This window comes from Tyto alba, unplaced genomic scaffold (assembly GCF_018691265.1).
Source record: "Tyto alba isolate M040663 unplaced genomic scaffold, T.alba_DEE_v4.0 Super-Scaffold_18, whole genome shotgun sequence".
In the NCBI taxonomy this organism is placed as follows: Eukaryota; Metazoa; Chordata; class Aves; order Strigiformes; family Tytonidae; genus Tyto; species Tyto alba.
In genome coordinates, this window is record NW_024881280.1 from 28,766,469 (window position 1) to 28,838,557 (window position 72,089).

Sequence of the window (72,089 nt, forward strand, 5' to 3'; positions counted from 1 at the left end):
GGTTTTGTTCTACAACTCAAGACTGTAGCTCAGGACATAGTAGGATCAAGGCTCCTCTGTAAAAAGATGGACTGGAAGTAGCTTTTCAGAGAATAAACTTGAAAGCTAAGAAATGTTTTATAACAAGATACATCAAAGGAGAGAGAACATTGTAGTTTGATGATATAGTTGAAGTTGTAAGAGATGAAGGTCCTATGTAGGATATTCATCCTTCACTGTTACTCCAGCAATTATTAGTCTTTGACACAATGGAATTAAGCCAGAAGACAAAGGAAATGGACCTGTCTCAAATTCCAGTAATCTGTGTGTCTCATTTCAAGTATGAAAAAATACTTAAAACATTTTAAAAATGCTTAAGATTCCAATAATAATTGGAATAAATGCTCAGTAAGATCTCAGTTTCTACCTAATAATTTTTGTTGGTTCAGAAAATATTGTGGGTTTAATTCTATGAATTGCTTATCTAGAATATTTTTTACTTTAACATGCTTTCCAAAAACTGAGAAAAGCTTTCTAGTGGGCACAGTATCGAAGCTCATGAATTATAATAACAACTGTTTAGCACCAGGAAACATGGTTTAATAAAAAATTCAAGATTTCCTTGTTAGATGAAATCTAACAAATGAGGTTTAGATTTCATTTAGGTTTCAGAAATATTTCTGATTTTAATAGGCTCCATAGATTGCAAAATATACATTGCTTTGCTGTAATCAGCCTAATCCTGAAGGTGTGAAAGAAGGCTTACTGCACTGATTTCTCTGGGATTGTTCACATGCTTCACTTCAACTTTGGAGTCTGGGCCTCAAGTTTCTGTATTGCTCCTGATAAAAAGAACATGTTTATGAAATTCTGTGCATGTTACAGGACTACACAGTTGGCCATAGGATAGCATTTGTTAATCAGAGAGTTACTATTTTCACTCTTTCCCTCTTTACATCAGAGCCATTGCAATTACTCTGACACGCGCTCTTTAAGAAAAGTGAGCATTTATGATTCCACTGCTCTCTGCTTTTACAGGTTATATTTCATCAGCGTGCTGTGAAAGACAAAAAGAGCACTCTGTTAAATTGTGGAAATAAACTCAAACCGATCCGCTGACAGCTGGTGGGACAGCCTCACTGGACAAGAAAGGCTGTGGTGATTAGAGCTGGGCCTCAAATCTCTGAATCCCCTGTGCAAGCTGATCTGCCTGATCTGCATTTGAAATGTAGCTTCTCTGTTTTCCTGGAATCTCTTTTTACCCTGTACTTGAAGAAAGAAGGAACTGACTATCCCAGGTTGCATGAAAAATTGCTGTCTGTTTTCATATGCTTATCATTTTTCACCCTATTTATTCATGATGTTTCACATCCTTTACCCTTCATCCCTGGTAGCAGCACTCCAAAGCTTGCTTGGATATTTAAAGAAAGCAATATCTTTTACATAACCAAATTAACTCTTCTTCTAATTCTTCTCCCAAGACTCTAGATTATCCCACTCCAGATTTTCTTTTCTCTTAAATGACATTGAGATTGAAGCAAAAACCTGACAGAAGAAGAAATGAGGAATTAACCTTTCTTTTCAATTTTCCTGTAAATACAAAAACTGTCCTTCTCTTGTGCCCTGGAAATGCGCTTTCTTCTGTTTTTCTTTGGAGCTCAAGAGTTACCAAAAAGAAGTGAACTTCACTCACGGAATAGGAAAATATTACCAAAGGATTTTTATAATGGCCAAAATTATCAACAAAAATATTATATGTCTAATTTTTTTTAAAGATTTTTGCCTTACATGCTATTAGCTATTTTACAGTAGCAAAATCAGCCATGTAAGACACGTACTATGTGGATATCACAAGAGGTGACTGAGAAACATATTGTTATTTAATGTGCTAAAGCACTACTGTCTGTAAAGTACTCTTCATTTTATTATTGTAGAAACTGATAAAAGCACTACAAGAAATATGGTTTTTATAATATATGAATAGCACAAATTGCAAATATTTATCTACCAAAACACTCACCTGATAAAACTCCACCCACAAGCAGTTACATTAGTGTGCATTCTCTATTTTATCTGCTCCATTCCCATGTCCGTTTTTTTCCCCCCTGCTGAGAGATTTTTTTTCACCTGTTCCATTTTAGACACCATCATCCAGTTCTAGTAGCAGAGTTTAGCAGAATAATCAACTAGAACTATCAGATTTTGCAAGAAGCAGCTGATTGCCTTGAGGATGCCAGGTGATATTTTTCAGTCTAATTGGAGCACAGCAGTGAAAGAAAGCTGAATCTGCTTATGGACTGCTGAAGCCCTCTCTGGATTAGGAGTGGAAGACTGAGGCTTAAACCAGGTGTTCACTTAGTAAACAGCTGCACAGCTTTATGTCATTACAGTCACCCTCTAATTTGTTGTATCTCCTGTCTTCCAGAGGCTATCCCCCCACAGACCTTGTCATAAGCAAATTTGTGTGAGCTCAACCCGATCCACTTCATTTAAAATAGCTATGGTAGATTACACATTTGAATTGATGATTTGAATGAACTGGCTGAGCTGACATCCAACTGGTAAGAAGAAAGGAACTTCTGGTGACATCTTCAGCACCTCCCACATGGCTGCAGAAGGGGTAATCTCTATCTGCTGGCACAGTGTCTTGGTTTTAACTATAGAATCACTCCCACTATTGCCAGGGCTTTGTGAATAGCTTTTGGAGAAGACAACTGGAAAGAACTGGTAGTTAAGACATTCCTTTGGAAGTGAGAATAATAAACTGAATCTTTTCAGCCTGAGCAGAAAATGGAACTTGCTTTTTTCCCTATCTCTAATAGTCTCCATGGATCTCAGACAGCAGGGAAGCACCCCTCTGCATCTGAGCCATGAGAATACAGTAAAGAAAATGCATACACCAGACTCATGCTTCTTTACACAGCACCTTGGGGCCAAAACATCTAAATATGAGTTACTCCAGCAGCTGAATTCTAAGAGCTTAGTATCTTTGTTGTATCTACCTTTTAATTTATAATTTTTTATTCCTCTAAAGTTTCTGCATATTTCCAGAGAGGAATGAAATGGAGAGAGAAAGCTATCAGGAAGGAAATGGAACAATCTTGCAGACATATGTTATGTCTGCAAGACATATGTTATGTGGTAAACACATAACTTCATCTAAGGAAGATATGTCCTACTGGGTACAGACAGCATTTCCCAGTGTCACTGATTACTCAGAACCACCTGTAACCACTACAGGCATTTATGCTTGCACCATAAATGTGGAGGTTTTCTAAATATTAAACTACTAAAATTACATTACCATCTCCATGATGAAGGCTTATGCACTGGCTTTCTCCAAGGACTCCAGTCACTGAACCAAGATACTTCTCAGTGTAGAGTAGAAGTTTTCAATCGACTCTTCTCTTGGATAAATCTCAATTCATTCTTTTCTTACATAAAAGACAAAAAATGAAATAAAGTACATTAAGAAGCTTCATCTCTGCAGACTATGACATTTCTTAGATTTCTCAAAAGGAAAATTTCTTTTCAGTGGAGTATGTGAAATATATATATGTCCTGTCACTGTAGTTCAGATGGGATGAATGTAATACTAAATCATGAAAAAAGTGGTATTGGAAGAAGACCATCCTGATTTTTTTGGTAAATTAAGAACTGACAACACAGCAAGACACAGAAAGACAACTGAATTAAGTCACGAGGCCATAAAGACTTGTGGGTATTGTTAGCTGAGCTGACCTTCAGTTCTTTACATTAACCTCTAAGCCACCTTACATCTTCTGTTCTGGTTATGACATTCAAGAGGAAAACTTGTTCAAAAAGGGATAAAAATACCTGTGTCTGGCTTTAATGGTAGTTTCATAGTCTATACAGAGTCTCCCATTGTTATTGTTAAAATACAATGTATATAATAGGGTATAAAATTCTATACCTGGGCCAGATAGATACCTAAGATTTCTAAACAAAAAATTTCAATCTGGTAAAAGAACTTTTCGCTTACAGCAAATTAAAGGACTCAGTCCTAACAAACGTAATGTCAAATAAGTAATCTAGGATCACAAACACAAAAAGATTTAGGCTTCTAAAGTGTGAATTTAGTTTCCTAAACCCAGAATCCTGAACCTCAGTTGTCACCTAGCCTGTAAAAGTGTTTCTGGCTGTGCCCTTCAAGGCTCCCAGCACCTTCAGATTTGACTTCTGCATGCCCATGAGGTGTCTCAGTTATGAGACAAGTGGGTAGTTCTCACCTACACACTCTTACCTTATTGTTCCCTGTCCTTTGGCCTCAGATAGCTACATGCTGAACAAGCCTGGCCTGTTTGTACAAGCAAGATCACAGATGACAGTGCAAGTCAAGAGTGTTGACTGACCTCAGTGCCAGCAAGCATACTCATACCATCAAACTAGGCTTGCTCAACATGAACCAGGAGGAAAAAAAATTAGAATTGGCTGGAGTGATGAGCACTGAGATAACTGAGATTTTGAATAGCAACACTTTCTTTGCCAGAGTAAAATGAACTTAAACTATTTCAAAAATACAAATTAGACTGACTCTGGCTCTGACCTTTCCTTTATATGTGCACACATGCTCAAACAAAACTGAGGCTTTCCAATTCTTTGGTGTCCATTCACTGCCAATAATTCACCTGAGAAGGAAAATGCAAATATATTGACCATATGCTGCTCTTATCTCAAATAATTTTATAGTACACTGGTTATTTTCACCTTGCAAGACACCTGATAACAGATTTGGTTAAAGTACAGGAAGCCTAAAAATTTCAAGGTACAGTTTTCTTCTTTCATATAGGTTTCTAAAAACAATTGCAAATGCGTAGCAAAACACTCTTTGCCTCATGTAAATTCACTAATAAACCAGATGTCCTATGAATAAGTCCTTAGGACCTAATATGCAAATATGGATGGTGCTGATAATCACTGGACCATAGTTTCTATAATTGTTTTTACCTTCATTATCTTCCATTATCTCCCATAAGAAATCCATTTTCCACTATGAAATCTGATGCATGCAATGCAGCACATATCAAGGGTTTAATAGTCTGCCTTTCAATAAATTGAATTTAATCTCTTTTATGATTCTTAGGAAGGACCAGAAGATAATAATACTATGGCAATAGAACATTCAATGATCATTTTCAACCACTGAAACCTAATACAGAGGCTAACTGGTCCCTTGAAGCCTGTCCACTTACTCTATGATGTACGCACAAGGTATTCCATTATAAATATTCTCATAGTGGTTTCCTAGTGGCAGGATTAAGAAAAGCTTTGCCTTAAATATGTTACAATGAAAAGAACAATACAAAATATCAACAGCCGAGATCTGTTCAAACTCTCTGGAGCCCATCTGCAAAGAGATGGTATTCAGATATGTAGGTTAATTCCCAAATGATAGCTTTGTAAAAAGGAGATAGTAAATTATTATAATCTGCAAAGTAAACTTTATTATTGTGTGAATGTTCTCCCTCTGTTCAAATCCTTTTCTCTCTTGATCTTTTTCTGTTTTTTCTCAGCTGTTAAAATTATGGCCTGATCCACCCATGTATTTGTCTCCACATCCCTTTTGTCCTGTATACTGTCTTTACAGAGATTAAATGATTATGCACAAGTAATTGAAAATAATTGACAGTTCTAGCCTTGGCCTTACAGTGTAAGTCTGCTGCCACCTATAGATAAATTGCAATATTTGCAAGCAGATGCAATGTATGATTTGAAAATGATTGCAAGGAGAAAGGTACTACCACTACAGGGACCTTCTGTGGCAGAAAAGATTAGTGGCTGTCTCCGCTACTGAGAATATCATACAAAGTGTTATCAATTCTCAGGTTGATAAATGAATCTGCCTACCATGTCAGTGGTAGGTGCCACGAAGTAATAGCAGTGATAGCGTGCAATAGGCAAAGAGTAAATAAAAACAGAGAGAAAATAGAGGAGGTTATGTTTTAGGAATGTGATTTTTGTTTGTTCTCTCTGAAACAGCAAGTTCACATTAAGGGTTATCCAACATATATACATTATTAACTGGGAAGAGCAAAAGAGTACCAGGCAGAATAGGAAATGTGATAACAAAGGGTAAGTGCCAGCTTCTTCTTCACCTTCCTCTGGCCAGTACTTTTACTTATAGCACCTTTTATCCCAAGATTTCAAATGCATCACAGGACTTCTATAAATAAAGGTTTCTGTTTGCTATTTGTTATGTTATACCTATTTTCTGTCTAGATACACACAAGGAAAGTTTGACAACTTCTTAAAAATAAGCACAATATGAAGAGTTTTCAATATTTCTAAACATGAGATAACCATGTCCTACTTTTGATCCTCTAAATCACTCTGTCAGAAAAAATTAAAGCCAAAAAAGTAAGTTCCTGACTAATCACTCCAAAATCTATTTCAAGCAACCATGAGATAATTTCATCCTACTTTCTTGTAACTTAGGTAAAAACATACTTTATGGTTATATTATGATTGAAGAAACAGAACTGAAACTGGCATGTAAACCAGTTGCCTTTAGTCTAGGGTCAGGGAAAAATAATTAAGAGGTCTAAGTTCCTATTATTATTATTATTATTATTATTATTATTATTATTATTATTATTATTATTACTTTCCTATTATTATTCAGGAAAAATAAATAAATCAGCAGAGTAGCAGCCATCATCCAAAACATAAATCCCATGTCAAGCTGAATAGATATGGATTCAGTGAGGAAACTTGTAAAAACATTGGTGACTGCAGATGTGGGATTCGGCTAGAACATATTGGGTACTGGGAAAAATAGACAAAGAAAATGAGGGCCAACACTTTCTAGATAACATTTCATATAGTGCATCCCTGAGGTAATACATGACAATTTTTAATAAATGCTAACTAGAATGACTAAAAAAAAAAAAATTGCTTTTTAGTCATGAACGACTGATATCTTAAGAAAATAACTTTATAAGTAGATTCCTTGGAAATAGATATTATTGCATCAGGGAAACACCTTTGTGCAAATTCTTTTAAAATGTCCACTAAACAATCCCCTCCATTTTGTTCAGTCAAGTTAAGTGGGGTAACCTCATAATTACAAACTTGAATAAATGGAGGCTGATACAAAAAGAATAAAAAACAGATTATTAGTAATATGAGCTCTTCCTATGGATTTTGCCACCTAGTACGTACTGGAATAAGCTTTAAAAATTAGATTAAATTATTTAAAAAACATTATAAATCTTTAAGTCAGAGTGCAATAGCTGTAGGGTACTGTATTTAATTCCAGAGCTGCTACGCCCAGTTCTTTTTGATGTCCTATAATATTGAGATCTGAGAAAACTAAAACACTAACCCAAATGTAAATCATTTTAGGGCTGAAGAAGATTCATCCTCCTTAATTCATTTTCATTGTATGCAAATGACTCAAATTTATCACAGTGGCTTGTCTTTTTTGTGACAACCAATTTTCCTTTTTTGAGTCAATTATTTCTCTTGAATAATAAATATGGACTAGGGGTTAATAGCTGTATTGGAACAGAACACCTGAGACAATTGATTTCCATGACAACCAAACTCACTTAATAATTTTAACTTATTTTCCCCCTCTATTCCAAATGAATGTATTAGAGATGAGAGAACCTTAAAATACCTTACACATAGTTCTTGCAGCCAAGCATTTCAGATGGGACATCATGGTCTTTATACATAATCAATCTTTTCTATCATTTGAAAATTAATTTAAAGAACTGCCAAACAAGTGTTACCCAGAGGCTGTTTGGGGAGTCCACTTTGATATCATGCCTTGGATTCAGAAGTTACTGATAAGGCAAATAGGCCTTGTAAGACCTCATGTATTTTGGAAAACTATTTTATTTGCAAGGAGCCAACATCCTGGTTATTTCGGCTGCAGAGATACACTGAGAAAGTAAACAGAAGTACATCTGAGGATAAGCAGCATCTCATACTGAGACCAAAACCCTGGGAAACATGATATTAGACTGCTGATTTAACTTTAGACAGTTTCTGACTGCCACTGACCTCCCTATGGTCTTTGACAATTCATGTAATTTATGTACTGTCATAATTATTATAAGTTGTCATCCCACTAGTCATAGGCATCTTGAAATTTTACTCCACTGAACTACATAAGATGTTCCAGAATTTACGACTCCAGTGAAGTGATTAGTGTTTCTAGAAAAAGTACTTGACAGTGTTTTATGTGGAACCATTCATTTTACCATGGTTTTCTGCTTGTACACTTGCTTGTCCTCTTCCATTTAAAATAAATAAGCTCAATATCCTGGGAGTTTCAGCAATTACCACCACCTTCCAGTTGTATACCCTCTAACCACAAATGTTACTCCTGTCCTGATGTATGCGTATTTTATAAACTAATTCTTTGAATGGAAATGTCTTGAGTTTAAACAAAGGGGGTTTTGTGTAAATAAACTCAACAGAAAGATCTGCATGGCATTTTCTCTTGTCTTCTCTTCCAAGGAATCCTTGCAAGAATGTAAGACTGTGCACCCTGTTTTATTTTAAAATTAAAACTATCCAACTGTGGAGATGCTGTCATTACATAACAGTACAACTATTGTCACTTAGGCCCTGTGACAAAAAAAATTATCCCATTACAAATTACAATACCAGCTAGATCCACAATGAAAGACCATTGTGATATTTCCCATAAAAGAATTCCTGAGGATTAGGGAACAGATGGTATGTCAGGGTTTGGCCATTTCTTCATCAAATCCTTTTTAAGGTTGCTGAGTTAATTTTCTTGACATTCTCCATTCACAACAATTTTTCATCCACTTCTTACTTTGTCATTGGCCACCAAATGTGCAAACTGCATGATCTTTGAGAAGGCCAGGAGAAATTCTGAACCTGTACATTGAAGCAGCTCAGACCTGGACCCAAAGCATGACCTCACCTTTTCTATCTTTCCCTTGCCTCCCCTTTCTCTAGGCAGGGCTAACACATTCAGCCCCCCAACCTTTTTTCTTTGCCGGAACAAACTTTTCTTGTACAAGAACCCAAGTTCAGGGGCAGAACCATAACTGTGTGTGTTTTCAGGGTGTGTAACTGTTCTAGTTTTAGAAAGAAATTTTCCCAACTTCCACAGGCAATATTTATGCCACATAAAGAGAAAGAATAACAAGAAATCACGATAAGAGGGGAGGAAGTCTCCTGTAATAACAACATGTGAAGGAATCAGAGTGGATAGGGATGTATTGTACTCTACCAGCCTGGTTCTCTTTCTTTTTCTTCACTGGAAAGCAGAAATTCTTCATCCCACTCTCATTCTCCTCACTTATCTGTCTCACATGCACACACATAGGAGTGTTCATGGAAAACATAGTGCTAATCGATCTATTCCAGTTTTGCCCATCTGAAAACACCATGCTCCACGCTGAAAGCAGCTTGACTGTATTCATCTGCCACTGGCCCTTTGATCTGCTTCTAGGAGAAGAGGAAAGGAGATACAGCCCATGAATTTCTTCCACTCCTTTCCTCCTGTCCCTCTCATTTCCCTGTAGCCAGAGCTGGAAATTTGCTGCTCAGAGAGCTGAACTATGCTTGAGAGGGAGCATTCAAACCAGATCCTGCTGCAGTGTAGGCACTATATGCAAACATTGCCAAAGCATCTAACAAGACAAAAGTCCCTCAGGCAATTCTGAGAGACGGATCAGATCCACTCAGGATAACATTGTGGTCTGTTCAAGTTTGGTATGTCTTTGCCTCCTCTGGTCTTGATCTTTCTCAGCAGCAGACAAGGGGCTTGCCTACCCTGCTGCAGCAGGCTGTAACTCCCGCCTTTGTCCCAATGTTTGTCTCATTCCCCTGTCATGGGGACTTGATCTTAACAAGGTATTTCTAAGCACTGTGATAAAATACTATGATGGGAAGAAATGTGCCATCTCTCAGAACGGGATGTAAGTGTGAGCGTAGTGAACTTCTGCAGGGTTCGCGCTTGGCTGGGCTTCATTGCATAGGCATTCCCCACAAGCAGTACAAACAACAGGAGCATTGGAAAAGAGGGAAAGTACCTGATTTTGGCCCAAAGAGGCAGGAGAAAAGGTGTGACTTAACTGTGGGATGGCACTGTTGGAAGCTATATCTGACAGTGGTCACGTTGCTACCTGAAACACTGCCTGTGTCACAGGAGACCTGTAAATTCAACATTGTAGAGGTATGACTGCAGTGGTTCCTTCTGCTGAAAGAAAAGCAGATGCAACACTTGTCCTCAGAGCTGGATAGATGAGAAACACACAGCATAGCCATCCTGCTTTGATGGAGTGTAGTGGCCTTGCCAAACCAACAGCTTTCTTCTATGACAAAAAACAGGCAGTAATAACACAGAAGATTACCAACTGCACCAAAACAGTTCTTGAAATGCACTGTGCATCTGACAGAATTTAGTAAAAAACACAAACCAATCTGCATACATCTCGCCTCAAGAGCATCCTTCCCTGCACTGCATAAGTAACATTCTCCCCCGTTCCCACATCTGACTCATGTTCATAAATTCTCCAATGCTGTCACTAGACATAATTCAAACATCTTCTTGCTCCTTTTTAAATAACAGGTCTGGAAGCAAATGCAAAGGCGCTGTTGCTGACACACTGATAGTATTAATTGCAGTCAAAAGATTCGCCAGTATTTTCTGTATGATAAACTAGCATGATTGATTCTCCTATTTTCTGCCTTCTGCATCCTTGTATTTATACCACCTGTTCTCACCAGCAGTTCATTCTGGCCCTGATCCTTTGAGGAAGGCTCCCCAGGCTAACTCACACACTTAAGTAGATGTTTGCATAAATGCAGAAATCTATGTACACTGAGCTTCTTATGGGACTGGAGTCATTTTTGTTGCTACAAAAATCTGATATTAACATACATGTTTTATCTTTCTTCTTTTTAATTTCTGTGTGAGCCCTCTGAACTTTCTCTTTGAATAACAGATCGTACACCTAATGGGCACTGTCTAGTTTAACATGTTTTATGACACTGACCTGTTTTTGCTCAGATATCAATAGCAAAACAGCCTAACATTGCTTGTCCTAGATATTTATTAGAAGTGTTGAAAGCTGGCCTTGCACTGTTAGCTCTAAATTTCTAAGATGTGTCTCAAACACAACTCCATAGGAATAATTCTGATGCAAAATGCCCTGATCTATCTTTATAATGTAAATTATTAAGTGGAGTAAGTGAGTGATAGTACACAGCTGAGTGACAATTGTACTGTAACTCTTTGAAAGGTGGACTTTTGGAAACCAAAATAGTTGTATATATTTATTCGAAAGAGAGTGCTTTACAGGTCTCAAATTGCAGCATGTTCGTTCACTCAGGTTCACTGAGTCAGACACAGTGTTACTGTTGATGCACATACACAGCTACATAGAGGGCTGATTTTCAGACATTTAGATTGTCTGAATTTTTGTGTCCTTTTTGTTTGTTACTATTTCTAAATGGTTTTATTTGAGTTTAGAGTTTGACTTTATAAATGTAGGAAATCTAAAAATAATCTGCCACATGAAAGAAGAATAAAATGTTATAGAAAATAATAAAAAATACTTGGAAAGACTTCAGAGATATATCTAAGCAAAGGAAGTTCAAAAATCTGCAGGAGAAAGTTTTGCCACACCAGATGTTTACCAGCCATACAAATTATGTCTTGTAACTTAAACAGGATAGGCCTCAGTCAGTACAGCAGTTGGCCAGGATATGAAAAGGCTGAGGAAAAGGGGGAGCAGAGAATAGTGTTGATAATTCATAAGGCCACAATCTTTTCCAGTTGTTACTGATTGTTTGTCAAACACAGGTTGGTCTATTGAATGAGTGACGCTGTTTTTTGGAAAATACGCAGGGCCCTCATCTATATTTCTAGGTCATATTACATTTGTGTTCCATATTGTCCTGGTCAAATTCCACATTTCTGTAATAATTTTTTTCTTCCATTTACGTGCCTTTATATATAATTTCTCTTAACCTTTCCCTAGTATGTTTTCAGCTGGAGATACACCATAGGCCTTCGCTATGTCCAAGACATCTGGATGTAAGTTAAAGTCTTGAGGAAAGCAATATTTTCATCTTTTTTTTTTTTAAGGCAAACTAATCAGTTGTAGAAAATATTTTTTTACTGTTCAACTCTCCAGTATATAATTGGAAAGACCCTGGTTATTTATTCAGGACTCGGGTAATATTCTGACTGTGGAGTTAGACTGTATTCAGTCATTTGGAGAGACTGTCAATGCAAGAAAACCAGTATTGGAGTATCCCTTGGAGTATTTTATATACCTGTGCGGTTCATCAGTGTTACTCACTCAGATTCCAGCCAGGCTAGGTTTTTTTCACTCACTGCTGCAATGATCACAGAAAAGTGCAGGGACCAGTAAAGTAGACCATTCTTTTTGTAGTTTTATATATCAAATTTTAAAACTTTTGACATCTACCTCAATGTAAGACTTCTTTTTCAACATGCTTCAACTTAGATTAGAGAAGCATTTAAGCACACAGAGTTATTCATGGCACAAAGCTGTTCAAGGAAACCAGCAAGGAATCTCCATGGAAAATCAAATCCAGCATTGGCATGGATTACCTAGCAGCACCTAAAAGAAAGCTGGGTGAGCAAAAGAATAGAAAGAATCCTATTGAATATCTGCATATGTGCCACAAGGTTTGTAAAAGCGTTTAGAGGAAAGAAAATGAACTAAAAATTGTTCTGTATTAATGGAACTGGTGAAAGACAAATCTGACTTTAAAATACCAGATCAGTGCCTTCAGAGACGTTACAGAATAAGCTGGAGAGCAACGGTAGACTTCTGTGGTACCTGTCATCGGATGGACAATCTCAAAGCAATTATCCTTATACTGTTTTATAAACAGAAACAAACAAAAAACCCACAAAACTTACCTAAAATATTGTCTCAGGTAGAAGATATGGTCTTAAGGGAGTAACAGTTTACAAGTTATAAGATTTTCCCCCAGCATGCTTATTTTCCAATATTAAACCAAGTAGTTTATATGGAAATAGGAAGAAAAGGAAGTTCGGTTATTTCAGAATAAATTCCTTCTCCTGTCTCCATTAGCACATAAAATGGAGATCAGGGAGTAGTATTTTTTCTAACTATCCTTAGTCCCTGAAACAATAACCCATTAGCCATGTAGCTCACCATAAATGGATTGCAAAACTGCCTATTTCAGGAATTATATCAGTCTTTCAAGTAGTAAGAAGTAAAGTTACAGCAATTTTCCATGTCTTTAATTTTACTGTCAAAAGGTATATAAGGGCTGTGTCCTGGAACTGATGGATTTCAAGCAGAAAAATTAAATTTAATGTATTAATAGGTAAAAAGAGGGGCTTTTCTGGTATAATTTTAATCTAATTATTAGCTCAAGGAAAAGGTTTTGTGAATCTGAATTTAACATTAGCATATACTGCACAATGCTGTTAATGGTCTACATGCTGTCTTGATTGTAGTATTGATAGAATTGTATTTCTTTCAGAAAGTAGATTTAAGTTCTTAAAAATAAAAAAGAACAGGGGGAGATGAGGAGAACAGTTATTTTTAAGCATAGCAACATTTTATCTTCTGTGCCAGGGGACAATTTATTTCAGCTTTTTCATCTTTGTTTGCTGCTATTGTTACAATGAATGAGTGAACTTAATTAGCACTGTAAGGAAGGGGCTATGTTCCCAAAGCTCTCTAAATGGGAAAAATATTTAAAGAACATGGAGCAGAAAAGGATACAAAAATGCTTGGAAAGAACAAAAGAACTACATAACCTTTGTCTGCTTATGGCAAACACAGTTGGATATAATATTTCCAAAGTACAGTTTCAGAAGTGGCAACCTTCTGCGTACATGACACTCAAAAAAAAGCATCTAGAGAAATTAATAAAGTAATTAGTCCATCTTAAGTTAAAAAAAATAAACTTTACACATGATGATACAACTGGATGACATATATTGGACCTCTATATCTTATTAATTGAACCTCACATCTAACTGGGAATACAATATGGATTTGCGACTAATACAAATGAAAAACAGATTCAAAATAACACAGCTTGCAAAGAAAGCAGAAAATCTGATGTCTTTCCTTAGATCTACTTTCAACATGACTTTGGGCAACAGGTTCTGAAGAAACTACAGAGTTCTTTCCATTTACTTTAAATAGAGTTACATCAGGCAATTCAGGTTCTATGTTTCATGTCCCCATCTGTAGAAAGGAGATAACATTACTTTTTTCCGCTGAAACATGACTGTTCTTTTGGTTTATTATTTTAAACACTATAGCACAGGAACAGGTTTGTTGAGGGGACCACATTTCTCAGCTGGAGTCTCACAGGGTCTCCTAAGGGACTACTCCTACCAGTGGAAAAGATCCATCGTACACTATAAACAGAAAACATGGAAATCCTTGCAGAGATGGATGTATACTTTAGTATAACACAATTGTACGTAAAGGCTAAAAATGAACATATGGACAAATGCACAAGTATTTCTCATTTCTGCTCATACTGCTGTGGTTCTGGGCTATTCAAGTACAAAGCATACAAAGTGAGACACATCCTTAAATATCAAGCTTATCATGCTAGAAGACTTTCTTTTCTAATTGCTTACAGTATCTGGGCCTTAAACTGTAGGTTTATTGATTTTTTTTTTTTTTTAAAGATTTTATTTGTACACTACTTCTAACAGTGTTGCCTCAAACTGCTTGGCACCACACAGTGCTACAGTAGTACACATACTAAGCAAAATAAAACAAAGAAAAACAAGGAATATGAAGAAGGATCTTGGAGCATCAGGTTTCAAAATGTTTTCATGTGAAATAAAAACTAAAGCAACATGAAAAGAATCTATAAGGCCCCCAACCACTTTCTTGTAAATGTGAAAGACTCAGCTGACATATATATATATTTGACAATTTGTTAACTGATACTCTGTGTAAGAATAAATGAAATATTTACCCAACAACAGAAACTATAACAAAAATCTCTCCATGAATTCCCTTACAAGGCTTCTAGAATCATGCAGTAGATATTTCCTTGTGGTTCTGTTTTTATATTTCCTTCAACACATACCACATATCATCTCCTGGAGATAAATTTTCAGAGTTATCTTTAAATAAGTGACTTTCTTTTCAAATACTTGTGGCACAGAGAAGGGAGCTCATTTTCCACACCTGATCATGGATCTTCCTTAGACAGCTAATTTGATGGCAAAAAACAATCATCACGATGATGATTGTATCAGGTTTGCATGGCAAGATTTTGGTAGTGGGATGTCTATGGGGGGTGGCTTTGGTGAGAAGCTGCTAGAAGATTCTCCCATGTCTGACAGAGCCAATGCCAGCCAGCACCAAGACAGACCTGCCACTGGGCAAGGCTGAGCCCACCAGTGATGGTGGTAGCGCCTCTGGGAAAACATATTTAAGAAGTAGGAAAAAAAAACCCAAACAATGCAACTGTAGCCATAGAGAAGAGTGAGAATATGTGAGAGAAACAACCCTGCAGACACCAAGGTCAGTGAAGAAGCAGGGGGAGGAGGTGTTCCAGGTGCCAGAGCAGAGATTCCCCTGCAGCTTGTGGTGAAGACCACGGTGAGGCAGGCCGTGCCCTGCAGCCCATGGAGGTTCACGGTGAAACAGATATCCACCTGCAGCCCGTGGAGGACCCCACGCCAGGTCAGGTGGATGCACCTGAAATAGGCAGTGACCCTGTAGGAAGACCACGCTGGAGCAGGCTCCTGGCAGGACCAGCGGAGAGAAAGAGGAGCCCATGCTGGAGCAGGTTTGCTGGCAGGACTTGTGACCCTGTGGGGAACGCACACTGGAGCAGTCTGCTCCTGAAAGACTGCACCCTGTGGAAGGGACCTGCTCTGGAGCAGTTTGTGAAGAACTGTAGCCCGTGGGAAGGGCTCACATTGGAGAATTTTGTGGAGGACCCTCTCCCATGAGAGGCAGCCACACACCAGAACAGGGGAAGAATGTGAGGAGTCTTCCTCCTGAGGAGAAACAGTGTGTGATGAATTGACCGCAACCCCCATTCCCAATCCCCTTGTGCTGCTGAGGGGGAGGAATTAGAGAAAATTGGATGTAAAGTTAAACCCAGGATGACAGAACAGGTGAGGGGAAGGTGCTTTAACATTTATTTCTCATTATCTTCCACTGATTTGATTGACAATAAATTAAATTAATTTCCCCAAGTTGAGTCTGTTTTGCCCATGATGGTAACTGGTGAATGATCTCTCCTTGTTCTGATCCTGACCCATGAGCTTTTCATTATATTTTTGTCTCCCTTGTCCAGCTGAGGAGTAGAGCAATAGAGTGGCTTTAGTGGGCATCTATCATCCAACCAAGGTCAACCCACCACACTGGAGGTGAAGGTAGGGCTAGTATAAACATCTTTTTTTATGTAAGCAGCAAAATCTAACTAAAATTCTGCTATGATCCGTCAAAAACATGCTAGAAAAAACATATATGTTAAAAAAATGCCACAGACGTACACTTGCACAACTTCCGATCATGTCCATACTAAGAGAAGCTGACCATGACTAAATGATGTGATATCAATATAATCATCCTGATGGTTGTAATGAGGAAAGTCATTAGCTGCAAACCGAAGCTGCAGAAACCTAATGTAATCTAACTTCCTTGTACATTCTGTAATCTTCCCTAAATAGTATTATAATGCCATGTTCAACTCGTATCTCTCTCCTCACATATTTAAATGGAGCAGGCAGTGGCACACTGTTCTCTTTTCAAATGAGTCAGCCCAGTAACGTATATTGAGTTACATTCAAAAGTAAATGTCCAGATCTTTATGAAAAGGTTATTAGCTACCAATGTGTTTTCTTCTTGGGAAAAGAAACTCAAACAAATTCTTTCTGCATGCTCTCTGTATCTATTCTAATAATACTGTAATTTTCATTCTGTTATAATGCAGGTAGCATAGCAAAATTAGGTATTCAATATTCAAGTCATCAGTGTTCCTGTTACATTCAGGCCTCATTATTGCTCAGATAACATTTTAAATTCACCAAGCCATCCCATCATGCCTTTTCCAAATCTACCCTTCTCACTCAGGATAACCAGCTGGGTGTAACTTAATTTAGGGCTATGATTTCCCCTCTGCTCTTCTGCCCTGGGTGCCAGGAAGCCTTGTCTTCCAACAGGCACCAAATGCCTTTAGCACACCAAAGGCGATCTTTCTCATCTATGTTTGACTGCTGCTTTGTCTTCTCCACATGAACCTTGTTACACTGATCTATCCCTCCCTAACTTCCAATGAAGGCATTTATAATGTTTTAATGACCTCTTCTGCTCAGGCAGTGAGTATGCTGCTCTGTTAGACAGCTAGTAAATCCAACACAATATCTTCTATCTGAATCTTCAGAGGACTTCTACTTCTTAAAGTTGGCCATTAAATATTTCTAGTGGTGTTCAGCAATTTTTTTTCAGGGACCTCAGGAATTTCCTGTGCTGTGGATAGCTGCGAGTAAAGTTATCATTAACATTATGCACTGGTTTGAGAGATTAAATAGATCCAGGTGAATAACTAATTAAAAGAATGCATAGGTTGTTACCCTTTGCTCCTATAATGAAGTGCTGAAGCATTAATTTCCTGACTGTTGTAATTTGATTTCTCATAAACTGTAATGTCACTCCCATTAGTAGCTGCACAAAGAAATGACAGGTGGTCAGCAGAACTTGGACAGGGATGCCTTAATGGTCATGCATTACTCCCTGAATTCTGTGAGATTAACACATCTGCTGCCGACATAGGAATGGCCAGCCTGTAATGGATAGTCTGTTTACTTTGCCACTGCTCTATAAATCCTGTAAAAGGTAGGTTTTTACAACTTAACCAAACTTTCACATTTTAAAACCCATGAGTGTAAAAGGCTGATTCCCACCCTCCCTTTTCAGAATTTAGGGCTAAATTTGCCCCAGCTCTTGCAGGTGGGAAGGCACAGAGACAGTTCATTTCCTTTGCAGCTGTGCTGAGCTGAGGAGAGCATGGCACCGAGAGAGCTTCCATGGATAGTGGTGACTTCCCCAGCACCTGGGGCTGTGCCAAGGCCTATCACAGCAGACACAAATCCAGATGTCCCCACTGTGTGCAATGGTGATGGCGTATCCATGTCAGACCTCCCTGAGCAAACAGCTCAACTGTGGGAAAGGACTGTCTCGTATACCATTCTGTATCGTATCAGCCATATTTAGGGGTAAATATTCTAAATCCAGGCATCATTATGGCGAGCCTTCAATGGCAAAACCAGCTTTATCAATGCAAATGGAAGTGCTGGCTCAAGAAGATGCCCTTTCTGCGGTCAGTGGTTTGCAAGACTCAGTCATGTGCCTTAGGTGCATCAAGAGGAAGACTCATAGTTTGGAAAATTAAATATGTATGACAACTGATAATGAATTTTAAATGAAGGTATATTTTAAACTCATGTTCAAAACTGAAAGTCACTAGCCATGTGGTTTGCAGGACTAACACATTGAAAAAGTTAGATTCTCATTATATCTTACAATGGTCCACTAGAGTGTCTCTTACTGTAACAGAATTGTGACTGTCATACTTGAAGGAGTAAATTTAATATTTTAAGAACTGAATTTCCTATTTAGAACCCATACAAATTATATGTAAGCCCTTAATGAAATGAGTCATAAGCTATCACCAATACAAGTATCAGAAAGGAGAATCTAAAAATAAAGCACTGACAATTAAACTAACAGTTTAATTTTCCCTTTTAGATAGAAACTCAGTTTATGAAAAAAAGACATCTTAATACAATACAGAGAATAATGCTTTATTCTGCAACCATATGTGGTTATTCCACATATAAGATGGGTAAAAAAAAGCCTCTGATTACTGTCACTCAGGATTGTAGTTGGCTCATAACTATATTCCAGTTTAAGCACATGACCTATAATTAAAAGATGTTAAAATATGCAGAGTTTGGGGAAGGTCTCTGAAGTCAGCCCCAAAGAGTCTCTGCTCCGTTTGCTAAATCAATTTAGTAATAATAAATCAGATTTGTGGGCAGAGATCATAATTTTGACAAAAATGTAAGAAAAAGTACAGTAAAAAGTGCAGAGATGGTGTCTGCTGAAGCCCATGCTGTGAGTACGTGTAAAAATATGCATATGTATTTCTATGTGTCTGGGTATATGCCTCATTGATAGAAACAGTAAAGGCCATTTACCAGCAATTACATTTTCCACAGAGACCTCAGTTTTATTCTTGTATTTATAAACTATTCAAAATGTATGAGAAAATGGAGTGAGGAGGGACAGCAAGGCAATAACTTGAAAATGAAAAGAATGACTGCAGTGCTCTGTATCGATTTTTAGCAGGCAGGGACATGTCAGATAGTATTTAAACAATCTGCTGGAAACATTTAGATTATGCTTATCATCACATTATCTCCCAGGTAGCATTTCCTACAATAAATAAAAGAATTCTGTGTTTAAAGATAAAATTCAGATTAATTATTAACTTGTTCAAAGTATCCATTTACGGACACTTACTTTCTTGGTTCTTCTCTGCTTACTTATTTTTCCCTTTTGTTATACTCAGCTGTAATTTCCTTGCCGAAATTCTCTGTTTGTTTTAGGATGACTGTGGTGTCTTGTGCTCACAATAGGTTCTGACCCAGAGAATTTCCCATTCATCTGGGCAACAATGAATAGATTTACACTTCTCCTTATTTTTTTTTCAGTAATGAAAATGATATACAGTATCTCACTGCTTTCAATCTACAGAGTTTTCCTAAAATCTATATTTGCCTAACGCTCTAAAAACAGATGAAGGGAATCAGTGGGAAAGATGAAAGCAGCTTTCATCTTTGACCTCCATTCAAGAAGGACAGACGCTCTTCCTTGTCCTTGTGCTTATGGCATGAGAGGGCTGGAGGACTTAAGCCAGCAGTAGTGCTAGAAAACAAGAATGGGCAAGCTGGGCACATTAAGGCACATGTAAGCCATATAGCACTTACTACTGCTAGCACTTTTGAGGCCCCTATAAGAATAGCACTTTAGGTATCTGCTTTATATATAACAGATACAGGCAATGGATAGCCAGGCTGAGTCATTTAGTGTTTTATATTTTCAATGATAATGCAGAAATTGAAAATTAAAACCATAACCAAATTCAGAGACAAACAATAAAATTAACTGTGGATTCACAGACGATTTTAATTGTATAAGAATTATTTTTTTTTAAGCAGATAGACTTTTACATAACCCTGGACTGTCATCATTATTCTTATTCTATTCTTATTCTTACTCATTCTTATTATGCCTGACCCATTTGATAAAAATTTCTCTTCCCACCCCATCCAAGATGTGTAAAGAGATCATATTTGTGACATAGTACTGTCATCATTGTGATCTAGTAGTGTCATGATGACTGGATATTACAAGATTAAAAATGTATTATACTATTTGTGAAATGCACGATGACTACAGAACACCCTATATCTTGGGAGGCATTTTGTATTTTATAAAATTGGATCAGGTCACCACTGTATTAAGAGCTATGATGGATAAAATCATATCACAGAAAATATTGTTCATTAGTGGATGTAGTTCATAATTTACTCCTACAGCATTTATGAAAAATGAAATTGCCTATAACTAGAAAAGGTAGCTCTTCATCAGCTCTCTGCATCTAGTAATGACATTCTTTCAAGAGGTACTCCATGTACACATCATTTCTAAACATCACCTCTTAATCAGTTCTATTCATTAAAAATTCTATGGTGCTTTCCTTCAAAACTTGGTGTTAACACAGTATCCTGACCAAAGTCTACATTATGTAATTATCGTCTATGTAGAATTTTTTTTTTTTTGATAAATTTGTCTTAACTTTTTATTCCTGAAGTAATTAATAATATATGTCCTGAAACTACTTCTGTCTTCCTCTTGAGACATGACTCTTTTTCAGCAACCATCTTGATTTGGTCTGATACATTCTCCATCTACTTCAGGAGAAGATGTGAAAAGTAAATTAATACTAATGAACTTTTAGATCCTGGAATCAAAGTGCCTCTCTACTTATGTATTTCTCTTGTTGATTATATAACATTTATAAAGAACTGATTAGTTAATTTATTAAAATGGCTAGGGCCGTCCTGGCTACTGTGGGACAAAATTGATGAAATCATTATTTATATAACAGCAATAATTAGATGTTTCAATTCAGACTGAATATTATTATAATATGTAATTTAAGATATAACCTTCATATATAAAAAGTTAACAATCTGTATACACAATGTGACAACAAATAGGTTTTTTTATTGTTATTGTGTTCTTGCTATTATTCCCTTTTTACAGGTCTTCTAAGAAACATGCATTTCCACTCCTGTCTAAATATCCAGACAATATCTGGAACAAGGATGGGATTTGAAAAAGACATTTTCTAAAATAATAATATAAATACCTTAAAATGCACAGGGTGAATCACCTTTCACAAGTGACTGTCAGTGTCTAATATCTAACAGAAAGAGTTGGAACAACCATTTAGTCTAGCTTATGATCGTTAAAATGAGATCCCACATTAAGTGACTTGTCAGAAGTCACAAAGACTATAAAAATAGACAAATGTATGTCTTGAGTGCTTTAGTTACAAGGCCAATTTCTTCACATTGTCCTTAAAATTACGTGAAAGAGGTATTTTTATTTATTTGAGTGGCACAGAACATATATATTCACTGAGGAATATGAAATAAACAAAATGAGTCACTATTGTTTTTTCAATTGGTCTTTTCATTTGAAAAACATGTCAAATATATATCAGTCACCTTAACCCCTGCAAGCCATACAGAAATCTAGTAATTGCCAGTTCCCTTATACATTTATAGCACTTAATATAATGTGTTCTCAGGTTCCTTTACTCACGGGGGGTGGGGTGGAATTTGTCCTCTTTTCTATACATGATGCATTATTTCTTTAATTTCTTTAAAGTACACAAACATAAACACACACTTAAACTCACATCTGTGTTTGACATTTTTGAGTCACCCTTCTTTTTTATATGCTAACCCATGCAGAGCTGCCCCTGGCATTATCCACTTCTTTTAGTGATGTGCCTGCAGTGTTGGATTCATGTATTATATGATACTTGTTATACATAACTGCTAACTGTGTTATGCCTGCCCAGAGGGAACTCATCAGCTACAATCCATCTGCTTATTCACAGCTCCTTCATTGATTATTCATGAAGCAGCTGCTTTAGAAAGCAGGTATTGGTCATATTAGTGATGATAACCTGCATGCATCAAAAACTTAAGTGTTATCATCTCTGCTTTTGCCAAATGTGACCTTGAGAGCAGCTGGGCTCTGTGGCTGAGCCTTGGGTTCCATATGCAGACTCAGGAGTTGGTTTGCTGTGTTGCATCTGTAACTTTGCTCTTTAGCATGGGTTTCTGCACATATGGATGGTGTTCAGCCTACTTTCATTCAACAAGGAAAAAAAATTATGCTCCTGTTGCATGAAACAAAACCAAAAACAAACAGAACTTCCATAAGCCTCAGATTCATTTAAAGATTGAATTGAAAGCAAAATAGAAAACAAACAAACAATCAAATCAAAATGCAACCAACCCACAAAACAAACAAACAAAAAACTGCCTCTAAACTCCATCTGTGGAGATTTGCTCAAAGATACAATTCTGGTGAATTAACTTGTGGACTTTTGCCTCAGTCATTTGCCTAGACCCTCACCCCTTCTATCTCAGATACTCAGGTACTGCTTAATGTTACACACTCCTTGCCTGGACACATAGGCCTTTCTACAGCTTTTTCAATATCAAGATGCTATTGGGAAAAGGCTATTCCATCAACCTCCTTTATAATGTCCTGTCTAGGAATTCATTTTGTTAAAGGATAAAAGGATGAATATTAGCCAAGATAGAGAATATAGTTGCATTTTCTTGGCAGGGATAATTCTTTCATGTGTTACCATTGATTACTGGCATTTTCTATTACAGCTACAGTACAGCATTTCCGTCGTTAACTTTGTGTCCTTGCTACCATCCTAGACTACCTTTTTTCCTCCATTTTTGTCAGTTAAACTTCTAGGATGAAAGATAATGATGCCTCGCCACTTCGGTGTGAATTCCTCTAAGAAGGAGAGGAAAATATTTCCTTGCTTCATTTGATTTCAAGAAGTATTTGAAAGACATTCACTAGTCCTGTCATATTTTGTTTTAGCTTAGACTATATTCTGAAACAGCATCCATTGTGCATGAGCAGTTTCATTAAAATATGATATTCACAGTGATTGAAACATAAATGGCAAAGTCTCCTTATAAATCCAAAATTAAAATGCAGATATTACATTAAAGTTAATCTGTATACTGAAAAGCACAGGTATACCTCTTGGGAAATTGATCAGTTTGTTTCAATTGGTAGGCAACACCATCTGAACAGCATGGTGATTTTAAACCCAAAAGGCAACTGTGACTAGGACAAATTTAGTTCACAGTGAAAGTGGACTCTATTAAGGTTAATTAGTCCATACTAGTGGTGTGCTCATGGACTAAGGTTCAGCAGATGTTCAGTGACTTGTCCCATGTCTTTCATAACCATGTGTAAGCCCATGCCCTTGTGATCATCCAAAGGAGAGAGCAGTGGTAAAACTCAAGCTAGTTCACAGGTGAAAGAAGGTTCTGCGATGAAGTAAGAAAGGAAATAAAAATGTTTATTGAGAGGGTTTAGAACACAGGTGTCCCTGTTAGACTGTGGATGGAATAGCAGATTAAACTACAGCAGTCATGGCAGGCCTTAAAAATGGGGACAAAAAGCCTAAATGCAAGTTGCAAGAGTAATAAGTGATTTGACTTGATGGTTTCCTTTCACTTTGTCTATTTGCATTCCTAAGACCTCTACAAGATGTTAGATGCTTTACTTCCAGAGAGGAAGGAAATGCAGAAATTCAGAGTCTTTTCTATACTTCCCTGAGGATATCATTGGGAGATGCCTGATGTGTTGTCAGAGATATGTTTCTTTAATATTTGATTCTGGAGAGACTGGAATTGTGAGAGGTGATGGTGATCTTAAGCATGAAATGAACTGCCTCTTCCTCTGATGAATAAAGTTGCTAAAGGTGCTTGTCTGGGTCAGTCCGTTTCTCCTTATAGTAATTTCCATAGTATCTAGTATGAATTATTAGAGTACAATAAAATTTCTTCCACTTATTCTCATTTTACAAAATCTTTTAATTTTCTTATCATCTCATTTTCATCCATCTACTTTTTGGTAACTGTAATATTAGGTCAACAGTAAACAAATGTCTATAGGTAGGAACCAGCATCTATATTTTAAGAAGACAGACAGAAGCTTCTTCTCTCATGATATTTTCAGTCTTGTTACTTATTTTCTGAGTCTATCTAAAAAGAGTTTTAAATTCATTACAGATGGATTGCTTTTAGTCAGTGATCAATCAATAAAGTACACGACTCACTGTTGATGACACCAACTTAAACTAGAATGACTTTTTAAATTGAGGTAGCATGTAAAAAATGTTATTAGTAAATTTCAAACATAATTTTTCATTTATTTGACAAATAAATATTGAAACTATATGGGGATTTTAATGTTAATTGTAATAAACAGCATGATTCTAGCACTGCTGAAAAATGACAGACAACTAATCCTGTGTTTTTATCTACAAAATACAGAAGTTGTAGCTCCAGAAGTTTCCTCATATTGCCCTACAAATACAGCCCTAGGTTGCTCTGAAGGGACATTATTAGAAACACATCTTATTTTTCCTGCCTCTCTCCGTCCTTGAACTTTCTCTTTTGAGACTACCCTGGATTCTGAACTGTGAGAAGGTTAGAGGATGTTCTTGTGCTTCTCCTGGGGTCTGTGCTAAGGTCACCCCACTACCATCCATTAGTACGACATTTCACTTTATCAGTAAGCATAGATTTGAGCACAGAATGGTGAAAGTCTTTATGTTTCATTCTCATATCCTGAGCCTCTGGAGTTCCAGTCTTCCTTTATGAGATAAATTATATTTTTACATCCTCATCTCCAGGCATTCAATTCAGACTTTTTAAGATAGTAGAATATGGTTACGTCCTATATCAAGATTTACAACTGTGTCAATACCATGGGCTGTGCTTCCTCTGCCATTTTGGTACGCAGACATGTCACTTAGCTGTGTCCCAGATGCATAGTGAGAAGAAACATGGATGTTCCCAATCACCCCACTTGCCCTGATTTCCCATGAAAAGAAACTCAAGTGTCTGGAAAGGAGGGAGCTACGTTGTGCTCCAGCAGTGGGGAACCAGGATGATGGGATGCTGCAAGGAGTGCAGCTGCCCCAGAGCATAGCTGCAGTCTTTGAGGGGGCACTGCAAAGATAACAGCTAACAGATGCTCCCTGCTTGAGGAAACACCACCAAGGATTCATTTACAAGCCAGTGACCTTTGTGCTTAAAAGGAGGGTGCGGTGTTTCTAATTGGGTATGTCTGATTTCTGCAGTGAACTAATATTTTCTCAAAAACAGCTTCGCATCCATGTCCTTATGCATTTTTTAGTAAATCAGACATATGTAAAGACTTTGCATTGTTTTTATTTTTCTTCTGAATTACTTTCCTAATATATTTTGCCTGCCTGCTCATATTAATTTCTGTTATCACAAATAGAAATCCAGCTTTTTCTAACAATGAATATTTAAATATAATGAATTTTTTATACCATATAAGATTGGATTTCAGCTTGTCATAAATGTGTAGATTAGGCTTAAATTTACTGACTAAACATAATCATTGCTAGATGACATTAAAAAAAAAGGTGAATCCAAATCCTCTTGCAAAATTGCAGGGTAATAAATTATTCCAAAGACAAGCTGTAACATCTGATTTGGTTATTTGGAGGTTTCTATTCACTATTTTATGAGGGGAGGGTTTTATTCACTATTTCATGAGGGGAGGGTTTTGAATGGTTTAAACTTCACTGTCTGGAGCCCTGACCTTGTTATTTTTACTCCAGAGTGACTCAGGTGTGTGATTCCATTTATGGCATTAGCCTGAATGGGAGCTGCAGAATTTGTTTGTCAGACCTGATCCAGAGGATACTCCTGTTGGCTAGAAAGGACTTTAAAACAAATCTCTAGAGAAAGGCAATGGTTTATCATGCACAGCTTCTCTTAAAGCCAAGAAGCTCCAGTGGATGCTGCTTCTAAGCTCAACTGCTAAGTACAATAGCATCAAAGGCACGAAAAGAGATGAAGATTGGGACCACAGTCAGCACAGCAAGAACCTTCCCCATGGCATGCTTAAGGCAATACCACAATGTTAAGGACTGTTTTCTTTTAACCCTCTCAACATCTAGATCAGGATAACAACTTCAGAAAAGGAAGAACCCTCTTATAATAACAAAGTTAGTCCTGGCTTCCCCTTCCCAGCATTGCTGTCATCAAGTACTCAAAAAACCATGTCAGGCCTGAAAAATTATGAGATAATAAAATATATTTTATTTTTCTCTTAAGTATTTTTGGTTCACTTACCTATTATTTTAATTAAGTAATAATACAAAAAAATCACAGGATTTCTGGAGTTGGAATATTATAAATATGTCAAAAGTATGTGAGATTCACAGTACATTCCTACAGAAAACACCAGTTGATAAACCTGGCCAAAGCAGAATCTCGATCACCTCTCATGGATGAGTTCATCTTTCAGACTCTGACCTCCCTGTAATCTCCCTGTGTGATCCCCTGTGGGTATGTGAGAGTCCAGGTAGCTTATTTTAGGCAATGGGAGTTTATCTGCAAGCTTCCATCTGCCACTGTTTATTCTTGATGAATCATGTGTCAAGTACTATCACATTCTATATCTGCTTTATGTCTGCTTCTCTGCTAAGAATACTAAGAAAATACCACACCCAGACATATGGGTACAAAAACAGAAACAAACCAAAAGGACTTAAGGATGTTTGCTTTGTTTCCTTGTGTTTTGTTTTTTCATGTGAAATCCACAAATTTATAAATCTATTATTTTACATATTCAAGAGATGGAATTTTAGTGCACTCAAATGCAGAGGAACATGTGTCTAAGTTCCTTATTATATGTACATTCATCATCAAAAGTATGTGTGCCCATTCAAATCAAGGAACAGGTGCTGTATGGCATGGCTCAGTTAATAACAGAAAAGCACAGTTCAGACAGGAATCCAGCAGAGCAATGTTCATGAACTTTAATGTCTTCTTGCAATAAAAAAGTCCAACTCTTTGAGATAATGACTACGTTTGAGGAAATCACAGTCTATTTTTGGATATGCCCAGGGCAGAAAAAGAGGAACAATTCAAGGCATTGATGTGAATTGCTGCACACTATAGGACCATCTGTATCAAAATTTAAGGCCCCAGAATTATGATATTCTCCTTCTGTAGCCATGCAAATGCAGAGATTGTAAAAGACTCCTCTGAGCAGGACTTTGTTTTACTACATCTGCTACCTTGGAGTCTTCTTCGTTGTACTAAAAAACTCTTGTTTATAGTAAAATTAAATCCAGTGGTTTTATGTAAAGATGTATGATTTTTCATGGACAAATGACACTTCATAACAGGAGAATAAAGAGGCTACTTAAGACATCATTTAACATATTCAATTTAAAAAGACATTTTCATTCTATCATATTTTATCATACACTGTTTGGATTCAACTCATACAACTCACTGAGAAACTGTATATCCTTTGGCCACATAAAGTGATAAAGTTCATAAAAAAAGAAATAGTTAATTTTCAGAAAAGACTGAAAGAAATATTACTAATTTACAGATTTTTAGAGAAATTATTAGGTTTTAGAAAAAATCACAGTATTGCTTTAAAAATCTATATGCTTGCTTTCTTTTTTGTTTGGAATGCTTAGGCACCTGGTGTCCTGGTTTGAGCCCTGAGTGCAACTGAGGGCCACACAGTTGCTCACTCACCCCTTCCCCCTTAGGAATGGGAAGGAGAAAATAAGGCCAAAGGCTCAGGAATCAAAATAAGGACAGGGAGGGATGACTCACCCATTATGGTCATGGGCAAAAGACAGAGGAAATAAAAAGAACATTAGTTTAATTCAAGTGCTAACAACAACAATTAACAGGGTGTGACAGTGAGAAGTATAACCACATCCTAGAAACACCTCCCCCCAACCCCTTCTTTCTTCCCAGGCTCAGCTTTGCTCCTGATTTCTCTACCTCCTGCCCACCAAGAGCATGGGGGGGGGGGGGGGGGGGGAAATGGGGTGCGCAGTCAGTCCCTCACTCCTTCCTCCTCAGGAGAACTCCTCACATTCTCCCCCTTCTCCAGCATGGGGTCCTACTCACAGGAGACAGTCCTCAGTGAATTTTCTCCAACACGAGTCTTTCCCACAGCCACAGCCTTTCACAAACTGCTCCAGTGTGGGTACCCACTACGTGTTTCAGTCCTCCCAGCACCAAACTACAACAGCAGGGGCTTCTTCCTACAGAGTCCTGGCCTTCTTTGGACTCAGTTACCTGCTCTGGCATGGAGTCCTCCATGGGCTGCAGATGGGTCTCTGATCCACCGTGGACCTCCACGGAAGGCAGGGGCAGACCCCACTCTCTCACCACAGGCTGCAGGGGAGTATCTGCACTGACACACCTCCCCTCACTCCTGCTTTCTTCCACTGAGCAAAATGTTTACATAGGTCTCCTCCTTACAACTCCCATCCCTCCTCCCAGGTTTCCCTTCTTAAATCAATTATCAAACAGGCACAGCCATGATTGTTAATTGGCTCAGCCTTGGCCAGATTTGGGCCCGACTTGGAGCCAGGGGAGCTTCAAGAATCTTATCAAAGGGGCTACAGCTGTAGCTCCCTCCCCCATTACCAACACCCCAGCCACACACACAAACCTAACACATCTGCTATAGAATGTGTTTATGTATTAAGATTTGAATCTTGTAAATACAATGTCAAAACAAGAAAAGTTAGGATAGTTACACATTCACAGTACACAGATCACTGTGACTTTAAGAAAAGATCAAATTTTATGAGATTTCCGGTTTATTAATGATATTTGACAACTTTTATAAAACTCAAAACCCAGTTATGTCTTGTTCCTGATCATATCAGTTCCAAAACTCTTCTATTTCAAAACATTCATTTTAGATCTTCTAATATTTTTATTATCTTGTTGCTTTTTTTTTTCTTTTTTGTGCTTCACTGAAGTTAAATAAGGATAAAAAAAAAAAAAAAGTTAATGAAAAGCAGAGATCCATATTATAAAGTCATTCCCTTTCTTTTTCTTCCAATCAAAAATGATTGACCAAAGAGTAGCAGTAAGTTTGCAACACTGCTATTATTTGGTAAGAGATTTGTTCCCTTTTTAATGTTAATTGAGATACAGTAGGAAGTGTTCCCTCACACAGATTTGCCTCTGTGCCCTACACTTGGGTACATAAGCGTGTGTCTTGATCATGGGCCTATTTTGCAGACTAGTGGAAGTGTATTGTTCCTTTCAGTTTCATAAACAAATAATGCATTCTCAGCATTTTTCCTATATATTTTAATATCATTTGTGCTTAAAGTTTATACAGTTGTAACATTTCCAATAAATTTCCTTTGGAGTTGAACAAAAATTCTCATTGAATAATTCATTTAATCTGTTTAATCCTGTACTCTGTCACCAAATAGCCGGAGGCACATCAAAACATTCTTGAATGTGCTTGTTATTTGAATCAGTATGACAAGCATCTTTATGATGACTTTTCTTAATGTACAGATTGAATGTAAATGTTTGATTGTGAATGGTCAGTTAATCACCCAGAATACTTTGCAGACAACTGATGAAACAAAAGCACTTCTAGAACAATTAGTAGTGTGTTTGTCAATCTATACTATTATATGACACACTCATTACTGTAGTATCTGAAAATGCATATATTTAACCCTTTGAAGCCATTACTGCCACTACCACATGTTCAGAAGTCATACTACTGATATCCTTTACTATTAGTCTAATGTGTTCTTTTCATCAGTAGATCTCGCAATATTCACAAAGGGGGACAATGTTATTATTTCCATTTCATAGATTTGGAAACTGAGATGCTGGATATTAATACAACTTGTTCAAAGAATTAGAGCTTCTTCTCCCATTCTTATCCTGATGATTTAGGTTCTTTCGTTTATAGCAATCTCTATGGATATTTCCTACCAAATCAAGCAATATATGCCAGAGCGGCTTTGTACAAGCTTTCCTACAGCCATGAAATAATTTTGTGCAGAAATGCAATACTGCATGTGTACCAGCAGATTTGTGTTTCTCTCGAAGAAACCAGCCACTGAAAAGACAAAGAGCAGGAAACATTCTTGTAAATTTTTCCCTTTGATCGTGCAATAAACAGTTATTGGATATTATACTTCTATTTTATACCTTTATTTTCTGACTCAGAGACATTTAGCATGTATTTTGCTAATTTATTTTGTTAATTATGACTTCCATTCCTTTTTATCTTTCATTAAGTTGCTTCTTAAATCTTGTTATAGTAATTCATTAATTATATAGTCAGCTGAAGAGTAGGAAGAGTTCAATGACTAGGTTGCAAAGGAAAGGAAATATGAAGTTGGGCCCAGGTTGCTGGACAGACAAAGTACCCATATTAATTTCTGATATTAGGTACCATGTTAATTATCCCATATAAGTAGAATTTGAAGGTTTAACCATATATGAGTAAATCATAACAAATAAGTTTAAGCACTGAAACCACACTATGTTCTGATTGTGTTTACTCAGTCATCAGCTTCTCTTTGGATTGTTCCACATATTCTCATCCTAGCACAGATGCATTTATTCCCTTGAGTTTAGCACTTTCTCAGGTACATAATGGGAAAACTACACCAGGTATGCATACCAATGCAGAAAAGGTTACACACAGTCAAGCTCAGAATTGATCCTACTAAGAGCTTTTTTAGCTTGATTTAAAACCAACAGGTTAACAGATCAGTCTGAGTTTTTGCCTTTCGTACCAGCCCCTGTTCTCTCTTTCTCTGTGTGGTTGAACCATTTGTCTGCACATTTCAGCTGAGGACATGCAGACTTTTAATCTAGGGGTTAAAAACATCACTCATTCAGTTCCTACTACACGTCTTAATCAGATTTGCCAATAAACTAGCACTTCATTGTGTAGTTTCTATCCCAGCCAGAACCCAAACCAGTAAATTTCAGCAGTTCCCCCTATCTTTAGTGGAGGGTTCACTTGGCATCTATTTGTTCATCTATTGCAATTCATAACCTAAAATGACAACATTAGGTAGCTGCATTGTGATGGCTCCCTGTGAAGGAACAACCTCCTAATGACAAAACTGACACTGACAGAGGAAAAGGATCTTCTCCCCAGTATATTGATTCCAGTATCATCTGGGAAAAAGAAGGTGTGATTGAGTGTCTAGTGTGCTGTGCCATCACAGAGCAGAGCTCGATCCATTCACTTTGATTATTCTAAATGATATCGAGTCACAGGAGTAAAATCCCCAGGTCACTCTGACTGATGAGAGAGTGATAGCATCTTTATTTCCTCTGTACAACACTGAATTTTCATGAAAAGGAAAATTAACCTCAAAACACTGGAGGAAGGAGCAAAAAATGAGTCATGATACCTAAATCTGGGAATGTAATCTCCACATGGCTCTGCTCCTGGTTAACACTGACAGTTTGCTCTTCCACTTCCTCTTTGTACAACTATGTAACAGCTCACCTTAGCTGACACTTGAACTATATGCTTTGTAAATGTCACCATTACAGGTGTTCTTTGTGCTCCGGTGGGTCAAGCTCAACACTTTGAATATTTATATCAGGAAGAATGGATGAGCATGGCTCTCTTTTCTCCTTTCATTTCAGCAAACTTGACTGTTCTGTGAAAGACAGTTTCAAAATGATCCAAAAGGCAAACTGCAGGACAAAAGCAAATATGAGGAGAGAATAAAACCTTTTCCCCAAAACCAGGCCACCTTGAACACCAATATTTTATGAAACACAGAAATAAATGAAGAATAGCCCTCAGATAGATGGTATATCATTAAAAACAATGCATCTTTTTTTAAAAGTAATTTTTAATCTGCATTTATCATATTCTTGTAATCTGTATTTATTATATATATATAATCAATGATCTTATCAGAGAAAACAGTTTTTTGTTAGATATTCTTCTGAAATTGCTAATACTGATGACATCACCAGAAGAGGGATTGTTTTAACTACAGGAGATCATTAGATTTTCTCAGCCCTTAGAAGGTGATTTGTCTGTAACACAAACAACAGTTTAGAAAAATATCTGTAAAATATGTTCACGTGAGTGGATTTCAAAGAGCAGAAATGCTGCAGAAAGTGACAATTTACTGGCTTAGGTTTCATAGGGCTAAGGGGAAAAGACCTTTGAAGTATCTCCTGGACACATGTACTTTTCTACATTCTGTCTAATTCTCCCATGTTTTCCTTGTTGTTGCCTGTTGTTTTCTTTATTCTCTCCTATAAATGGATACTATATTTGGCAGTATATAAAGATTTGTAGGGGGTCTATTCCTGTATTCAATGGCCACATAATCAATTAATCATCATCATAACGTCAGAAATGTGGAATAATCTCATCCAATTTTAATAACAGAGAGCCTGAAATCCATAATACAAAGTTTCTGTAGCTCTGCTCAACCTACCTCAGGTATTAGAAGTAGTCTGGCTAGGGAAGACTAGAGAATCTGCCAAGTTAATTTGCCCTGTTGAGTCTACATATACCAGCTTAGATGTGCAAGATGACAGAGTATTCTATGATCATATGAAGTTTGTGACTGCAGACAACAAGAATGTGGTTACATGTGTCTGAAATGTTTATTTATATGACCTCTTCAAAAAAAAATTTCTCTGGAGGGTCTTGGATTGGTCCTAGGGATGTCAGTAAAGTCTTGATTGTCTCCAACCTCCTAACATTCTTTTTTTCATGTCCTGTATAATCCTGGATACACATTTTCCCTGATATCTAGTGGGTGTCATTTAATCCAAGAAGATGACCACATATTTTCTAAATGCCAGGACTTCTCTCTCTAACATTTGAACCGCAGCATTCAGAAACTCTTCTGGCCCACAGGGGTGAGAAAGCACTCTCAGAAATTATATCTGGAACACATCTTCTAGCACTTAGACATCTACGCTGCCAAGTATTGCAGTTTATAGATGTTGTAAATTATTATCAACCATTTATTCATTAGTTTCATTATGTAGTTTATTCTCTCCTCACCTCACTTGCATAACTGCCATGGTGTCAATGCCAATATAAGTTAGTTAGGCACTGAGGCAGAGCTATGAAACTCTAAGAGCTTCAGCATAAAGACACTATCTGTGCCTATAAAAGTGTTAAATAAAATCAATGCACTGTACTAAGAAGTTCCAGTGTAATAAAACCAGAAAAAAAAAAAAAAAAAGCTCTTACCCTCCTTTTGAAGACATCATTGCTGATTCTGTGGTTTGAAGAAGAAAAATTTTTCATATACTTAGAAAGGCAAAGATCCAGGAAACACAACTGCCCTCACCTTCTGAAACCTGAGTCCCCCATGGGGAGCACGGGAAGCCTGTAACTGCCAAGCACCCGGGGAGGACACGCTAGCATTCAAGTCTCCACAGTGATAGTATGATGAGGCTTGCTTTTCACTTTCTCTCGGATTTCTTTTTTCCCTTCCATTTTCCCAGATATTTCAAATCAGCTCTTTCCTTCCCAACTTCAAACACCTAAATGAGGAAATGGTGGCAGGTGTCTTTAATTATACTCACACTGTCTTTAACAGCCTGTATCAATGTCATCTGAAACATTGATGTTTTCCAGGGAAGGTTTACAGAGCTTGTAAAGATGTAAAAGGTATGTATTTAAGAGTTCACTAGCAAACACCAGTTTACATATGAATTCACTCATGTTAATTACCATTACCAGTTCAAAGATGTCCTTCTGTATTTGTGAACTCAAAGCTTTTGTGCAGAAAATGTATATAATGAAAATTTTTATGCTAGAATACATCCTATGATTTATTCTTGCTATAATTTTAAAAGAAAACAACATTAAATCATTTTGCATTTAACAATATCTTCATCTACCTACTGCACAAGAATATACTTTTTAGTTATATAATAATGAAATTCTTTTGTCAAAAAAAAAAAAAATATCAGTTTTTAGTTTATACACAGTCCTTGTTATCTTCCAGGTAATTAACACATATTAATCAATTTCAGGTCTCAGATCTCTTGTGAAGTAATGAAAACTATATTTTGCTCTTTTTCTTAAGCAAATTAATAGAGATTATTAGCACTGGTTTCAGCTATTAGTGTGTACCAGGACAGGTTCCCTAGATCCAAAACCACATGAATGAGCATCTTTGTTGCTAATATAGATCAGCAGCAACAAACTTGCTTTAGTGTGGGCATGAACTCGTTGAGTCAGTCTGCCCACAAGTCTGCACCCCTCTTCTGACATAACCCAGTTTATGCAACACACCTAATCCAGGACTGTATCTACATCAAACTGTAACCTTGCTTCTGCTGAAGCATTCCAGATTATGAGGATCTGGATATATTTCTTCACTCAAAACATTAACTCAAAAACACTACCTCAGCAATTAAGAAAAATCAAACCACAATGGATGACATTTCAGGCAAAAAATTCCCATTGCTTTCACCAGAGCCAGACTTAATACAGTTTTAATTTTCTTTCTAGTTTTCCCCAAACTCCAACTTTTTTACATTATCGCATCCCATCATGCATTATAATATTATTCCACCCATTGCAGAACTCTGCTGTAGTTTAGAGCCTGTCTAAAGGCTTTCGATTAAAGGACTGTCTAAATCATTACTGAACAGAGGTGGAGAGTTTTTCAGTATTTTTTTTTTTTCTCTTTTTCTTATTAAATATCCCATTTTGGTGTTGCTATAATGAGGCAATACAAAGCTAATACACAATTCTGAGACTGATGGTTTATTTTAACCCACATAAGAGATGATGGAAAAGGGAATGTGTTGTGATTAGAATGACAGCTTTCATGGACTACGAGTAGAATTTGAAAAAGCAGAAGCTGTTTTATCTATAAACTTAATTCAGCTTTTACAGAACAGAAGCTGGTCTGAAACTCAGAGAAAAAAGTTTCTCAGACCTCGACCTACATAAAGAGTAAGGAATAATAAGCACACTCAACAAATGACATGAAATAAGCATATTATATTAAGAAAAGAGGTATTCTCATCTAGACAAAGAACCTGAGGGAAAAAAAAAAGCAATGTTATCAGAATGTTTGGAAACTACTCAGGAGTCAGGTCAGCTAGAAAAGACAGCAGGGCACGTTTAATGAACTGTGCAACACTCAGCTCAGGTTGTGCCTTCTGAGCCTGTAAACATTCAAAAAACATTTACATAGCTCTTGCTATACCAATGTTCTTGGTGAAATAAACTCAACAGAATAATGTGCTCTTACCTTAATATTTATTTTGGTTTTAGGTACAATATCTACCTGGGGAACTTCTGAACATTTGAAACTGTCTATATGTGCCTTTTCTTCTCTATAATCTTTTAAATAAACAGTTTTTTTGGGTATACTTAACAATCATTATGTGTCCTGAATATTTTTTAAAATAAACCGTCCTCTATGAATAGCATTTTTAAGGTGACAAAAAGTCTAATCCTTTCTGTGGTCAAAACTCTGCAATCAGTACAGATCCTGGAAGGTTCCTAAATTAAGGTCATAGTAAAATTCAGGTTTGAAGGAACTCATAAGGTCTCTAGTCTGACTTCTTGTTTCAAGCAGGGTCAGCTACAAGGTCAGACCAGGTTGTTCTGGGCTTTATCCAGTCTGGTACTGAAAATCTCCAAGGGTGGAGAGAGCACAAACTCTCCGGTTAATCTGCCTACTGCTTGGTGAAAAACATTATCCTTATACACAATGTGAAGGGCTTTCATTTCACCTTATGCCTGTTTTCTCTTGTCCTCCCTCCACCCACCACAATGAATAACATGGATTCCTCTTTACAATAACCTCGTCCCTAGGTACTGGGTAGGGGTTGCTTCTAACTCCTCTTGAATCCATCTTTTCTCCTCGCTGAATGATCTGGTTCCTCCTTCTCACAGGGCAAATGCTCCAGCCCATGGACGTGTTTATGGCTCTCTGGTCAACATGATCTAGTTTATCACGTGTGTCTTGTTTTGGGAGGCCATAAACTACACACAGCATCTACATGCAGTCTGACACATGCTGAACAGAGGGGAGTAATCACTTATTTTAATCTGCTGCTACGATCCTGTTAATACAGCCCAGGATCTTTATTGCCAGAGCACATCAGTGGCTCACATTCAGCTCATTATGATCCATGATCCCAAGGGCCTTTTCAGGAAAGATGCTTCCCAGCATATATGGCTGCAAGGAATTCCTCCTCATGTGCGTGACTTTGTGCATGACTCACGTGCACGTCCTTGTTGAATTTCATGAGATTCCTACTGACCCCATTCATCCAACCCATCTAAGTCTGTCTTAATGGCAGCCCTATCCTTGTATGTATTGACTGCCCTAAATTTGGTGCCATTTGAAAACTTTATGAACAAATACTCCATTACTTTCCCTAGATTGCTGATAAAGATGTTGAATGGAACAGGTCCCAAGACAGTCCCCTGCTGCTGGTACTGTTCCCGTGCATCCAGGTAGAGTATAACCAATTAGCTTTCTAAGGCCAATCATTCAAACACTTTTACCCAGCCAGTTGTCTACTCAGCCAAACCATAGCATCCCAACTTGGATACAATAATATTGAGGGAGATAGCATCAAAAGCCTTGCAGAAGTCAAGGTAAATGACACTTATTGCTCTCTAACCATCCACCAACCCAGTCTATTTATCATAAAAGATGAAGACATTTGTTAGGCATTGCTTAACCTCAGTAAATACATCCTGATGGTTCCCAAGGACTTCTTCATGTGCCCAAAATAATGTTCAAAGAGGACTCAGTCTCTGAGTTTCCCAAGGACTGGAGTGACTTCTGCATGCTTATATCTGTGTGGTGGATAACAGCTGACATCTTTAGATATCAAAACACTGCTTTTGCTTTATATCTTTACCACACAATGTCATCCTTTTTTTAGAAAAAAAAATATTGCCTTTTCTAAATAGTTCTAAATATTTCTAAATTTTTAAAATAGTTTTCTAAATAGAATATTTGATAGATATTTTTAACATATTTTATAATTCTTGTTGGATTCTTCTCTCCCTTTTTATTTCTCTCTTTTCCTGCAGCATTTCATTAGTAAACAGGAAAATATTTTATTGAAGTTATAGCAAAAATAAAAAGCCAGGTCTGCAGATATTCATATTTAATTATGGCTACATGTAATTAAGTATGGCAATCTGGTGATGAAACCTTTAAGTAATGACTCATAAAGAGATAAAAAATGGAGCATGTGTTTAATCAGTTTTCAGCCTTCCACAGAAGCTGGCATAGCTCAGGTGTTAATGAGACATCTGTTGCTTAGGATACCAGAGAAAGCATGCAATTTACTTGTGAAAAAAATACAAGTATGTTATACAAGACAGAAATACTGGCCCAGAATTATGGACTTAATCTTAAACTTTGATAAGATTTCAGACTAACAATATTCAAAAATAATGTACTATCTCTTACAACTGTGGTTTGCTCTAGAGACAGGTAACCCAACACTAATTTTCGCAAATAACATGAATAACGATGCTGTCTTGCTTGAGAATATTTAACTAATCACTGTTGCCAGCAAAAAATCCTCTAGCTATGTTAATGAAAACCTAGCTGTCTTCTCAGTGATCTGAGGTTGTTCTAAATTTGATCATTTTCCTGGAATAAATCAGAAAATCCTGAATGAGAAAATGGGAACATGTTCTTATCTGTCATTTTTGATAATGGGCCATATTAGTGGGGAACATTTAAGGAAGTTCAGAGAAGCCCTGTTTTGGCCTCGGACCTCTAACTGCTATATAACAGACAAAAGACAAGAAAAGAAAAAAAAAAATCCAAAATGTTATTTCTATCTCTGATGCTGATGTAGTACACTTGTCTGAAATATTGCCTCCAGAGTCATAAAATTACATCATCTCAAGTGGAGTTTTTGTGTACTTTGCAAGGCAAATTTTGATTTAAAACCTCCAATACAAAACCAGCAAGAAATCCTATTGAAATTAAAGGGACTGTCCCTTGCTATAAGGCTACCAATAGACACTGACTGTGGTTGGTGCAATTCTTTCCAGGTTTTATGGGACACTAGAATCTTACCAGGATACTAGATCTAAGAGTTGCCTCTCTTTCATCTTTCCTTATCAGTGTGGTCCCATGGAAAACCTACAAGAAGGAGGCAAAGAAACTGGTTAATTTTTGAGAGTAACTACAGAAATTAAAAAAAAAAATAAAGGAACCTCGGATTTGCAGAGAACTGCCTGCCTTTCTGGTGGGACCTTAATGTGTGATAACTGGCTTTTTGATTCAGTCTTCCCACACACAACATTCAGTATTTACCTTGTCTTAAAACATGTTCTTCACTTTTAAATGTAACTCTTATGCCTTCCTAAAGGAATCAAACCTCCACAAAATGAGCCAGAACTTCTGAACCAGGGACTACCTACACCCTTCAGGGGTGGCAGGCTTAGGTAAGACTGATCATTTCTGAACATCCCATGTTGTGTATTGTGTACTAGGTATTGTTTTGTTTTCATGTGGAAAGTACTTTTCCTTCGTGGCTTCAGGTTGAACATTTCTTTCTATTTTATTTTTTGTTAATGGGTTGTAAATGAAAACTGTTGTTTAGCAATGTAGTTCTAATATGATTATGTTCCCCTTCTTCCAGAATTCTGCTTCACAACTCTTAAGTAGTTAATCAACGAGTGTTTTGACTACTTTACATTGGAACTGTAGGATGGAGTTTTGATTTATAATTTAAATTGGCATGTGAATTGGTATCCTTTCTCCGAACTGTGAAAGACAATCATCTTTCTTAATGATCATTACACCAAGAAATGGTAACATGTCATCCTTTCACATCTCCCTTGCAAATTTGTTAGATTTATTCCTGTCTTCCTTTAACAATATTAATGTGTCATTTACATATTTATACAAAACTGGTGGTTTATACTTTGTTAATTTTAAAGCCTTTTCTTCCATGTCTTCCATAATGATGCCTATTAAATTTAAGAATGAATTGCTCTCTTTTATTTAGAAATTAAAGAAACTGATCATTCACTACTGCGATCAAGTTTCATAGTCTGCTAATGGAAGTCTATTTTGAAGCTTATGTAAAGAGACAGTTAATGTCACAACTTCACATAATATTTGTGCTTAAGCTAATTAGTTTGGTTTTAAAAGCCATCACTGTTTTACAATGATGTGAGACATTTAGGAAGAAACATTAAGGATATATAAAGGCTTGCTTTTATCACTGTAAAATATATCTTAAATTATGACTATTTTTTCTTCCCAATTTATGTATCAAAACAAAACATTGTTATTTCTTAGAGGACAATTGAACTCAATGCTTAAAGAATTCAAGTATTGATATTTTGTAAGTTCATGAAAGACTTGAAGATGTTTAGGGCCAATAAGATGATTAAGGAATTAGAGCATCTCTCATAACTGGAAAGACTGAGAGAGCTGGGATGGTTCAGCCTGGAGAAGAAAAGGCTTAGGGGTATCACATCAATACGTACAAATACCTGAAGGAAGGGTGCAAAGAAGAACGAGTCAGGCTTTTTTCAGTGATGCCCAGTGAAAGGACAAGAAGTAATAGACACAAACTGAAACACAGGAAGCTCTTTCTGACCATAACAAACACTGTCAGAGGTTGCCTAGAGAGGTTGTGGAGTCTCCCTCCTTGGAGATACTATAAAACATCCTGGACATGGTCTATACTATGATTCTGCTAAGTCTGGTGGGTTATGATTTTTGTTTTCCCCTCCCAGATTTCTGTAAGGTCGGGGAGAGGAATAATTGATTCATAAAGAAACACAAGCAGATTATTTAGAATCTCCCTATAGTAGAGACAGGGTGATAGGGAAGTCACAAGTGCACCCACAAATAAAATTCTAATGCTAAGAGATATTGAATACTAGCTGGGGCTAGTTCTCATCTCACTTCTGCTAGTTTTTTATTAGCATAGATCTATTAAATTCAGGGTATTTTAAATAAACCTAACAATTGCAGGTGAGATTGGAATCAGTACCATCAGTACCACCCATGTTTCCGTTTACATCCCAAAACAAGATATTTTGATTGAGTAAAGATATGTTTGATAGGCTTTCAACAAATACTTACTGTGTACTATTTTAATATGTTTGTATATTTATTAGATCATAATACACCTCTATGCTATTTTCCCAGTTTGAAGAAAATAAAACTTTGTTCAGTTGCAGTTGATTTAGAATGAATACAGATGTACTTCAGTCAGTGTTAAAGTTTTATAAACAAGTAAATGCAATTTGGTATCATTTTTTAATCACTTTAAAAGACATTTTAAAAGAAAATCTGAATCTCCTTTTTAACTAAATAAACAGCTGCTTAGGTGAGTACTTATTACACAAGTCATTTCTTTGTAGTTTTAAAATAGAAAAGATGATAAGATTTTTTTTCACTAAGTGCCATCCTGAAGGTGGAGAATTCTTGGTGAGTGTGGTGGTTATGAAGACAGAGGATCTGTATGAGCAGCATATCCAAGATGGCATCCTTGTTGGTTGCTTCTGGCTGGCAGACATCCAAATGGGAAGGCAACATTCTCCATTGAAAGAATGGATTTCCAGAAAGTGATTTGTTGACACTAGTGTATGAATGCCAGTTCAATGTAAGAGTTAGTATTTATTCCGATTCTTAAATTTCTGCGTCCATTTCAGGTCATTCCAGGTGTGTAGGAAGATTAACACCAGACTGTCCAAAAAGTCTCTTCTAAAGAAGAAAAATACTGATCTGTTCTGTTACTACATACTAAGATACTGTGATGGATAGAAGCATAGGAGAATCAAACAAAACAAGCACTAGGAAGAACACTTTCCCTCTTTTGAAAGTGTAGGAAGACCAGCTTCTCCAGAGTGTCAGGATTTATCTTTATCTACATATGTGTGTGAATTTGTATCAGTTCATATTGCAAGCCACAATCAGTGAATAACTAAATCCAAGAACCGGATGCAAAGAGATTCATTGTGGTGAAAGAAGAAAAAGGGAAACAAAAACTAACACACACACACACCCAAATGCTTCATATTTCTGTCCTTTTTTCACAGACAATTAGACAATAAGTTCCTGTTGTTATGCTCTTGAAATTCAAATAGTAAACCTTGATTAATCTATTACCTTATTCTAATCAGCAAAAATTAATAAATCATATTTAATATTAAAAAAAGGGCAAATAATTTTATCCTCTCTCTTAAATAGTCTGCGCACAACTGTTGGTGCACTGTAGAAAGCTGTATCTAGGGAAAGTTGGGAAATTTCTGACAAAATATTGTTTTTGTCAAGAAAAGAACAACTACTAGAACCCAAAAATTTTTCACAGACTTGTATCAGTTTTGACAAGTCTTTCATCATGAAGGTGACACAAATCCAGGATGAAATTATTGTTCATCAACAGAGAGAAAAGGGCCCTCTTCCCTCTGCTAGTCAAGGGGCATTGAGGACATTAGTGTGAGGAAAACAGGTCAGACTTCCTACTCTGAAATTGCCAAAATATTTACTTTTTCCTCAGGTAAATAAATAATCTATCTGTAAGTTTGGTCTTTAGGAGATTTCAGCTTCAACTCAACACAGAATGGGAAACTTCTGGAAAAATCAAATAATTTAGTGACATGAAAAAAATCCTGAGCATGGTAATATTTTATGGATCTAATAAGTATCAGGTACTGTCCCAAAGGAAATAATCTCTGAAATTTCTGCAATAGATCATCCATCTGCTAGGTTTGACTAAAAATCTTAGTTTCTGCTTCTAATTTTCCTCCAAAGAATGTTGAAATACTTTCAGCAAATATCTTCTTCAATTATTTTGAATTTGGGTAGTTCTCTAACCAAGTGATGGCTCCTTTATGTATATGAAATCCTTATTTTCAAAATATGTTGGCAGAAGATTTTTAAAAAATGGTAATAGGAAAAATGAATTCCTTTTATAACTGAAAGGATTACTATACATTTTTAAGTACTTCTGGTTAAATATAAAGCATATTTAGGGTTTTTTTAAAGCCTATTTGATCTATTTCAGCCTGATCTGTTCAAAACAGTAAAATTATTTAAGTAACAGGTCATTCAGTATGACAGACAACAAACTGATCCACCTGCTACAACTCAGAAGAGAAAGTTTGAAATTCATTAGTCTAAAACTACAGGAAAAGACATAAAAGACAACAGGAGGTTATTATTTCTTACTCTGCCTTGGTTCTTAAAAGCTAATTTTCACAGACCAAACAATGACACTTCCCAGGACTCCCCTCAAAAACAAAATATAACACAATGCTTATAATTATTACTTGTGTTTCAAGATAAATAAAAACATTAGGGTAAAGAAAAGGAGGTTTATGGGCTCTTTAGGTACATGCATTGTAAGAGATTGTTTTTGTGAAGAGATTAGTAAAAAAGCCCAAGACAGAGAGGAGATCATATCCTGAGGAAATATGGCCCTTCTCCAAGGAAATTTGCTAAAGAGTCAGAAATGGATCTCAGGTGTCCTGTTACACCTCCATTTCCTTAAAAAAGCCATTCTCTTTCACAGCCTTACCGCACTGACTGCTACATTTCTTAACCCAATTTTTATTTTTACCTATCAAATTCAATGTATTGCGTTTAGCTATATCACTTGTGCCAGTCTAGACAATTGCTCTCCATTTCTGGTCTTTACGTCTGTCAGCTATCTCCAAATACAGCTCAGCCTCTGCTCTGCTTTCTCAAAAACATTCTTAGTCAAAAAATACTTTTGTGTAACAAACTGAATTGCACAGAAGTACCTACAGCTGTCCTATTTACTGTAGTTATTTCCTACACAGGTAAAGTCACTGATAGCCTTGAACAAACCTCTCATTCAAAATAATGCTTTCCACTTTTTTTCTTATAGGCCTATATCAGTTTGATTGAACACTGGGGTTTTTTTAGTCATTTGCCTCATTTTATCTTCCATGAGTTCTGCAAACTTTGAGTCCATAAAACCTACAAGAATAAGTGAAAATGTTTTTTTTACCTTTATATTTATTTTCATCATGAATTTAAGACGTCAGCCTGCTGACAGTTTGACAGTAGTCCTAGAACAAGAATGTCATCTGTTGCCACTGACTAATAAGGCAACTTCACAAGCTGATGGACCTGAACTGCCTGAGGCTGTTATAGGTCTGGTAAGCCTTTTTGATATGTCTCTATTTCTGCAGCTCTCTTTTATGCTTTTGCTCCTAACACAAAACCAAATTTTTAAGATTTGGGCTATTTGAAAATCCTTTGTCCCTGTGCTTGAAACCAGAAATCAGTATCAATACAACTAAACTGCTCAAAAGCCATGGTAGTGAGGCATTTCCAGAAGTAGCTATTTCTAGTGCAAAACGTGGGGGTATTCACATGAACAGCTGAATATTTCCAGGTGACAGATGTAACCTCTTCAGATAACTTCTGCAGTGGGCTGGAAAAATAATTTTGGGTTTGTAGAACTACTATCCATGTGGAAATAGCTGATTCTATCTCCAAAATAGCTCAACTGAAACTATGTCAATTTAGTTTCAACCTCAAATTTGCTGAGTTCTTGGTGAGGATCTTTTGAGAAGCTTATTCAACTTCTGCTCTTTTCTATTCACACAGGTGGAAAAGGAACATTTCAGGAATTCTGAATGTTTCTTATTTTCCTGTTCAGGAGTATCTGGCACCACATTCTGCATTAGCTACAAAAAAAATTCTTGTGGTCACTGATGAATAATCCAGTTTGTTTTTTCTCCTTTTCTGTCAGGAAATACCATATTCAAGGAAAAGTTCTCTTTGTGAAAGTACATACTATACAGTGCCAGGTAATGTAGGAAGTCCATGAGTCATCTAGGCTCCTGGATATGATATGACTGTCTGCATCTGAACTACCACAAGTTTAGCATTCTTCAAATCTCTATTTACCATCTCTGAGCACGTGAAATATCTGGCCATTGTAGTCCTGTCAAATCATGAGATTACAAAATTATGGATGGAAAGTTGTAAAGCAAAGAGAAGTCATCTGCAGCTGACAGTCAACAGATTGTTTTGTAAGATGCCATACATTTGCAAATGGAATTTGTGCAGTTCTCTCTCTGCAACACATCCCAGCTGCACATGCTCAGCATCTCAATCCCTGAACACTTGCCATGTGTGAGCAATTGGTTATTTGAAAATGAGGTCCATTCATTTATTTCCTTCACAAATCATTTCTTTTAAGGCTTATTATGGTACTATACACCACAGCAGCTCTTTAGGTGTTGGGATAATGGAGAACAGGTGATAGGAAAAAAGCAGAGCTTTAGTAGAATCTCTAAAAGAAAGAGACATCGCACTTCATGGGCAGCATGGGACAGCTGTCAAGACAGTCAGAGGCAGGCACAGATTCTCAGAAAGAAGGTAAGAACATGAGCTCCCTGCTGGGACAGCCCAGTGCCTCCTCTCAGGTGTGACTGCATCACGTTAAGCAATGGCAGCCCCACCCCAAAGAAATCACCTCTGCCTTACCACTGGCTGCTGCAGGTTGGGTTTCTTTGCCCTGCTGTGTGCTCTTATGCATATCAAAGAGTATGAAAGAAATACATGAGGAGTGTTTCTTAGTTCTTCCCTGAACACAAAATTGCGTGTGAAATATCTGTTAAGAGTTTACATGGACTAGGAGACAAAATACATAAATGCTAAATCCAGGCTTCTTCCTAGGCATCACACTAATGACTGCCAGACTTTGAGGTTAAAGGAACAAAACTAAAGAAGTTAGTTTTAAGATTTTTACTTAATATTTTTACTTAATTTTTTTAAATGCAGTCCAGAAAATTCCAAAACAAACATAAAAAATTCTCAAGCAGCTGCCTTACTCCTGAGGTATAACTTTTTTTGTATAACAGCACCTAAGCATCACAAAATTTAAAAGAAATTTTAAAAAGCCATATGAGGTCCACAGATGTTGTGACATATGTGAAGGAGAGAACATCTTGGCATTCTGGACCATTGACAAAGGAAGTCAATATATCTAGGTGAGAGTTTTGCCTTTGATATATCATGTTTTTAAACATGAAGACTGTTTATGTTGCAAGATGCAGATGGAGACAGAGGGATCAAAGCTGTTCAAGAACTGATCATTATTTCCACTTATTTTTCCCTTTCTTGTTCTGTTTGCTTAACTTGTGTGTTATTAGTATTTCCTTTCTTAGTTTGTTGTTTTCTTATTCTGGGGCACAGGTTGTTTGCTACTAATGCAAATTTGTTTGGATTTGTCACTTAAAAGTTTGTTTCTCTTAGAAGTTTTTACTTTCCCTAGGCAAGTTTCAAATCTGAGATTGAAAATGAGCATGGCTGTGCCTAGCATAACAGGCAAAAGTTATGTTAAAAAGAGAAAGGAAGGACTCAAGAGCAGCTGCAGACTTAATACCTGTAATACAACTATAAAAGCAATGTCTCAGAGACAGAAAAGACTGACACTAACCAGGCAAAAAAACCCACGAATCATAGATAGGAGAGAGGAGGCAATAAAAAATGAAGAGCAGAAGAGGGAAATGAGCCAAAAGCAGGAGATTCTAAGAGAGGAGGTAATAAAGGGAAGAAATAGTCATTAGCATCTCACCAGAAAAGAGTAACAGAAATGCAACTTCACACTTAGTTCTATGTTTTTGTTTCCAAACTAGTTATTAAATGTTTTTCATCTTAAAATAGACATGGTATCCTCTTTTTATTTTTTTCTCCAATATGAAAAAAGATGTTTCACAGACCAAAACCAGAGAAAGATTAGTACTGAAGGGTATATGTCTTTATTATCTTTTTAATTTGGAGGGTGAATTCCAGTCATCCACACTGCCCAGGCACTGGCTCACAGACTGGTTGATTCTGGAAAGAGCCAACAGGGACAGCTGAATGCTGGCCAGGACTCCTTGGTCTTCTGGCAGCCCACGCCCAGCCTCTTATGCTTCCCTGACATTCCCCTTAGGTGGGATCTTCCAGAAGCTCTACAGGTATCAGTGTTGGCCCATTCAGGCACCAGGTAAATTTTAGGCTAAGTTTAGTTACCAAATCATAAGTAGAGAAGACAGTAATCTAGCAAGAACTTTCAGCTCTCTGGGGACAGATAAATTGGATTTATGAGGACAGCAGAAATATATTACAGGAAGAACTGATCACTTTCTATTTAATAACATACTTAATAACAAACTTAAATTAATTCCTACTGAAAATTTCAGCAGAAAATTCACAATAGAAAAGACTTGGAAAATTCTCTATTTTATTAATTGAATTTAACTATTATACTCAAACATATTCCATCTGAAATTATAGATGTTATGTGCTGCCTTGCCCCCTGCCTGTTTTGTGCTGTTGCAAAACACAAAATGAAATTTATTCTTAGATAGAGATTTGCACCCCAGAGTCACCTAACCTGCAGGAATATTGCACAGCTCTCAGGTGTGGCCATGACTCCTTCCATCAACCACCAGTGACCAAAGCACTATAGCCTCCACTGGGAAAAAAGACTAACCAGGAAGGGGAAAATGGTCATCGTCCTCCAAGAGGTGTCTTGGTTTGATCAAAGAATAGTAGGAACAACATGGAAAGCAAGGTCCAGGAAGCAAAGAAAAGACTATGGTTTTTTATTATGTGATTAGCAGAATCTCATACCCCTTCAACAAACTTCCTTTTGTACAAGTTAATCAAGTGAGGGTTGCAAAATTTATAGGCAAACATTCCCTCTGCCTGATTATCTCAGAGTTTAAGGTCCAGTTAATGGCAGTTCTGATTCAGTACAGGATGTACACAAGTATAAAGTTGTACATGCAAACCATTTATTATGCTCGCTAGCTATACACGTGCCTTACAGAGAAACAGTATGGAAATGAACAGGGATAAAACCAAGCAGTTTCTATGGAAATTATCCTGGAAATCTATAGCGTTCAGTACTCTTATTCATAGAAACATGGTTGTAATCACTGCCATAGAGTCTGACTAAACGGGGTGTTGGGTTAATCCGGTGAGAGAAAGGCAGTTCTCCATGAGAAATAACAATCTACATTTACATTTTCATTTATTACTTTCTATACTCTCTCATTTACTTTCTTTGTAAGAAGCAGTGCCAAACTTTTCAATTTCCTCATACAGAAGTATTTCCAGTCACCAATCATTTTTTGTCACCAGCCCCTCAATTCCTGCAATTTCCTTTGCTAGCTGGAATAAAACATGTGCACAGCACACAGTGCCAGGAGAAAGCTGTTAATTGAGTAAGGGCATAAACTATACCCACCTGTTTGTTAATAGTTATAACATCTAAGTAAACTAGCAAAATATACATATTTGTCTGTAAATTAACCTCATAGTCAAAGCTGGGGATGTACAACTTCTATTACCATTATTAACCGCAGAGACTATATCATGTAAATTTAAAGTTAACCTCTGAAAATTGTCTAAACTGACTACATAAAATACCATTAATATGGACTTGAAAAGCTAAAGAGTCAGCATATGTTCTTGTGAATGGGGGTAACAGGATTCAATTAATTATTTAATGGAATAAAAGAATATTTTACTACAGTTTAAATATTCTGCCATGGTATTAACTGTTGTCTAGACCTATGCCCTAGGAAGCTTTCTAACCTTTTATAACCCTCTTGAGACAATTCATTCAGCAACAAGTATTCAATTCACAAAATATATTTCTAGCTCAACCTTCTGAGAAGGGTGGCATACTATGAGAAGGTAAGAAAGATCTGGAAGAAACTAGCATCACCACTATCTACGGTGCCCTTGGCTTGTCATTGCATATACTCATTATTAGAATGAATATCTCACTATCAAAATTTAGCACTATTGAAGCTGACAAACCAGTAACATTTAATTTTTTCCTTAAGTGTTTTGGTTTTAGGTACTGATTCTCATTTTTGTTAATATCATCAAGCAAAACATTCTCCTCCCACCAGCCATTTGATAATGTATTAATATATTGCCTTCTTTGTAATTATGTATTTGTACCAAATTTCTGTAAAGTTTCTCTGAAAGAAAACACTGGTTTATACAAAAATTTTTTTGGTGAATAAAATTCTGTGTTTTACATTACACAGAGAATGCTAGAAAATTTGCTTTGTAATTGGCACACACAGGACTGTTAGTGCCCTGATACAGAGAATGTGTTTTGCAAACAAGAGCCATATAGCATTGGCCACGTAAATCTTTGGTTTGTGCTTGTACTAACTGGTTTTTCATCTCATTACCATATGCAGGATGCTCTGGCAAATTGAACGAACAATATAACTTGTGGTCCCAGAGAAATTGCTCAGACAGGCTCACAAACAGTGACAAACACAAGGAACACATATCATTATCCATCATTCTGGTTCCAAATGGAGCTCATAGATCTTGAATTGGCAGATTTTTACTGTATGAGTCAAGAATCACATGACAGAGGAAGGCTAAACATTAGGAGCATAAACCAGTAATTGCTGACTCTGTGCAATTGCAAACAAAACACAGCAAGCAATATTCCTGCTTAAAATCCTTATGGCTTGTACTGACAAGTTTGGCAGGTTCTTTTTGCAATTATGTACAGTGTTCTTACATATATTTACTGTATGTTAAAGGTACATATACGTAGCAAGTATGTGCTTCCAAATGTGAAATGTATAGTTCATACTGTTAATCCTTACCACCCTGGAGCAAGGGTATCTCTTTTCCAAACTCTGAGCTGGGTTGAAAGGTGTTAATGTACCCCTACTTCTTCATCTCCAGCAGCAGCTTTATTTTTCAAAAATTAATTTTGAGAGATTAGCTACAGGTTTCCTACTTAACACTATCCAAAAAGTAACACTGAGAGCTGAACAGGGACCTGGATCCAGGCATTTCTAATAAATGTCTAAAATGCCTCCCGATTAAGGCTAAAGAACCTGTGCTATATAATTGCCATATCTTCCTGGCAGCCAGCTCACATCAGCAAAAGAGGGGCATTTGGCAACCCTTGATTTGCATGACAAATGAGCTATATTGCACGACTACGTGTTGACATTGCTAGCTGTTACATGTGGTCACATCGCCAAGCCAAATATCAGCATCTGTAATTTGGCCGCAGTGGAAATTATAGCCAAATATCCAGCTCTTGCCGGACAACATCAGAGCTAGCAATTTAACCAGAAGCTTAATCAGATGTTGGAGAACTACAGACCTGATTTAGAAGTCAAGCAAAGATGAGTATACTGAAACATGTAGAAGAGGTGTTCATGGCTTTTGCATCTTGCTGACAATTTGTAACCCACTTGAATTTAAAAGTAACCAAGCAGATTTTGGGATTCAGTTGATGTGATTCACATCACAGCCTCCCAACAGACCACAGTCTGGATTAGAGAATGAACATAAAACATGGAGTTCTAAAATATATTTCTTTAAGCATGCCATTGTTTTATAATAATTCTAATCCTTTCAATGCCAACTGTATAAGCACAATGATGTCCAAGTTGTTTACTGTAGGGAGAATAAATATTCTGAAAAATACATCTAAATCACTGTCCCCGTGCTAGGGCCTAAAAACGTAAATACATGCAGCTCTCACATGTTGAACAAAAAGCAAAACTTCAAGTTTCATTAAGACCTTCATTTACCTTCTCTTTCTTAATATTTTAATCCACCTTCCCATGAGTAGTACTGCTTATCTTTCTCAAACATGGCACTTTGCTATCTAACGGGATTGACCTTCACTACCTTCAAACTACATTACTCCAAAAGGTGTCAAGTTAACTTGGGATGAGAATGAACTTTAACTGAATGGAAATCTATTTTAATGCTTCACATCTGATGCCAGTAAAAGCACTCAATATCTCAAGAAGTTGTGTCACTGACCCTTAGAATCTAAATGTACACCGAATTGTTACATAAGTACAAAAAGCTCACGTAAAAACTGTAATTCAGGACCTTACAGTATTGCCCCTGGGAGCTTGATTTTACAGTCAGGGAGCTTTTCCTGTCATTTTCACAGTGGTTTCACCATGATCTTCTTCAGCAAAAAGAAAGAATTACAAGAATTATGTATTACAAGAACAGTCATTGGACTAATTCTTTGATGTGGATGCCAAAGTTATGGCATAAATCTTTTATTACACACATGAATACTAATGACCAAAACTCTAGCTAAGTGGTATTAACCTAAATCAACAAACATTAAGAAACAAATGTTAGTTTATCACAGCAAGGGATCAAAGCCTTTTAAAGCCCATGAAGATAAAATGTCTTCATTATAAAGATGCTATTCATGGCTTTGTAGTTTTTGGTTTAATGATCCTAGGAAATATAAAGGAATAGATTCAGTTTCTTGGTTTTGTGCATTATAGATCCAGGGATGATAGAAGGAAAAACTGAAGTTTAGTGGGGGAAAGGCTGTAGTAAAATTTTTAGAAAATTTGCTCATGTTCTACAGGTCCTTAAAACCCATGTAATTCATGTGTCCATATCTGCAGCCTACCAGTCAGAGAACACCTGAGTGTATTACAGAATGGCGTGATGATCTTGGCCCATGTGAATGTGTCTGGTTTTCCTATGAAAGAACAGTTAATTTACCAAAATCTGGATTTTGAAGAGAATTTGCATTTTACCTATAACCTATCATCAATCAGTGCACTAGTAAAGGATGAGAGAGCATTTTAAATGAAGGTCATGTTGCTTACTACGCTGATTATAATCACAGTCCAATTCCCAAAATAAAAGTGACTGAAATATTCTTGGCATTTATTTTAAATGCAACTCTTCAGATATTAACAGTATAACATCCTACAAACCACGAGCTATCTGCACTTAATTCCATCATATTGGATTGATGGGCATCTCCTCTGGACTGGATGGGAAAACTGGCCAAGCTAGGTTTTGCACTACAGTGTATACAGGCTCATTGTAAAGCCCTCTTCTAATTTAACAAACATCTTATTGACACATTGAACATTCAGAGGAATAAAATTTATCTTGTTTATCACTACTTTCACAGCATGCATAGATATGATGCTGGGGCATTCAACCATAGCAACATTAGACAACTATTTCTTTCAACCCAGGCAACTGGGATCAACTCAGGACTGAGCTGATAACCTCCCTACAGACACAGAATATTGTATTTAAAATAACATGTTGCATGTTCTGATTGTTTTTAATGGGTGGGAGGTGAGGATAGATATTGCATTTTATTCTGATGCTGGAAAACTTTATTTTCATTAAAATAATATGTTCATAATAGTGGTGAGGCTTCATATCATTTACTACTGAAGTTGTCCATCACTTTCTTTTTTATAAGCACCAGTTTTTAGCTGCTTGTAATTTTTCCAGTCTGTGAGTATTTGGGCTGAAGTTTTCATGCTGAGTATCTGCATAAGATTGAAATTAATGGGGGCTTTCTGGGTTGTTTGGTTTTTTTTTTTTGTTTTGTTTTGTTTTTTTCAGTTTGTAGTTTTAAACAGTGTACATTGATCTTATTGAATCAGTCTTTTAAGAAAAAGAAAAAAAAAAGACAGTAGTTTATCCATGGTACAAAGGTACAAATGGTCAAGGGAATGACTCTGAAAGACTTCAGTATCCTTGTGTTTTGTAGTAGCATCTTTGAATTTGTCTTGTGGCTGCCATACATGCCAGGGATGTGCTGTTCCTACAAAAAAAAACCCCAAACCCAACAATAATTAAGACTAGATCAGGCCTCTGAAGTGCATGCACTTCAATCCCTTCCAAAGCAGGGCCAACAAGCATTGTCTCACACCCTCATCCATTATACACATTTATTCTGTGATAAGCATCAGAAAACATGGGGAAAAATATTAAAGTAGGAATCAAAATGGGAAGTTTCCAATTTTGTGGCTGTTGTTCCACTGCTCTGGAGAGCCATGTGGGACAGTTACTTTGTATGACAAATGGGGAAGAACATAGACAGACTATGGATTATTTGCAACAAAGCAAGAAACAATTATCTTAAATTGCACAGAAAGGAGGAATTAACTAACATTAAAGATTCAAACACTGGAAAAACCTTCCTGGAGAACATTGTAGAATATCCATTGGAAAGGGGGAGAGACTGTTAGGAACAAGTTAGACAAATATCTATCAGCAATAGTGGTGAATGAATTGCAATGTCCTGTCAAGATATTTTCCAATGTTATTTTCTTTATGAAATCACAATTAAGACTGTTCTGTACTATTTATAATTTAGTAGTATTGAGGACTGTGTTTCAGATATTCTTTCAAAATGTTTTCTGTCCTCATGGGCATCCTTAGGGGTTTTCAGAAACTAAATAAGTTATAAATTAGAGATTGTGAAAAATCCAGGAAGACTGAAGAGCTAATGGAGGTCAAACCACATTTATAATATTAGTTTCAGGTTTTAAGTGAGGAAAATCATTTAGTTGGGAAGAGATTGTAAGTGATATAGATGGCAGCTAGAGGAGAAAAACTGCAATTATAAGGGAAACTTGAAAGACTCTTTAAAGATGTGACCTTCTGGATTGAGGATGAAAGAGACAATAAGGATTGTAAAATATATCAGCCAAGACCTATGCCTCAAGGTGAAAGAGGCAAGCCCAGATGGAGAACATGGTGGTGTATCTGTTTATTCCAACAGCCAGGTGTGTGGCTAGACGCCAATCACACAATTTAAAACAGTAAGAGATGTTTCCAAGCACTGAAATAAGGGAACCTATTTGTTTTGTAATAAGTTTCTTATTGAAAAATGCAGCACCTGTTTGCTACATAATGACATGGACAACTGCAGTACTTTTTAATGGCTTAGGGAAGGCATATTGATTTTTATGTTTTCTACTTTAGGCAGAGGTGCATATTGGAGTCATTTATCTGTTCAGTATGAATTGCTGGGAGCCTGTGAGGAGTTGTATGCCTCCTCCCTCATGTTCTCTGTCTCCTCTCTCACTTTCTCTCACCCATGTTTTATCCCCTTCACTTTCTCAAACAATTGAGTAAGCAGGGTTGCACATACCTATATGTAACCAAAATCTTTCTTACACCAGCAATAATCATAACAATAAGAAAACTTGCATTCAAATAAGTTGCTACAATAAGAGGAAAGCATTGCCTCAGGACTGCTTTCCAGGATCTGACTTTTTCTGTTACCAAGAATTTGCACAGGCAGAAAGACCAGAGTCACACTGTGACAAATAAATCAGTCCCTTCATAATACATGGGTGGATAGTGCCACAGAACCATCAATTCAGGGCTGGAGTACTTACAACAGAATATCTCACAAAGGCATCTGCAGAAGTGAAAAGGCACCCTTAACAGGGAGTCATGAAGGGCTAGAGGCCACCCGTGCTTCACTTTTGTGTAGATAGATGATCCCAATGAAGCAATATTCTATCACCATTTTAGCTCTTGAGGGATGGATACAGCATCAAGACCTAAAGAGAATAACAAATTTAGTGAGATAAACAGGGTGAGACAGGGATGGAAGATAACATATATGATAGATTTGAAAGAAAAATTTCTTTTGTTCAGTTTAGTGGTCACTTGTTCATCACCCCATTTAAATTCCTTCATTCTTATTCTTAGAAACTAAAGCTGGTCCAGATCCTAATCCTTAACCAGAAGTTACCTACCTAGAACAAACTACTACTACTTCTCTGTGTAATTAAAACATTGCTTTAAGACTGAATTTCAGATGACATTACTGTTTTTTACTTTAAAGGCTACACAAAATGATATGGAGCTAAACACTCTCTTAAGCTCTTCATTTTTGCCATAAATACAACATATTACTGAGTCAGTGGTTGTGCCTCCTCAAAATACTGTAACATAGCTTTGGGATTTGGCATTTGAGGCAGACTTTTCTGGGTTTGAGTGGATTTTTTTTGTTTGTTTGCTATCTCTTTAGATACAGTTTTGTTAGAGAGACGATGTAGTGATGTGTTGAATCTGGCTGGGATGGAGTGAACTTTCTTTCTTCATAGCAGCCCACGTGGTCCCATATTTTGGATTTTTGATTAAAACAGTGTTGATAATATACTGATGTTTTAGCTCTTGCTGAACAGTGCTTGCACAGGATCAAGTCTTTCTCTGATCAAATTCCTTACTCTGCCCCTGCAATGAGTAGGCTGGAGGCAGGCAAGAGATTGGGATGGACAAAGCCAGAACAGTTGACCTGAACTGACCAAAAGGATATTCCATGTAACGTCATACTCAGCAATAAAAACTGGGGGTGTAGTTTTTCTAAAGTAGCCATTGCTCAGAGAATGACTGGGCATTGATCTTGCTTGTGGGATGTGGTAAATGATTGCCTTTGCATCGCTTCTATTCTTTTTTTAATTTCTTTCACTTGTTAAACTGTCTTTATCTTGACCCATGAGTTGTTTCTCACTTTTGCTCTTCTGATTTTCTTCCCTGTCCCACTGTGGAAGGGAGTGAGCAGTTGCTGGCCAGGGTCAACCCACCACAAGTGAGATTCGGGGAACTTCAGTGGGTTTGACATGACATGGATTGCTTCTGTAACACAGAGGTCAGTATATGATATGTTATCTGTTTCTCTCTTATCCCTTGTCCATATGCTGGCAATAATAGGTAAGTCTTAGTTTATAGATTCCTTGGGAGAAAAAATGTTTTCTTGTTTCTATGGAACTGCGCATAATGCTGTTAGAAGCTATAACTGGACACTTCAACAGTACAAGTAATTGGCCTTGAATGAACTATGCTCAAGAAAGCTGCTTTCCCCAGCAGAGGTCTTATGAGGTAGAAATCTGTAGTTTTCCCTCCATGACACTGGATATCTTCATGTTCCTGACAAAACACAACTTCCAAATTTCAGATTCTCCCTTCCAGAAATTAGTTGATCTTAATGTGCTTAAAAGTTTTCTGACTACTGTGTGAGAGAGTGAGACAATATGTTCCATTTTGTTGTGTAAATAATTCTTCCTAGTACAACTCGAGTCTATATAAAAACATGCATGATATGACCAAAAACACTGTTATGAAAGCTTTTACCTGAATTTAGCTTAGGATGTGAGAATGAGAACCTGAAAGCTGTAGTGAATAGAATTCAAACAGCGACAAAATGATGGTAAATAAATGGGAACAGCTGCCACTATTCAAAACTCTAAGAACACATTTACACGGAACAAGATCGCTTATTTAAAACTGTCAATTTTAGCAGGGTGGAAAGTAATGTTTGTTCTGGTTCATTTCAGAGTTTTTCATAACTAATAAATGTCTTGGCCATAAAAATTGCTATTGAAACTGAACAGCTAACAGCCTGACTATTGGACAATAAAGCTACTTTAAAAGTTATTTATCAACATAAATGATTTTGCATAACCAACACACTTTTATGCAGAAAATGATGAAGTAATATGCCACTGATTTTTATAATGTAATACCCTGTAACTAATGATTTTTTTGAAAAATAATTTCACATTTCTAACAATTTTATGAGGGAGCTAATGATTTTATATGACAAATGGTTATGCAGAAAAGAATGATTTTGTGCAGTTAATGGCTTCATACAACTAATGAGTGAATACCACTCCTACAATTTTAGTGCACATTACTTTCAGAGTGATCATTCATCCTAAAGATATTTTATGTCTTTTGTAAAATTTATTGTGTGCTAGTCCTTTGTAAGATGTATTTCCATATGGTTCCCATGGTTTTCTGCATACTGATGAATTTCTAATATGGATATTACATATTAAAAAGTATACCATAAAAGGCATTATAAAACCAATTTCATTTTACATTGATTTGATATTGATAGTCCTCTTCATTCACCTTACTGAGTTATTTTTAGTTAATTTAAGGTTCTGATCTAGTCCTCTGCTTGTAATCTCTTTAGTATGTAATTTTCTGTTCATTTGAGTTTTGCTAAGTTAATTTTCATTTGGAATGGAAATTATAAAATATCCTGCTCTAGCTTCATAGAATACTAATAGAATGCTTCGTGCCATCCAAGCATGTGCCATGCTTCAATCACATTTTTGCAGTTTACCAGATTGGCTTTACATTCCTTCAATTTTTGGAAAACCAGTAAACATGCTCTGAAATCGCATTAACAATAATTAGAAGACACTTTGCAAGATATTTTCCAGTTAAACTCATAAGAAACAAATGTGCAAAGAGACGTCACTTAATTCTACCACTATAGAAAAGATGGAAACGGTGTGTGAATCCACCCTCAATTACTTTGTAGGCACCTTGGCTTAACCAGCCAGCCAGTAGGAGACATAATAATGTCATACCATTGCCAGGAATGAGCTGAAAGGAACTAGTTTCTTTATGACAACTGTCATCAACTATATTCTGATACCCCACAATCCGCTGTAATATCAGTGGACTTTTATCATCCTCGTATTGATGGCCTGAGCAGACGAGACAAAGGAGTCAGGTTTAAATGACCTAAACACCAGTTCACGTTTTGACTAAATCCTCAGGACCACTAAGTAAGTAAAGCTGGAACCTTTTTCTCCCTGCCAGTGGTTTTCTGACTGTCTTGCCTTGCCTTCTTGTCTCTGTCTTCAGTTTCACCTGCACTTTAATAATGGTTTGATTGAACTGACCAGTATTATATCTTCCGCAGCTTTCCTTTAAGCCTTCCAGAACACATCAAATGAAGACAACAGCTTAAATAACTTTGGTGAGCATAGGTTTGCCACATTTCAGACTGAATGAAAAAGTCATGTTTTGTACTGGTGACACCTTTGCAGTATGATTAAGAAAAAGTCACTGTGAAAGAAAGAAGATACTTTTTCTCTCTTTAGCCTTCTTTTTAAACCTCTTTTTACACTTGCCTTCTTTCTTCAGGAAAAGAATCCTGTAAAAGTCAGTCAAAGGTAAAAACAAGAGGCTCTTCTAGTCCTCTACAATGGATCTTACTTGCTTTCCTCTGAAAAGAATGGCTATTGCCATCATTTAGAAAGTTTGAAAAGGTAAAATGGAAATTAGAGGATTCCCTGCAAAAATGTTGACAGCTACAGACAACGGCTGAGTGATATTGTTAAACAAAGGTCTTTTAAGATTTTCCTCCCTTTATTTCATGTATCTCCAATAAACATTTAAAATATTTCAATGGTGTTAGTTGCCATTGCCCCTACAGATGAGGCTTCTGTGTTCAAACCCTCCCTAACTCCTTCACACTGAGCAGTGACAAAAACAAGTTATACGTTTTTGACTGAGACATTACCATGGTGTTACCATGGTGTCCTCAAAACCCACACTAGCTAACATGGATCAGCCTATGTTTCTGATTAAGATAGTCTCCACCTACTATTGCAATATCTGCAGTATTCTTTTCTTACAATGTAAGATGTATTCTGGTAAAGGCTTGGGAAACATTTATACAGCTGACTTTATGCTTTTTGAATGCATTTTCACTGAGCTGTGAGCTGCTGTGGCTAGCAGACATCTGGTATCTGTCTAACTAGACCCAAACAAGCTTAAGCATATCTGTACTGGGTTGAGTGAGTAGTGGGGTTTTCTTGGTGGCAGGGGAGGGGGCTATATGGGCGACCCCTCCCTGTGAGAAGTTTCTCGAAGCTCCCCCAGCTCCAAGTCAGCTTCACCTCTGTTTGGAAACTGAGTCAATCGGCTGTGCCTCTGCGATCACGTATTCAAGAAGGGACGTGGTGACGGGCAGTGGGACTTGTGAGGAGGAGTTGCTGCAGCTGCGTGAACACCAAGGTCAGTGGAGGAACGGAGGAAGAAAGGAGGGGGGAGGTGTGCCGGAGCAGAGACCCCCCTGTATCCTGTGGTGAGACGGCAGGGTGGCCCCCTCTGCCACCCATGGAGATCTACGGTGGAGCAGACATTGATTTATGGCCTGTGTTGTTTCGCCTGGATGATCAAGGTGCTGTGCCCAAAGAAGGCCGGGGTCTTGTGGGAAAAGGCAGCCCCACTGCTGTAATTCAGCACTGGGAGGACTGCAGCATGGGGGGGTGTCCCATGCCAGAGCAGCTCGGGAAGGGCTGCAGCCCGTGGGAGGGACTCCAGTTGGAGAAAGTTGGTGACCCATGAAGGAGCAGTGTGGAGAATGCTACAGCCTGTGGGAGGAACTCATATTGAAGAAAGTTTGTGGAGGACTGTCTCCTGTGAGAGGAGGACCACTATGGAGGTGGGGGGGACACACAAGTTCCAGAAGCTCCCTCCAGCGAAGTTGGAAGAAGCAGCAGCACTGACTGCACCCCCCATTCCCTCCCCCTGCACTGCTGGGGGAGGAGGTAGAGATATCAGGAGCAGATCTGAGCCCGGGAAGAAGGGAGGGGTGGGGGGAAGGTATTCTCAAGATGTGGCAATGTTTCTCACTGTCCTACTCTGTTACATGTTGTTAGTGTCTGTAATAAATGTATGTTCTTTTTTTCTTCACCTAACGAGTCTGCCTTTTGCTCATGCCCATAAAGGGTGATTTTTTTCCCCATCGCAGTCCTATCTCAAATCCTAAGCCTGGCTCTCTGTCCTTTCCTATTGCTGGAAGAGAAGGGAGAGTGAGTGGCTGTGTGGTGGCTGGCTGCTGACCAGGCTCAAACCACGGCAATATCCTACTACGCTGCAGCACCCAAGTAAAAATAACTTTCCTCATAAATCTCTAGTCAACAGCATAGATATAACTCATAGAAGTAGACATTGTTTTCCACCAAGCCTATTTACTAATTTAATTGGGTCGGCTTTTATTTTGCATCGAAAACCTGACCACTAAAAGTCAAAAACCTGAAATACTTAAGAGAAGGTCTTTATTCAGTTGCTGCATATCTCCCTGGACCACTTGAGTTAAATTGTCCTTGAATCATCTCTACTCAACTATAAGCATTCACTGAAGCTTATCTTAACTCCTGATAGCTATGAAAGGATAAGCTATGGCCTAAGAAAGAGGGTGGAAATGCACATCATCAGAACACCAACTTCCACAGTTGAACTACGTAGTGCTTCCTCTACCTTCTCAATGGAAAACCTGGACATTGAAGAAACCTAATAGCAAAATTCACATTTTCAGTTGTTAAAACAGAGCAAAGCAAAGCAAAGCAAAGCAAAGCAAAGCAAAGCAAAGCAAAGCAAACCAAATCATTGCATTTGAGCTTTAGTCATTACTTATTGTACTTGCAATAACTTTAAGATAGTATGAATTGTATTTCTGCAGTAGTTGCATGTCCATCTTTAAATGTACACAATTGAAAAATGTTTTTCTCTAATTTATAAGATTAGCAGTGTCTTGCTATGCAGAATTTCCTCTGAATATGGAGATACCATCTTATATTGTCACCAACAATTCACACAAGAAACAAATAACTAAGGGTGTTTCTCCCAATTCCTTTGACATTTGCCTACCCAAAAGTCAGCCCCTGCTAGTACCCCACTGAGTTTTAATTACCAGCATGATGAATGTCTATGTATTCCTTTATGTAAAAAGGATAAGCATAAAGAGAAGTTTCTAGGTTTATTTAAGTGTTGGTTTTGATAGATGTTAATATTTTAATACCTCTAGCAACGTGTGCTCCATTCAACAATGCAGGTAACTGAAAATAATTCATTGTGTAATAACAAGTCTTTGTAGAGAAAACTTTCCCCTCTAAAGGCCTCATTTGGTACAGTTCCACAGGAGATGCCTGCATAAAAGTGGTATATACAGCCGATAGGAGACATGCAGTACACTGCAGGACCAAAGGAGGAGGCTTTATCTATGAGGATGCTTCTTCCCACTTCTTCATGTTATATCCTTTTGCACTTTATTTATGTACCCTGAACCGAACTTGCAGATGTGTATATATAAATCTGTGGTTATCTACTCTCCTAAAAACTCTTGACAGCATATTTTAATAATTATATATTATTTATGACTCTACCTAATACCAGTGAAAACTGAAGGCAAAATACTGATGTATCTGGCTAAATTTGTCAATCTTGGTTTAATGTAAAATACTTTTAGCAATTCAAGTATGCTTTTCAAGCAATTTACGCATTTCATAACATTTTTGGTGAATTAAGGAGGAGCCTACTAGATTTGGGAAGGTACAGACATGTTGTACTATAAGGTAGACTAGGTCCCAGAGATAGCAAGGAGCTCATAATAGGCCTTACAGTGCTATCTATCTGACTTCCCTCCAGTTTTATGCTCCCAGATTTTGACAACCAGGTCACAGTCTTAGAAATGAGTTATTCACTTGTATTCATTAACTGGGTCTTACACACTGTACATTTTCTTTGGATCTAACAGATACCTCAGGCACAAGAAACATGAATAAACTGGTGTTTAATCCAAGTGTGTCTTGTTGGTGACAAGTGTGTTCTGTTGGTGAAGAGTCAACGTCATGTTGGTCAGCCAACAGAAGAGACAGAACAGACTTCTGGGATTTGCTGAAACAAAAAATAGATGTTGTTTTATTACATTAAATGATGGGATTGCCATAATACTTTTCAGTAATGATAAATCATAAAGTTGTAGATCTCCCTATAAAAATTAACTGTCATTTAATTTCAGCTGATATGATTATAATGGATCAAGGCTTGACATATGTGGAAATTTGGTTGCATAAAGAGAAAAGTAGCAAGTGAGATGAAGTAATATTATAAACACGAGTTTAAATTCTCCCACACTCTGTTTTACTGTAACTGCCAGGATAACACTGGCTTTGATATTAAAAGGTCCTTTGAGAGGGCCACAAGTGATTACCTACAAAGGGAAGTTCACAGGAGAAAGGAAATGGTGAAATCAGAAAAGATATTTTTCACCCAGAAGATACCACAAACATGTCTCAAATCCAAAGAATTCATTCAACTGCATCTTTCCCACTGCTAAGGAAACACTCTCTACATGTCTTGAAACCTGATCCACATGCAACAAGCTGGGACTTTTTTTCACAGGTGGTGGGGCATCACCAATGTGTGACTGGAATAGACAGGCAGAACCCAAAGCAAATAAAGATACATATATCTTGAACCTAAACCAAATTTATAATATTTCTGGTTAGAGGCATTACAGAAAATTGTCTTTTTAAAGAACTATCCGAGAAAACAAATTTTTTATCCTCTTTCAAATTTATGTAGAAGGATTTTTGGTGAAATTATAAATGCTTTACAAAGTCATTTTTTGTTCAGCTGGATCATGCATTGACATACATAAATCAAACAGCGCACTTACCTTTTTGCTCAGTCTGCTAAATCCCTCAGTTTTGGTTAATGTGTGGCTTTCAGCCCAAATTGTCATTCACAAAACAGCATAAAGTTAGCCCATCATCACTGTTTAATTTGCAACTTTACTTGCACATGTCTGCAGTTTTGTCTGGACATTATGGACTATGCTATAAGTTTTCACTTCTTGATTGGAAATAGTTATGTACTGGAATTTTCAATCACAAATTTTCATGTCATATATTAAATGATGCTATTGCCTCATCCTGTATAAAGCATTGCAAAGATCCAATAGATCTGTGGTTTACAACAAGATAAATGTTATAAAGGATGGTATTTTGGAATCTGAAGCACAAAACACTTGCATACGATACACATATTTTTAACACACAGATTTATACGTTGCAGTTTTCTTGGCCTTTAAAATTTTAGTAGTCTTATCATTGCAGCAGAGTGAAACCGACATTCTTATTAGAAAAATATGCTGTTAACATCAATCTCCAGTGATTAATTCTTGTGAGATACCCTGAATTTATTATTGAGAGTTTATTTGTTTAGTCTGACAATCCAGTTCCTGCAAAGTCAAACCTACAGATGCCCTTAAGAACACATTGAAGGACAAGTCAGGCGCAGTGAGGCATGGAAGTAGAGAGGCATGGGAGAAGATGCCCTTTTACTCCAGTGTGTGAGTCAATTACTGGAAAGTAGCTTAAACACAGAAAAAGTGCTGCAGGGCACAGAAGTAAGTGAACCTCTGAGTGCTGGCATGGCAGGACCAGTTAACCTTGAGTGCAGTCGAAGTGAGCATGTGCACGTCAAAGACCAATTCTGAGAATGTCTTCAATGCTTTTAATGCCTTTAATTGCATCAGCATATATACCGTTTCTCAAATAGGACATTACTGTGCCTAATAATACATTTCTTTGTCATTTTAAAAATCTTACCTTAACTGCAGCAGGACAAAACAACTGCTGAATTCTTTAACATCACAAATAGAGGGAAGTCTGACTCAGAAGAGAGAATACATCTAGGAAATTTAACCCTGAACAGATGAAATGCCTGAGAATGTCTCAGTCTTTAGTGTCAGCAGCAGACATGTCGCTCTGAACGTACTGCTATTTTCTTGGTTTTTTTTGCCTCAGAATTCACCTTCCACACTGCCTTCTCCACTCCCCTGTGTTCACTCTGAGACAACCAATCAACGACCTTAAATACCATCATAAAGTGAAAAAAGGGAAGACTGCTTATGTGCTGAAGGAAGGGGACAAGAGGGAGGCTTAGCTATCACTGAAACCCTTTTCTATTAATCCCATCATTGTAAAACAAGCAGCGATTAACCAGCTTTCAGGCAGCTCCTCAGACTGCCACCAAAGAATCTCTGTATTTCCCAGAAGTCCAATTATATGCAAACGTTGTTGTCAGAGCTGCTGGAGATAAAGACATGCAGCAAGCTTCTTTGTAGGTTTTATTTTTGTTCTTCCTGGCAGTTTTCATTAGCCTACAAGTAATTTATTACTGTCAGAATATAAGGAAAAACAATAATTAAAATGGAAAATATGATGCAAAATTGTCAAATATGTCTCCTAACAAACACTGTATAAATGTTTCTTTATGAACAACTATACATGTAATTGTATTCCTGCTGTCACAAATACATTTTCCCCTATAAATCAGACTGAATCAATTAAATCTCAATACCAAAATCTTTATTTCACTCAGTCTTTTATTATTTATAAATATACTGCCTTCTGCATGTCTCATTCTACACATTTTTTACACTGCTAGCTGACACTTTTTGTATATTCTTGACTTTTAGTATTGTGATCCCTTTTATTTTGTTAATCTTCTCCAAACAGCTTCAGGGTTACCTGTAAACCTCGCTTATTTAGTAAAATATCTTTTGCATCTGCATTTTGCTTATTTACCAAAAAGTCTTATAATTTCTTTCAGCTGTACTGCCTGAAAAAAAAAGTCAGGTTTCCCTGATTGTTATACTCTCCTATGGCCTTATTTACTTACATGTTTTTGTAGGCAGAGCCTACTTTATATGTCTACATTATTTCATTAACTATAATCCCTCCTATAAGCTTCTGACATATTTTGTTGGCCTCAAGATAACCCTGCTCACAATTCTGAGGGAGAGTCCTTGGTCCACTTCCAGATGATCAAATGGTCCATCTCCATTCTGTTTGCAAATATTGAATACAGACTGCACAAATGTGGTAATTTTTCTTAAGAATGTAATAATCCTGCAGCAGTTTCCTCTAGCACATCAGAATTAGCTATTCTCCACTTTTACACATGAATGTGTTACAAATCTCTTGAATCTATCTCTATTCATATATGAGTACAGATGGTTTGAGGAGTGTCTATTTTCCCAGTTGGGAGTTTGTTATGTTTAGAGAGATGTGACTCCTGCTCTGAGTGCTACAGACATAAAAGGACTCCAGGCATCAGTGGAATATCACTGTGCAAGAAGGAAAGAGAGCAAAATAATAAGGCACCAACCAGGAATGGTTTATTCCCTCCACAGCTTTTTGTTTCCTGGGTAAGAAATCAACTATATGCAAGGGAGGTTACTGCTCTCCTCATTATTCATGAGTGTGGCCTGGACATTGTCCCTTCAACAGCAAAGATCACACTCTGGCCCACTGGTGGCTCCAGAAATGATGGCCATCAGCTCGCTGGGCAGGTGGGGACACTGGCTGGACCAGTGGATGGCTGCTTGTAAAAACCTGGCACAGCTGTCACTCGCTAGCCGAGATAATGCTTTTAGGCCACTAAAAGCACTAGTCACTAGTTGGGACTTAAAATAGCTCTTCCAGCTTAACATACAATTTCAGAGCACAGTGACACACTACATCACCTAAAGTGTGACTTCATTGTCAACCACTGCGGGACACATCACGTTAACTCTACGTCTGCTAGAAATCAGCAAAGCTACTCTTAGGTGAGTTTTGACTATCTTTCACATAACAGCAGATGAGGTCATGTAATAATATGTGTTGCTCCTTGATGCTGTTTCATACACACTTTGTTTTTTCCTGTTTTCTTCTTCCCTCCCTTTCCAGCCAGTCTTTCTGAACTATTGGGTTCTATGCAGAACTAATTTATCATGTGCAATCAGAGTCTTTATCACAACCACTACAGACAGGTGACCCTCAACTCCATAATTACCTTCTGCTTATTTTGACCTTGAAAACTATCTCAGTCAAATTTGTGTTATCATTAAAGAGACTAAAGGTAAGAAGCACATTCTTTGCTAAAAGGTCAGCCTCCTTCACTTTCAATCCTTTTGGTAAGTTAGTTTTAGGGGTCATAAATAATGTTGGAATAACAATGACTCCCACTAATTTTATAAAGCACATTTGTATTTATGCTCTTTCCCACTTCTGGACTGAGACTTTCCTAGATTTGTTACTTCATCTTGGCCATGGTGCATGCTTAAGATTTGATAAGCATTGAAGAGAACCCAGAGATATTTCTCCTGAAATGGAAGATCTGACCAGAAATCAGGAAAGTTTTCTTTTCAGTGTTTAACTGTGATTTTCTGACACTTTTGATTCTAGCCCCCAAAAATACCTTGAAAAAACACATAGTAAACAAAAGGATGGAAAGAGAACAATGAAGCCAAATAAGTTGTCATCTTTACAACAGCAGTAAATAACTGACCTCATTTTGGCAAATGTTCACAGATGGAAGAGAAGGAAGATTTTGGTTTTTCAGGAAGAGATCGCCTTTACCTAAGAAATAAGCAAGTGCTGATATTACAAATATATTGAAAAAGGGATAGAAAGGGATTTGATTTTATGTTTCCAGAGAACATACATTTTTTAATAACACAGAAGGAAAAGTACATTTAATAATCATCTAACGTCTTGCTGCATAGAATAAATAATGTCTTCGGTGTCATTGTCAAATGGGGAATTCAATTTTGCCTAAACAATCTCACCATCTACACAGGGCTAAAAAACATTAGAAGATTTTATAACATCTGAGAATGCAAATAAAAAAAAAATAAATAAAGTGTGCAGTGGTTGTTAGTAAAACATCTATATATGCCAATAGTTATACCACATATGGTATTTTGACCCCTGCAGTTATTTAGGTTTCAGTTTTAAATATAGAGTAACACTGAAAATTCTCAGAGAACACTGTAACTGTGTCCAGGGAAGGAGGCAAATTCAAAACATCCCCCTTTTAACCAGTAGATAGAATTAAGATCCACATCTGACACCTTTCATCAAAGAATATCATGCAGTGGATTGAAATAATTCTCTGATCAATTATGACCTGTAAGTTCAAAACCCATTATCAGAAATGACAGAGCAGAAGGTGGAACAAGATATATATATAGATTATTGCAGGTCTTGAACAGTCTGACAGACATGAAAAACACTGAGTATTTGAAACTTTCAAATACTACTAATGAAATGCACCTGAGATCTGACAAGCAGTAACTTTTCCGAGTCCAATATTTTCTGGAAAGTTGTGGAGTCACATCTATAGGTGGATCATATATGCTGTATTTATATTTATATTGGTTTATAAATATGAAAAATTTAAATATATAGATAGAATATTCCCTTGCAACAATGTAGCTCTAGATCGAAATCTGTGCACATATAAGTGAAATGCAAGTTATAAAGATAATTATAATAGGTTTCACCAGAGATGACAGCTACTTTACATAATGGACGCCTTACAAATGAATGTCTAATAATGCAGAAGTAAAATATTTTTTCATGGTGATAATAACTACAGTGCTTCCTGGGAGCTCCTCCCAGGATAAACATGATTAATAGGGCTATAATACTATCCCTTCACTTTCCTTTTCACCTTTTACCTAAATTTTCTTTCTTACTGTTCTTCTAACAGACATTATTATAAAATCAGAGTACCACATTCCTCTGTGCTGTGTATGGAAACAGAGCTGAATGCTGTACAAGATATAACTGGTCAGGAAAAGTTTCATGAAAATGTATTTTTCATTGGAAAACACTGTTCAATGTTTTCCAGTTCTTTGAGGCTCAAATTTAATCAAATATCTTTTGGACTACAGTCTTACAGTGCTTGTCAAGGCTTTACCTGACGCTTTCAAACAAAAAAGCTCCAATTTTAATTTTTAATAAAACCTGTAAACTTCTCTGAACAGGAAGATTATTCTGTACAGGAGTGATTTTCTTTTAATTAATTAATGTCAACATTTCATCCTAATTCAGTATAGGAATGTTATTCAAAAATTCTATGTTTTGATGAGCTGAGAATGTGCACCGTTCCTATCTCAATGAGAAATCTTTAAAGAACAATTTTTCTTTGGTTACTCTATATGCTTGATCTGAGTATGTCCTATAGGAGCCCAGCTTCCAGCAGGTTCCTTTCAGAGACTGCCTTTAAGATTTCACAATTTATTTGTCAAAGCAGAAAAGGGTCAGAAAAATATAGAATGAAATAAAGAGAGAAAGGGGTAATAATTTGCACAGCCAAAATAAGATTCAAATGGCTGAAACTTTATTAAACTATTACCCATGGAGCTAGCCCATCTGGCAATGCCCAGCATCGTATTTCTGAACAGATTAGGGGTTTTTAAATGTATGGAATATAGCTGGTATGTATATTTTAAAAGTATAACTAAAAAACAAGAGGAATCTAAAGTAAAGGTTTATAAGGCTCACAAAATTTTTCCTCTTACAATAGCAGATTCATCATGAAGGCATTGATGGGCACATCTCAAACTTGAATTTAATTAATTCCCTCAAGTAATGAGGACAAACTACTCCTCTGAATTATTTAGACTGAAAGTGCATTTTTCATTACAAAGTATGAATATACCTCTCAAGGTAAATATCAAGATGACATCAGGAAAAAATGGCAAGTTAATGAATTTTGAGTTCAGCAAGTAGACAGTTGGCAGATATTATATCTACCTCTTCCTGCCTCTTTCACAACACAATTAATGTGCGGGAATTACTGAGAGTTGAATGTGGTCAGAAAGAAGAACAACATGGCATGGAAATAGCAAAATGTGGTAAGAGAATAACAGAGATGCAAGTTTAAAAAATAAATACAGAAAAGTGTTAGTTCTAGCTGGCTATGTGTCTAAATCAGCAGTTGCACTGGCAGATACTTTGTGTAGGCTGGCTGTGAAAACAATAATTAAACAGCATTGTGAAACTGGTGAGCAAACTACCCTGAGGGTCTGTAGCGATAGCACCCAGATCAGGTTTGTCTTCTGTGACTTAGGAATTCAGGTCTAGAAAAGCCTGCAAAATAAAACAAACACAGCTGAAAAGTGGATCATCTTCCAAGTGGTAGACTCTATGCCTCTTGTGTCTGCTTTTGTTATTTGTATAATACAATTGTGCTCCCTGAATGTTAAGTCAAAACTTTTAAAAACCTAGACTTGATTTTGAAACACCATTGTCTGATCCAAGTTACACTTAAGAAATACAGTGGACCCACTAGAAATTATAGCAAAATACTAACTAGTCTGTTGGTCTAAAGATTTTATTAGCACTTTGGGAAAGTTGGTATTAAGTATGCCTTTTTGATGAACAAAGTACCTTAAGCAACTTTATGCAAAATGCTGCTTAAAATAGCTCTGAAGAAACTTGACATTAGCTGACAAACACATCTGAGCCATTTAAATGTTGTGCCTGCACAACACGTGGTAAAACTCAGTCTTTATGAATTGGTACATTTCCCCATGGAATTCTGACTATTTAGCTTTCTCATAAATCAAAGAACAGGTTTGAAAGGACCACAAAAGATCATCTGTCCAGTCTTTTGTGGGAGCTTAGATGAGATTACCTAGCAGTCTGTTCAATCACATCTTGAAAACCTCCAGTGATGGGGACTCTACAATGTCCCTGGGGAGGTTGTTCCAGTGATGATTGTTCTCACTGTAAAAATGTCTTTCTTATATCAAGATGAAACTTCTCCCAGTGCAACTGGTACCTGTTGTCCCTTGTCTTCTCCATGTGGCTCCTTGTGAAGAGAGAACCTCCATCCTCTCTGTAGCTGTCCTTTACATACTGGAATACTGTGATGAGGTCTCCCCTGAGACTTCTCATGTTCACATGCTGCTTCCCTGTTCTCTCACAACTGCTTAGTCACTATTAGAATTCTTTACATATACACATTTAATAAATATAATATAGAGATATAATGTTGTGTACTTATATTTACTAAAACTCAGAAAAGTATTAAGAATATTCCTTTCAGCAGCTTTTCCTTTAAAAACTACGAAGTGTATATGGATTTATATATTGACATATAATAAGAGAGACTGTAAATAACCCCATAAAACCTCTATGATAGTTTCTGTGTTTGGAGGCCAGATGCAAAAAGTGTTGGGTGAGATGCATAGGCTATGTTATTCAGCAATTTAGATTATCATAGCTGTCCCTTACAGCATTAAGATGCATGCATCTTTAATTCTTTCCAGGATAGTTATTTTTCTTGCCAGAAATACAGAATATTTTGTATGAAACTGACTGCACTTTCACCAGATATGTTTATGCAGAATCAGTCTGTGTCTAAAACATAGGTGAATTGCTCTGGGTTGTGAGAAGCAACAATTCCCAGGCTCCATTTGCAGCTCTGAGACTGTTTCATGCAGCTTGGCCAAGGGCAAATCACTTTAAAATCTCTCTGTTTGAATTTCCCATCTGTGCAAATGTGGATGATAAAACTATCCTATCTCACAGAATGACAGGAGACATAATTAGCTAAAATTTGCACAGTCATCTGAAGGCCCTTTCTAAGTACTAAACATGGTACTTGCCAGCATGTCCAAAGAGATCTTTAGTGAACATGGCAGAATATAAAGGAACAGAAACATACAGAAGTTTACAAAGTCCTGAAAGTCTACAAGAAAGGGGTCAGACATTCTCAAAAGCAAAGATGGGAAAAATATGTTACAGATAGGGTTGCATTATACGAATGTGAGAATCAGAGAAAGCTCACTGAACCAGTGCACTAAGGAACCCATCTAACTCTTCTAACACAGATGGTGAAAAAATATATTGTTTACTGGAAACATCAATCTAAGAGACAAACAAGTGGTAGTATAGCAGTTCTCAAAAGTCCTAAATGTAAACAAAAATCGACTGAAAGTGTTTCTGGATGACAGTAAAATGGACCCTTAAATAATTACTTATCAAAAAAAAAAATTGGCTCAAATATACTCCTTTTTGTATCAGGTCAACACTTAGCTGTGCAGAAAATGCTTTACCACACTTTAATAGCAAGGCAAGGCATGAAATGTTAAATGGGATCTGGGTCTGAATTTCAACAGGGAGGACCAAGTGGCAAGTTAATGAAAAGAATTTTACCTTCAGATGAGATGAGCTGCTGAATATCTCAGAAGCTCAAATTACCACCTTGTGTGATGGCAAATAGCAGTATATTAACATCAGTTTTGAGGAATCAGCTTAATAGTGGCAATTAGAAAACCTCAGAGCAGAATACCTATTCCTCAGCCAAGCATCACTTAAATTCATGTGTCGAATGTCTTAAGGCTTAAGCAAGGGTTTAGTGGCGTGCAGACCTGACTGGGTTTATGGAAAAGGATGACTTTTATTCCTAATGCAGGAAATTTATCAGTGCTACACACTTAAAGAGCATCTTACTGACACAGAATCTCGCATCTGCAGAGATACCTTTGAAAATAAATCAAAAATAAACCAAAACATTTTGTCTTGGATGAGTTCCCCAGTATCACAGGGGCAGTAAAAAAGCTTGCATCGTTACCTTTCTTTCATGGTCCAATTACGAATATTTTAGTGTTTCTGCATCTTAGCACTACAACAAAGCTAACCTGAAACTCTATCCCTTAGCTCTCGGTGAGATAGTTATTCGCAAGCTAGGGTATACTTATTTTCATACACTTACTTTCTTCCTTCCCCAGATCAGTGAAGCAGTAAATAGAGAGGGGAAAAAAAGCCTCTCTCCACACAGCATCAGATCAGTGGTGCAGGAAATAGCAAGCAACTCCCTGCAGGAGCATATGCATTCTTAGCAAATTCTACCAGCAAATGATAATCATCCAGTTAATTATATTTAATTGCTCTCTGCATTAAAACAATAAATAATGAGAGAGTCCAGTGCTGCTTTTTGGAGATTATAACTTGACATAAATATGAGAAACACAAGCAAAAGAATAAATATGCATTCAGTTCTTCAAAATGGAATAAAAAATAAAAAAGGCTGAGTATAAATTGTATCAACATTGGCTAATGTCTATCTACAGAGCCAGAAATTTCAGAGAAAAAAAATCCCAGTTTTTCTGGAAAACTTGCGATTAATAAATCTGCATGAAGAGGACACTGCATGCAAGCACTTCAAGACATGAATACTTAATGTGGGGAGTAATAAATTTTGGTTAGAAAGCCGAAACATGAGAAACGGAGAAAGGGGGAAGACAAGTAAAGGAAGGAAATATGCTAATGATGGTAGCTGTTAGGTTTCCAGGAGGAGTTACGGAAGTCCCATCATTCACTTCAAAGTGTACTAGACAAAACCTTTGTAAATAGACTGCAGGGGGCAACCCTGAGTAGAGAAAGAGTTGGTTTAGGTGACACACTAACTGGTCTTTTCCAGTTTAGCAGTCTGTAGAATGCATGAGTCCCACAGTATGTGATTGTTTAATTCATTGCAGAATTCTCCTTGTCTTCTTTGAACAAAATGTAGAAGTTCATCTATTTCTAGTGCTTTTGTTTCAGTTTCCATAATGCCAGTGCATCTCCATTTTGACACTCTTGTAGTTGATAATCAATTCTGCAACACCAGTGTCTTATGTTTCAAATCAGAGAATTACTTCCATTCACAAATTGTGTATTGTATTATGCATATATGACTGACTGATATATGAATATATATATACTTATATATATATACCCACACTCTTTAAAATGACTCTTATTTTTTGCTACTTCATAAAAAATTGTATCTTTGAATTAGGCCCTCTTCAAGCTAAATCAAAATCAAGAGAAGATTTTATAAAATCCCAGAAAACAAAACTAGTTAGGTTGATAATCTGTATGAGTGGGAACTGATAAAAGTGTTTATGAAAATCACTTTTAAAGAGCTTGCATATTCAAGAATATTTTACAGGGATAGAAAGAGGAAGAAAAGTTCATTACTGAATTACTTTTACTTTTCCAGTGCTGAAGAAAAATTTCAGGAAAAATTCTTGATCAGGAAAAATTAGGCAGGAAAATGTGACTTTTATACGAGAAGTTCTGTCAGAAGAATTCTTTAGAAAGTCAAAACATCATTCCAGGTTTGAGCAAGAACAGTCTGTGGATAAAAGTCCCATCCTGGCTTTGTGGCAAAGTGAATACACAACAACAGAAAAGATGGTGTGGGGAGGGAAGGGACAACATGCAATAAAAAATGCACAGTGGAAGAAGAGGGTGATAATTAATAAGGTAGACATTTTCATGTATTTAAAGTTGGCAGAGGAGATTGAGGGGATTAAAGAACATATGGCTGGCATAAATAATAATAAAAATCTTTTTAAAAATAATATTAAAAACAAAGAACAAAAGCCAGTCATGCAACATCAATAGAAGATGAAGAATGGAACTGCTAATATGGTGGCAAATATTTTCACAACTGCTCTGTATTTGGAGAGATGTTTGAGGATGAGCTGTTCTCACAAGTTTGGGGGAAAAATTTTCAGCATAAAAACAAGCAAAGAGAATATTAAACATTTCTATATATTCAGCAGGCCCAGGTATCTTGAGCTAATGGTCTTTTAAGAGATGATAAAGGAGATGTCTGAGTCACTGATACTGAATCTGGCAAGCTGCTGTTTGGCTTTT